At 36.5% G+C, this 67,621-nt stretch overlaps 2 protein-coding genes and 1 pseudogene across 2 annotated transcripts; 2 read left to right on the top strand and 1 right to left on the bottom strand.

The window, feature by feature from the left end:
• Positions 1-21,261: 21,261 nt before the first annotated feature.
• Positions 21,262-22,194, top strand: LOC119509276 (olfactory receptor 4C11). The gene has a single exon (XM_037803207.1). The coding sequence runs from the start codon at positions 21,262-21,264 to the stop codon at positions 22,192-22,194; it is 933 nt and encodes a 310-aa protein (XP_037659135.1).
• Positions 22,195-29,944: 7,750 nt separating this feature from the next.
• On the top strand, positions 29,945-30,861 carry LOC119509545 (annotated as a pseudogene).
• Positions 30,862-51,310: 20,449 nt separating this feature from the next.
• Positions 51,311-52,213, bottom strand: LOC119509544 (olfactory receptor 4C16-like). The gene has a single exon (XM_037803557.1). The coding sequence runs from the start codon at positions 52,211-52,213 to the stop codon at positions 51,311-51,313; it is 903 nt and encodes a 300-aa protein (XP_037659485.1).
• Between the last annotated feature and the right edge of the window lie 15,408 nt (positions 52,214-67,621).

The raw sequence follows: 67,621 nt of genomic DNA, 5'->3' as shown, positions 1-67,621 counted from the left end.
AGCCTAAGGATCACGAGGAAAAGCATTCAGTTTGGGATGTCCTGCTAATTACTATGTTAGTAGTACTAGGCAATCCATTTTCTGATTCTCTTTCTTCATTTGGCAAATAGAATTGATGATACTGGATCCATTTAACATATGCCAAGAGAAAAGGAAAAAAAGAAGTTCATATAAAAACTATAGTATGTTAAGGGCTTATTATTCTAACTTAATTCAAGTCCAGAGAAGAGTTCTTCTTAAAATATTTTGGAGAAGAACAAACTATTTTTATAAGGAATTATTATACACATTTTTTTTATCAGCTATTTAGTTTTATCTTTCATGGATTTTTTGTTCTACCACAGGTGACAGGTGGAAGAACTCATGTTTGACAGCTATTAACTATTAGATAAAAACATGGGAGTTGGTAGAAATTTATTCTTGGTTCAAAATATAATTTAACAAAGTATTTTATAAATTAAGAATTCCCAAACTATTTTCTGTGTATGGAGAAGAATCTGAAGAGTTAAAGGTGTCTTATAGATAAATTTTCATTAACACTGCAGAGCAAAATTGTAGAAAAACTAGAGAATTAAAACTGTAGAAAGCAAACTATGGATTTAGAATGTTTCCCTAACAAGGTGGAGCCCCAGCATCTCTTAACATTCACATCTAGTCTTCTGTGCCATGATGACTGACCATCAGTTGGGAAAACCCAGATTCATGTAGAAAAAGATCCTTCAAATCAGTACCCAGAGTCTCTACTGGGAATCCTTTGTAAAAGGTACCTCATGATGAAATGTTACCCAGACCCATCCTCAAATCATTTTCTTCAGGTCTAATAATCTTCAAATTTCCTTGTGCTCTTAAATCCATTCTCTCTCTCTCTCTCTCTCTCTCTCTCTCTCTCTCTCTCTCTCTCTCTCTCACACACACACACACACACACACACACACACACACGTGTATATGCATGCATACATAGATACATACACGCACATAAAGGTTTTTGGAGAAAATAATTTTAGTATATATTTTCAGATACCTTATAGTTAAGAGTGTCTTCCAAAAGTTCCTCTTTCTTTAAAACTTAAATACCTGGAGAAAGATCCTGTGAGGAATTCTTTGAAATGATATATCAACTATATTTTGAAACATAGGCAAAAACATTGAAGTAAGACTCTTGAGAAGAGGGATTTATGATGAATGTCATGAGACTAAAAGATAATGGAAATACTCATCAAGGACATTTTTATCTTTTTTCAGTTTATTTAACTACTTATTACCTCTACAATAATAATAAGACAACTTCTGAAAGTGAAATTCATGGGCTTAATTATCAGATGGATTTAGAATAAAATGCTTAGATATAATTTAAATTAAATTATTTAGAAGCCATATATGCTCTTAGATTTGACTGATACTAGCACTTAACATTATAGTTTCAGTTTATATGAAGCAAATTCACTAAAACCTGATAAGGTATATAGCATTATCCCTGTTTCACAAATAAGGAAACTATAGCCAAAGGTTACATTAATACTAAGGAGAAGGTCAGTATCAAAACCATAACAGTATTATTTCAAAGCTCATGTATTTTTCAATATGCTTAACTTTCATCTCACAAATGCAAATAAAGTCTTTAAAACCTTAATTTGCCCTCAAATTACTATCAATATTTTCTGAGTGTCCTCTTTTGAAATAAACACAAGCTAAAATAATCCAGAATAACTTAAACTTAAAAATTTGAATTTACTAAGATCAAATTTTAAATAAAATAAAGTTTTTAGGAACTCCAATAATTTTATTATGTGTGTGTGTACACGCACAAACCCACACATACAAAGGTTTTATATATATATATATATATATATATATATATATATAATCATATACTAACCATAGGGTACTTTTCTTATAGAAGAATTTATGTTTCTAGGAATTTCAAGGTGGCCCCCCAGCTTAAGTCCTTTTGTTTTTCTGTAACTTTGTCATGAAAGCAATAAACATATGTGAAAAGCCTCTGACTGTTTCATGAATTTTCCCTACAATAGACCATTTTAGTAAAGCATTGCTGGGAAAACCTTAAGTAAAAGGGCACACAAATGACCAGAGGGAAAATTTCCCATGGGTGCTTTGCAGCAGTCAATGCATGTAGTTGTAACTACAGGAATAAAGCCAATATTACTATATTGGTCATAGAGATGGGTTTAAGGCTCTTACTTCTTCATTTTTGTCTTCAGTGTTATCATATGAATGAGTTGAGATTAATGTTTCAGCACTGATGAAATAATATGAACATTTGTTTTTCCACATCTCTTCTTCCCTAGAATAATCTCCTCAAAAAAAAAAACACTGATGTTTACCACGGTAAATACTATTTAACTGTATACTTAATTCAATTGGATTGATATGCTAAATGAGTATCAGAACAGAATGAAGATTTTCCTCATCAACAGAATTTTTCCCATTAGGATGTATATTTGTGTGGTTTCTAATATTTAACTGCACCCATTGAAACTTTGAAGTGATGTATACTGTTTATTTTTTTAACTAGTTATCATTCTGTGTTACTAGGTATCATCTATTATTAGGGTAGTAAAATAATTTAGTAAAATACCTCAGTATATTATCAAATTTGTTTAATTTGGTTTTGTTTTGTTATGCTATGTGTTTTGTTTGCTAGTTTTGGGGCTGGGGTGGGTAATGTCAGTAGGACAGAGTAAAACAGAGTTCAGCCAATTGTAGCCCTTAGTTCAGAGCAGACAATTCTCATGGGTCCATGCAAGGCCCCTCTTCTATTTTACTTTATTTTGTAATATTTGTTTCTTCTTTTTATCACTCATTTCCACTCCTTCTCACCCCTCTCCACCTGCTGGTCACCTACTATACTCTATTTAACAGTTGTCAGACTTAAACTCTTATTACCCCAAGTACTCCACATCATAGCTGTCCATATTCATTTTTGAAAAAATGTCTTTGTTAGGCAAAACTCCCAACCCGCAACACACACACAACCTACCCTTGGTAAATATTCCAGGAAGCCCTCCTGTACCCACAATGGATGTAACTGTTTACATAAAACCCTCTCTTAGCTAACATGGCAGTTTGAGGAAGAACAAAAACAAAAATTTTCCTTAATGTAATAACCTCCCTGATATCAACTCATCTTACCCTGATGCCAACTCCTTATCTTGCCCTGAGCAAACCAATCCCCTGACATCAACTCCTTACTTCTCTATCTTATCCCAGCCCCCTCTCCAAAGCTATAAAATTGTGCTCCCACCTTTATTCAGAGATGTTGCCATCTTAGACTCAGCCCACCTGCACATGGCCACATAATAAAACTCCTTTGAGTGAGTTTTGTCCCTTTTCCCAGTCTAAAAGCCTAACATTTTGGTGCTGAAACCCAGGACCAGGAGAGGAGACAAAATCTCCAACAGAACTGCCAGAACCTACTTGCCTGACTTTAGCACCAACACAGGTGAATCACCTCCAGGTAAGGAGAAAGCCCTCTCTGTTTCCCCTCTGGCATTCTCTTTCTCCGTTGTCCGGGACAACACTCACCAGAATCCTAGCACTAGATGAGAGCTGCCTCTGCTGGGTCTGGAACCTAGAAGTGAGTGAGATGGTGGGATGCCTTCATCCATTCCACCATCTGTTTCTGCCTGAGGGCTTGGGAACGCTCAAGGAGGAAAGTCTTCTTGATTGTTCCTAGGTTTTAAGCTGGAATTTCTCCTTACCCTATCCACCATCATTAGGGAACTCTCAACCCACAAATTATTCTAAACCTTGACAATTACTGTCAGTGTCTCATCAAGTGAAGTGAAGTCCCACATGTCCAGACCTCCTTCAACCAGTACAGGCACCACTCTCTCTGACTTATCAAATCCTTCTCCTCGATTTCCTTCTCCCAAAACAGCCTGTCTCCAAACCCAGCTCTCCCTCTCCTCCTCTTCCTGACTCTTCCTTCAATCCCTCAAAAAACCTCCTCCCCAAATCTCCTCCCCTCCTCCCTATGCAGCCCCTCCTAATTAAGCTGAAGCTGCTACTGAATCACAGCCAGAAAATGACACTCCTCCATCTCAATTTTCCACCTCAAAACTTCAACCCTCCCTTCCCTCTCCACAAAGAACCCAATTCTCCCAACCCCAGCTTGTCCTCCCGTTGCAAGAAGTGTCTGGACCAAAAAAGCCCATCCACATCCTTGTTTCCATCTCTCTTTCTAACCTTTCCCAAGTTAAATAGTGTCTAAGTTCATATTCTACTGACCCTACCTGATTTCTTAAAAAAAAAAAAAAATTCCATTACCTTACTATGCCTTATGACCTCACCTGGTGAGATCTCTATGTCAGTCTCTCTACCTGCCTCAACCCCAAGGAAAAGGAATGAGTATAGCTGGAAGCTCAGACTCATAAAGATACCTTAAATAAACAGAAACCTAAACTATGAATGTTTGAATATGCTCTCTGCTCTAAAACTCTAACTGAAATGAGTACCTAATAACAAAGCCTACATTTATATGAAGCAAATTTGAGTAAAGTTAAATGAAGAATTAGATAATTCACAGTGTAAGTTTTAAATATCTTTTATCAATTATTAATAAGGAAAGCAGGCAATAATTTCATAAGAATATAAACATAGAACACTAACACAATTAAACAGAATATACAGGCATATATAGACACATACAAATTTATACATCTAAAAATTAAATAATGTAAAGTACCTGCATGCCCAGATGGAATATTTTAAAAAATAATTATTAGGTCATTGAAAACCTACAATGAATTTTAAAGAAGTGAGATTATAAAGAACTCTGAGCACAATGAATTTAAGGAATTATGTTGTACACAATACTTGGAAATTTAAATCTTACCATGCTAAATATCTAACTTATTTAGAAATAAACATTTTCTGAAAAGTATTAAAAATCCTTATAACTGGATGGTAATAAACCAGCTTACACTACAATGTATAAAGAGCTTGAAAATTGTCACTACAATCTTCACAACAAGAAAAACAGCTGGAAAACTGAAAATCAACACTTCTCCGATCCATCAGAAAATTGATATTACAGAAAACCACTGCCTCCCAAACTGCAGAGATAGGCAGGTAGAGAAAATCACAACTTGCCTAGACCGCAAATCACCATTAGAGCCAGAATATGTAGAAATACCTGAAGGATACTTGACAAATTTCTGTAGACTTGGCAGGAGTTAGCTTACAGATAAAAATTTCTAGGGTCCTAAGAAATCCCCATACTGTCATGAGTCTTACCTCCAGGACCTCATAAAATTACCACTGGGAATCTTAGAGAAAAATTATAACCATGCCCCTGGCAGGGGAGGGGACATGTAACCTATTAAAAGTAAGTCTAGAGAAGTCTGTTCTCATGAACAAATGCCTGCCCACAAGGGTAACTACTTTCCCGGAGCCTAGACTACATGGTTTTTCCAGAACATAATTGACTTGTATGGAACGGAAATACCTGATTTTAGCAGCACTAAGTGCTAAGGGGTGAAAAAAAAAATATGAGAAATAATTGTGAAGGTCACAGCCCAAGAACACAGGCTCACTAAAAGACTGAGACCTAACCACTGAATTGTCAATTTCTTCTCTTTCACCCATATTTACCACCTCATCAATACGTTTCCTGTATAATAACAGGTAAATAGAGTTGAAAAGAATTGGAAGGCCCATACCTCTTTTAAGAAAGAGTTTATATGAAAACCCAAAGAAAAAGGGGAAAATAAATAAGGATACCTATTTATCCCTACACTAAATGCCTATTTAACACAATTATTTTACATAATATCTGAGGTCTGGCTAACATAAAAATGTTACAAGACATGCTAAAAGGCAAAAAAAATACAGCATGAAAATACATAGCAAGCATCAGAATCAGATTCAGATTTGCGAGGCTTTGAAAATATCAGAACAATAATATGAATGGGTGGGGCCATGCCTCCATGGGAATATCTCATCAGAGTCATCACCCACAGCTGGGTGGGGCACATTCCAAGCAAATCTAACCAGCACCAAAACGTCTGCCCCACAAGACTACATCAAAGATAATGGCATTTGGGGGACACAATACATTCAAACTGGCACACCCCCTGACAAGTGATCTGGAGCCCCTCTCCACCCAGACCTCACAGACTGCTTTGCAGCTGGCTCCTTGAAAGGATAAAAAACTCAACAATCTGCTGGGAGAAAGAGCGGTGGGCTCAATGCAGCCTCAACTGCAGAATTAATTAACAAATTAATTAACTTTTGTAGCTGGGAGTGCTACTGAAGCACTGGGCTCAGGGAAGGGGGTCACATAAAAGTGGGAACACATTACCTGGCTCCAAAAATGATTTTTTTTTGATATTATGTCCTTTCTCCTTTTTTACTGGCTCCTTATCTTTTTACACTTCAATAGCCCCTGGCAAGGGCAGAGTGAAAGCTGTTGGAGAGCAGTTATCAATATAATAGTCAAAAACACATTTTTAAATACTCAATTCTGACACTGACAAAACTTCCAGCTGGGAAAGGCTTTAAAAAGGGACTGCTTTCTTTTTTCTTATTTTTCCTTTTCTTTTGTTTTGTTTTTTATTTAAAAGTAACATATGTTGCTCTAAAATTTAAAGTAACATACGTGGTTATTTTCTATTAGACAGCCCATGTTGCAGGTCCAGGCTAGTCTCTGTGGGAGATGGAGTACCCAGAATGTCTTTGAATTCCAGATTCACTTCTGAAGGAAATCTCCACACAAGTCTTTAATTGGCTGACCAAGGAATTAACCTGGAGTTGTCCCAAGGAGGAGAGGGGAGAATGGAATAGTGCCCCTGGGAGACAGCTGGAGTTCCTAGGATTGGGAGAGTGCAGGGAGGTCCAGCTCAATTGGCAGTCCTCCTTCTGGGAACTCAGACAACAGGGGATGGAATTCAGATTCCAGCTTCAGTCAGCCATGCCCCTGAGAGGATGAGAGTCACCAGGAGAACTAAAGGCTCCATACCTCCTTACACTGGTGGGGGAGCTGTGGGCTGGCCAGCGCCACCTGCTGGACAGAAGAGGAAAAGTACAGAATCTAAGGCTCCATGGGAGGGTCTCATTCTCAGGGAAACTCCATATCCCCCTCCTGAGACCTGGGCCTCTCTAAACTGGGAAAACCTGACTGGGGTCAACCATATCTGAGAAAACACTTTCAACAAAAAGGTACATAGGGGCAAAGAAAGAAACAAAAAAAACAAGAGGTGAAAAACTCTGATCAACTAAATAAAACTTAAGTTAGAGGTCTAGAATAAGTTGCACTGCACAAAAAGATGAGAGAACAAAGCCAACCAACAAGAAAACCCCTGGGTAAAAGAGTGAAAACAAGCTCCAGAATAAACTAATCAAGAAAGTCAGATACCAAAACAAAATAATAAGCCATACTAGTAAACAAGAAAATACGGGCCAGCCAAAGAAACAAACTAACAGTTCAACTGAGGTACAGGAATTGAGGCAACTAATGCTAAATCATTTCAATGAACTGAGGGAAGAACTAATTAAAGATGTTCAGACAAATCTGAATCAATTCTATGAGCTGAGGGAAGATATGGCAAAAGAGATGAAAGACATAAAGAAGACACTGGATGACCATAAAGTAGAATTCATAAACTTGAAAAAAGCAAATGGCAGAACTTATGGGAATGAAGGGCACAATGGAGGAGATGAAAAACAAAATGGAGGGATACGACCGTAGATTTGAGCAGGCAGAAGAAAGGATCAGTGAACTGGAAGAAAACACATTTGAATTCACACAAACAGAAGAACAGATGGTGAAATAGATGGAAAAATACAAGCAGGGTCTTAGGGAGCTTAGTGACAACATGAAGCACATGAATATATGTGTTATGGGTATCCCAGAAGAAGAAGAGAGGGGAAAAGGGACAGAAAGAGTAATAGAAGACATATTCACTAAAAATTTGCCAACCCTTATGAAAGACAAAAAATTACAGATTCAAGAAGTACAGCATACCACAAACAGAACAGATCCCAATAGACCTACTCCAAGACACTTACTGATCATATTCTCCAATGTCAAATACAAAGAGAGAATTCTTAAAGCAGCAAGAGAAAAGCTCAGTAAGTCTATGTACAGATTTCTCCGCAGAAACCATGGTGGCAAGAAGGCGTTGGTATGATATATTTAAAATACTGAAAGACAAAAACTGTCAATCAAGAATTCTATATCTGGCAAAGCTGTCCTTCAAAAATGAGGGGGAGATTAAAATATTTTCAGACAAACAGAAGCTGAGAGAGTTTTTGAATAAGAGACCAGCTCTACAAGAAATACTAAAAGAAGTGCTTCAGTCTGATAGGAAAAGACAGGAGAGAGAGGTTTGGAGAAGAGTGGAGAAATGAAGACTATCAGGAAGGGTAAAAGGAGAGAGAGGAAATAAGATATGACATATAAAATCTAAAAGACAAAATGGTAACAGCTGTAAGAGAGAACAAAGACACAGAGCATATAATAACATGTTGAGTGAAGTTATCCAGAAACAAAAGGACAAATACTGTATGGTCTCACTAATATGAACTAACATTAATGAACAAACTTTGAGAGTTAAAAGTGAATGACATAGGCTATCAGGAGATAGAAAGAGGGTAGAGATCAGGCATTTGATGCTGAAGGACTGCAGAATGTTCAGTGGGATTGATTGTATAGATCCAGACATAGCACAATACTGTTTGAATGTAGCACAAAATTGTAAGTACATTGAACAAAGATGTCTGTGAGTAAACCCGAAAGAGGTGGGATAGGGGAATGTATGACACCAGAGGTAAAGATAGATGATAAATACTGGGACTGTATAAGGTAGCAATATCTGGAGTGGCCAATGACTGTTACTAAATGTACAAATATAGAAATGTTTTTACATATGGAAGAACAAATGAACGTCAATCATGCAGAGTGCTGAAAAAGGATGATATTGGGGAAAAAAAACATAATCTCAAAGCAAACTGGAGTCTTTGGTAAACAGTAATATTGTAATATGCTTCCATTAAATGTAGCAAAGGCAGTATACCAAAGGTAAATGTGTATGAGAGGAAGATATAAGGGAGGGATATGGGATTCTTGGTAGTGGTGTTGTTTTCTGTCCTTGCTATTATATTGTATTGTATGATATTTTATTTTTCTTTTTATTATCTTTTTTATTATTTGCTAAAAAACTTTTTTTTTAAATAGTAATCAATATGTTCAAGTGCTGACTGTGGTGATAAATGTACAACTATATGATGATAGCATAAACAACTGATTGTACACTGTGGATAATTGTATGGTATGTGAATATATCTCTATGAAATTGCAGGAAAAATTTAAATAGGGATAAAAGTACTGGAGAAAACATGGAGAGATGTACCTATTTACTATTGATAAGGAGGCAGAATGGTGTAGTCTTTCTGGAGGTCAGTGTGGTGGTTCCACAAGTAGCTATGTATGTGGGGGCCAGAAGGTCCTGCAACCTCATCATGGGGTATGTACTTGGAATATCTGAGAATAGAGACATGAATGGACATTTGCACACTGGTGTTTGTGGAGGCAGTATTAATGATTTGCAATGGGTGGAGGTGGCCTAAGCGTACATCGACTGAGAAACAGAATGGTGAACTGTGGTGTATGCATACAATGGAATATTGAGCAACTATAAGGAGTGAAGCTGTGAGACACACAACAAGGTGAATGGTTCCTGTAGACAGTATTTTGAGTGAAGTACACCAGAAACAAAGGGAAACACCATAATGCCTCATCCATATTGAGGCATTACAGTGTGTAAACTCAGAGTTGAATCTTAGAGCACAGCCTATTAGGGGAATGGTTATTGTAATGGTACCTAGATTGTAAGCTCTTACAGCAGTCAAATCTATTCCTGAATTTTAATGGCTTTCTCCAAACTCTGAGATGCTGACCCCTTTGGGTTTAACCTGATTGGTCTCTGGAATGTTGGGTAACTCTGTGACACCTGAAACTCAGAGCTAGACTTCAGCAAATATGAATGTTAGTATTAGTGAATACAGCAACTGTCAATAATGTGTAATTGAGAGGCTCACCTAAGAGAGACAATGGTAACATAGAAAATTCTCCAATGAAACCAGAGAAGGCAAAAAAAGGAGAAAGACCAAAAACAGAAGGACAAGGAACATGAATAGAACACAAGTGTGAAATTGAAGCTATTAATGCAACTATGTCAATAATAAGTTTAAATGTGAATGATCTAAATATACTAATTAAAAGATAGTTTTAAAGTTGGGGAAAAACAGAAAGAATAAAAACAAACTAAGACATATCATGGTAACACTAATCTAAAGAAAACTACAGTATTTATATTAGTATCAGACAGAGCAGATTTCTGAGCAATGAAATTATAGGGATAAAGGAATTCATTACATAAACATAAAGGAATCAATTCTCCAAAAATACATAAGCAGTAGGGAGTCAATTTTTAAGTTGGTGCTGTTCTGTTTAGGGTGATGGAAAGGTCTTGGTAATTTATAGTGGTGATGGTAACACAGCATTGTGAACTCAATGAACACCACTGAATTATATATCTGAATGTGATTAAAAAGGAAAATTTTAGATGGTATATGTACTGCTAGAATAAAAATGAAAAACAATGTAAGACTTCCACACTGAAGTGAACACTAATGTAAAGTATGGACTATAATTTATCATGCAATTATTGTAGTATTCCCTCATCAACTGTAACAAAGGTACTACTCCAATGCAAAATGTTAAAAATGGGGGAGGATATAGGGGAACTATCTATATTTTGCATTATCTTTCTGTAAATTTACAACTTCTCAAATAGAAAATAAGTGGTGGGAGAAGCAAACATGCCCTTCTTATGCCTCCTCCATCCCTTGCTTGTGCTCTAGCTGTGTGTCCCTGGTCTTGTTCCAGAAACAGCAACATAAGCACTAAGCACATGTGGCAGTACGTGCAGATCAGCACCATATGGTTGGTTGCAGCCTGAGGGAATGAATCAGGACACTCCTTTCTGGATTCCCTTCCAATAACATGTCCTGCAGGAGGAAGCAGCCTATGGGCAACCAAAGGTTTTGGAAGCAGTCAAATCAAAGGAATCTGAATTCTAAACATAAAATAGAACAACCAGAAGAGGGAGAATTATATTCTACTGGGAGTAGAGGGGGAATTTGGATCCCTTTAAATGGGGAAATTCCTAAGTACATAGTGCATGCTTACAACAAAATGTAGGATCAGAAAAGACAGAGAAGACCGCACACTTTCACTGCAGGCTGAACTTTTGGTAGGAGGGCTAAACTCTGAACACAAGAACTAGCCAATTTGACAGAACTGTGAAGGTATTTTTGCTTTGTTTTCTTTGCTTTTGTTAGCAACTGGCATTGATGGAAATCTCTGTCATATCACTAGCTGGATATGAACTTCAGGAACAGACATCTCAGAAACTAAATTTCAGAGTTAACACATTAAAATATTAAAATGTACAGTGTGCAATAAAATGAAACAAAACAAATAAGGAACAGGAAATGATGGTTCCTTACAAAGGAACAAGATGAAACTTCTGAAGTGATCAACAAAGTAGTCAAGAATTCAGACGTGCCATACAAAGAATTAAAAAAAAAAAAAAATCTTCAATATGCTCAAAAAAAGTAATGTAAACACAGAGAAAGAATTAAAGAATATCAACAAAATGACAAATGAAGAATATGAGAATTTAAAAAAAAAATAAAGGGAGAAATTGTAAGAAGGAATTAAACAGGCACTGGAGTTAAAGACCAAAATAACTGAAATTAAAAATTCCTTAGCAAGTTTTAGAAGCTGATTGGAGCAGGCAGAAGAAGGAACCAATGAACTTGAAAATGACTGTGGTGGTTTGAAACTGTATGTACTCCAGAAAATCTAATCCATTCCTGTGGATGTGGACTCTTTGTAGGTAAGATCTTGTGAAAAAGCTACTTCAGTTATGGTGTCACCCACCTCAATCAGAATGGGTCTTAATCCACTTTAGTTTTCTGAGATGATGGAGCATATTCCCCAGGAATTAGGGAGAGTCTGGTCCACCCCACTTTTCTGAGAGGGCTGAGACCATGCCCCAGAAATTGCAGAGAATCTGGCTATTACCCCAGTTTTCTCAGAGGCTGGGACCTATTCTCTGTCGGTTGGGGAGAGTCTGGCCATCACCCCAGTATTCCCAGAGGTTGGAATCTTCATCCCAGTGTTTTAGGAGAGCATGGCCACTGCACAAGCACTTGGAAAGGATCGAGTTACCACTCCATCAGGGCCAGAGGACAAAATATCTTTCCACAAAGGACCCTCAGAACTTGATATCTAATGGAGTATTCCCTGCAGGGTTTTGGCATTGTTTGGGATCTGTTCTGGTTTGCTAATGCTGCCAGAATGCAAAACACCAGAAATGGATAGTCTTTCATAAAAGGGGTTTATTTGGTTGCACAGTTACAGTCTTAAGGCCATAAAGTGTCCAAGGTAACACATCAGCAATTGGGTACTTTCACTGGAGGATGGCCAATGGTGTCCAGAAAACCTCTGTTCGATGGGAAGGTATGTAGCTGGCATCTGCTCCAAGTTCCATTTCAAAATGGCATTCTCCAAAATGTCTGCATCAGCTTCAAAATGTCTATCTGAGCTACCACAGTGAGCTTCTTATGTCTGAGCTTATATAAGACTCTAGTAAACTAATCAAGGCCCACACTGAATGGATGGGGCCATGCCTCCATGGAAATTATCTAATCAGTATTATCACCTATAGTTGGGTTGGTCACATCTCCATGGACACAATCTAATCCAAAGGTTCCAACTTAATCAACACCAATATGTCTGCACCTACAGGAATACATTAAAGAATATGACTTTTTCTGGGGGATATAATATATACAAACCAGCACAGGATGTGTGATCCCTGTTTTCCTTCTAATTTCTCTCTATGGAAATGGGAATAATTATACTATGCCTGCCCCTCCTTTGTGTTTTGGAAGCAGATAACTTGTTTTCTAGGTTTCACAGGTCCACAGACAGGACAATTGTGCTCCAGGACTGACCACAACCATAACTAATTTTGATAAGACTTTGTGCTTAACAGTGTTTCTGAAATGACATTAGGGCTTTGGGATATTGTAATAGATTGAATGCATTTGTATATGGAAAGAACATGTATTTTGTCAGTCCAGAGGGTAGAATGTGGTAGTTTGAAGCTGTAAGTACTCCAGCAAAACATGTTCTTAAATCTAATCCATCCCTGTGGGTGTGGACCCATTGTAAATAAGATCTTATGATGAGGCTACTTCAGTTAAGGTGTTACCCACCTCATTTAGGATGAGTCTTAATCCTCTTACTGGGGTTCTATATAAATGCAAAGATTGCAGAAAGAGAGAAAGCCATAGAAGCAAGAAACTGAAATCAACAAAACCAAGAAGAGAAGGGAAAGACAAACAGATGCCACCATGTCCCTTGCCATGTGGCAGAGAAGTCCAGACTCATCACTAACCAGTCCTCAGGAAGAAAGCTTTGCATCCATGATGACTTGATTGGGATATTATCTTGGACTCTAACTGTAAGCTAATAAATTTCTATTGTTTAAAGCCAATCCATTTCATGATATCTGCTTTGAGCAGCCTAGCAAATCAAAACAATGACAAATGAAATTATTCAGGCTGAGGATTAGAAAGAAAAAAGAATGAAAAATGTTAGAAAACCTAAAAGACTGTTGAGGCATTATCAAGCTTAGCAATATCCACCTTATAGGAGTCTAAGAAGGAAAAGAAATAGACAAAGGGGCAGAAGGAGTATTCAAAGAAATAAAGGCAGAAGGCTTTCCAAATTTACCAAAAGACATGGACATAAAAATTAAAGAGTCCCAACAAACACCAAACAGGATAAGCTTGAAGAGAAACATGCCCAGATACATTATAGTCAAACTGTTGAATGCCAAAGAAAAAGAGAATTCTGCAAACTGAAAGAGAAAAAACATATGTCAAGTACAAGGGGGTCCCTGTAAGAATAACTGCTAATTTCTCATTAGAAATCATGGTAGCAAGAAGGCAGTGGGATGAAATATTTTAAGGAATGAAAAATGCCAGCCAAGAATTTTATATCCAGTGAGACTATCTTTCAAAATTGAGGAAGAGATTCAATATTCCTAGATAAACAAAAGTGAGGGAGCTCGTCAGCACTAGATCTGTCCCACAAGAAGAATCAGTACACAAATTGAACACTGGCCATTTCTCTTTCCAAGCAGAATGAACAACCAGGTGCACTGCTTAAAATTCTTCACAGTGGGAGGATTTCTCTTCACCATTTTCCTCCAGGGACATCCCTATAAAGGGTCTTCCCACTTTAAGGTGTACCTGTATATCATGCAGAAGTGTCTATAAACTAGGCCCAAATTTCCTCTTCCTCAGTTAATTAATCATAGGGAATTCCCCAAGAGTCCATAGTGGGCTGGGAAAGAGAAGGTAATATGGCAGGAGTGAGGGCCATGGGCATTTGGGTCATTTCTTCATGTAACTTATTTGTGTCTTCATGGCCTGCTCAAGCCCTATCTATTATATATCACTTCCATTTTATGATAAAGTGCTTTTGTGCATGCCCAACTTTATGGCTTGGTGGATCAGACAACACTCAGTTCATGTTAAGTAACTCAAGTCTCATAGTAGCTTGGTGGCCCATGGTTAAGCCTTCTGTCTCTACTAAAGACCAGTAGCAGGCCAAAAGCTGTTTCTTAAAAGGAGAGGTATTATCTGCAGAGGATGTCAGGGCTTTGCTCCAAAATCCTAATGATGTATGCTGTTATTCTTCTATAGGAGTCAGTCAAATGGTACAGACAGCATTTCTATTCAGCATGGAAACTTCCAGCACCATTGGATCTTCAAAGAACACTATTAAGAGAATTAAAAACAAACTATAGACTGGGAGAAAACATTTGCAAAATTCATACCTGTGAAAGGACTTGTATACCAAATATAGAAAGAACTGTTAAAACAGTTTAAAAACTGTTAAAACTCAACAAGAAAGCACTCTAAGCAGAAATCTCACCAAAGATAATATACAGATGACAAATAAGCCCATGAAAAATTTCCAACATCAGTAACATTAGGGATTTGCAAATTAAAACAACAATAAGATACCACTGCATAGCTATTAGAATGGAGAGATTCCAAAACACAGACCCCAAATGCTGGCAAAGATGTGGAGAATTAAGAACTCTAAGTCATTGATGTGGGAATGCAAAATCATACAGCCACTTTGGAAAACAGTTTGGCAATTTCTTACAAAACTGTACATGTACTAGCCATATTACGTATGACACTCCTATGTATTTACTCAAAGGAGTTGAAAATCTATGTCCAACAATAACCTGGCAGGAATGTTTATAGTAGTTTTACTAACAATTGCTAAAAACTGGAAGCAACTAAGATGCCCTTCTATAGGTGAATGTATAGAATATTATACAGCCATACTATGGATTATCATTCAGGAATAAGTAGAAATGAGCTTTCGTGCCTAGAAAAACATGTGGAAAGTTAAATGCCTAAGGCTAAGTGAAAGAAACCAGTCTGAAAAGGCTATCTACCATCTGACATTTGGGAAAAGGCAAAATTATAGAGGCAATAAAAAGATCAGTGGTTGCCACATGTTCTTAATGAGAGAGGGAGGGATTAAGACATCAATCACAAAGGATTTTTAAGGTGATGAAACTATTCTGTATGATACCATAATGGTGGATCCATGACATTGAGCATTTGTCAAAACCCATAGAAATATAAAACACAAGAATGTAATTCTGCTGAAAACTATAGACTTTAGTTATCAATAAAGTATCAATAATATAGGTTCATCAATTCTTATAAATTATCACAATGATGCAAGATGTTAATAATAGGGGGAAATTAAGTGTGTGTGTGTGTGTGTGTGTGTGTGTGTGTGTGTGTATGGAAACTATCTGTACTTGTGCAATTTTTCCAAAATGTAAAAATGATCGAAAAATGAAGATCTTTGTTAAAAAAAAATAAATTGAAATCTATAGTATATTATCAGCAACTAAATATTAAGTTTTTAAAATGTAGACAGAAAAGATAAGTTTCTAGGAAAAACAATAATGTATCAATAGTTATTCATCAACTTTAACAAATGTACTGCACTAATGCAAGACTTAATTATAGGAGAAACTGGGGGAGGGGATATTGGGAACATGCAAATTTTTCTTTAAATCTAAAACTACTCTGAAAGTAGCCTATTAAATAAATAAATAAATAAATAAATAAATAACAGTATAAATCAGGGGCTTTAGATTTACACAGGTAAGAGTTCAAATTTATTATTGTTCTTCTCTAGTTACTTGATTAAGACAAATTGCTTAGTATCTCTTAGCCTCACTTAGATAAGAAATGAAATAATCATGATTGAAACAGTTATGGGGCAGATTTAAGTGTTAGCATGTTAAATTTATATTATAGCGATGGTCACACAGTATGCACACCAAAGATATAAGGTATCTTTCTCCTTGGCTTATTTATGTTACTAAAATTAAAGATGAAAATTAGCAAGAACTCTAATATCTTAGAGAATGATGCTTACCCTCACATTGAGACCACAATTTTCTGTATTACTGATATTCATCGAGTATTTGATAAACTGATTGGATTAGGCATATACTTCTATGTGTTCACCATTTAAAAATCAGTATTTTATTTTAGATAATTTTAGATCTACAGAAAAGTTTCAAATATATTTATAGAATGTTCCCATACACACCACGCTCAGTTTTCCTTATTATTACCTATTATTGTCCTCATATTAATAGGGTACATTTGTCACAACTAATTAACCAAAGCTGATGTATTATTATTAACCAAATTCTATACGTTATTCAGATTTCCTTAGCACTGACCTAACATATTTTTCTTTTCCAGAATCCCATCCAGGATACCACATTACACTTAGCCATCATGTTTCCTTGGGCACCTATAGACAGTGACAGTTTCTTAGCCTTTCCTTGTTTTTGATGACTTTGGTATTACTAAGGATGAATTGATAAATCTTTTGGACATTATCAATTAACTGGGTTTTCTGATCATTTTGTCATGATTAGATTGGGGTTATGGATTTTGTGGAGGAAGACCACAAACAGTCCATTCATCACATAATATCAATGATATAAATTATCAACATGACTTAGCACTGTTGATGTTAACCTTGATCACTTGGTTGAGGTAGTGTTTGCCAGGTTTCTCCACTAAAAAGTAACCCCTCATTCCTATTTTCCATACTCTACTCTTTGGTTGGAAGTCACCATATGCATCCTTCACCATAAAGGGGAGAGTTATGTTCTACCTTCTTGAAAGTGTAGTATCTACATAAATCATTTGGAATTGTTCTAATTGTTTTATACAGGAAATTTGTCTATTCTCCCCCACTTGTTTATTTTTTATTAACTCACTTGTTTATATCAGTATTAATTTTGTAATTTGGGTTAAAGCCCAGTACTGTGCTACTAATTTTTTTGCTCAAGTTTTTCCAGCTTAGGCCATTGAGATCACTTCCATTCATCTCCTGTGTCCCTTTGCTATATTCTCATCATTAAGCATGTGTGTGTATGTCTTGTGTTCATTGTTTGTGTGTGTGTGTGTGTGTGTGTGTGTGCATGCTGTATTTTTGGCTTTTTTTTCCAGTTCTTCCTTACTTTCTGGCACTAAAATATGCTCCAGTTCATCTTTTATATTCCTTGTCATAGCCCTAGAATCAAGCAAATACCCCAGGATCCCATTTTTGTTACTGGACAATGGTTTTGGAAATCACCATCTGTGCACTGGGTGACCATGTATTTTTATTCTAGTCAAGAAATGTTTTTAGGGCCCAACTGACAACTTTAACTGCAAAAAATCAGGCCACCTGTTATCACATCATCTATGAAGAAAAATTGAAGATTAAGCCCTTTCTCACATCTGGCTTATGTTTCTTAATTGGAAGAGATAGGACACTTTAGGGAATGATGCTCCCCAGACTCAGATATATCACATCATTCAGGTTGAATACTCCTCCAGAGAAGGCAAAAAAGAGGCATTTCTCAGTTATAGTCTTGTGTGATGATGGATTTTGGAAAGTGTGGGATGAAACTGGGAACAACTTAGCTTGCCTTAGAGCAGCCATGTAAGAACATATGCCTCTTTGTGAGATCAGGATATACTGTTTCCAGAATCATCAGACAGCATTTTAGAAGATTTTTTCTTCTTATTTGAGTAAGTGGCATCCAAATTACCATGGAAATAAAAAAGGGCAACTGCACATTTTAAAATCTTCACAAAAACTGGTAAGATTTTTATTGGGAAATAACTTACTTGAATTTATTAATACTCAGAGAAAGTCAATCTAGTCAATTCCATGGTAAGTATATAAAACAAACAAGGTCCTATGGAAGGATAGAAAGTGCAGGAGCTTCTCTAGAAGTAGTTTAAAATCTAAAGTGAGAAGTTGGAAGCAAAATATGTGCATGCCAATTCTTGATGAGAACAGGCACTACATGCTAAGGACTATTGGTAGTTGGTAGTGAAAGCTACAAGCAAGTAGAAATAATATCTGTTTAGGTGTTCCAGGAAATACTTCATGGAGGTGATGATTTTGTCATGGATATAGTAGTGCAGACTTCCCATCTCCTCAATGGAAAGTAAGTATCAAACACTGTGGGGCATTATAGAATCGTACCTTTGAGAGATACTCTTTAATCCTTTCATTCATTCAACAAATACTAATTAGCACATGCTTTGATCATAAATGCTTAAGTTCAGCAGCAAACACATAGACAGATATCCAGATCCTTATATTCCTTCATTCGAATGTGTGTCATTGTACTGTATATCAATTATGTGAATTATACATATGTGTGCGTGTCTGTCTCTTTCTATCTAAATATTTATCTAATAGAAACTGCAAACAATCTTTCATTTCCTTTTGATGAAGAGCTTTGACAGATAATATTAGCAAAACTTCCAAGAATATAAGTGATACTATAGTTAATGAAAGTGTGGTGGTATATGATGTAAAGAGTACTGATCTCCAGAACTACCTCTATAACCAATTCAACATCTTACTCAAGTTCTTAAATATCAATATTGCCATAAGTATATTGCTGTTCTTCCTGCTTATGTCAGAAGAGAGCTTTCAGGTCTCAGTGATATTCAAAAAACAATATGTAATCAGATCATTTCCTAAGTTAAGATTTTAAAACCTTTATTCTTTAATAAAGTTCAAGATTAAAATGAATTTTCACATCTCACCAAAGGGCACATCTTAAAAGTAGGTCTACCTACCATCTCTGATGCCTATCAAGTAGGTTCCCTCCCCGGTAGGGCAGATATTTTGCCTTTTTTTTTTTTTTGGTACTCCTCTAAACACAATCCATTTATATAAAGTGCATGTGTAATATAAAATATCCTGTTTTTAATGAAAATTTTATTCTAAGCATATAGTTCTGTCCACCGATTTTTCACTTTACCATATATTTTAGAGACAATTGACTATGTATCTGCTTCGTTTTCATCAATGGTTGTATAAAAGCGTCATCTCTGATCTCTTCATTCCCCTTCTGATGGACATTTGTTAGTCATTTGATTTCATGGAAATGGCCTCAATTATTGCTTTTTACTTGTGATTAAGTGTATATGTAGGAAATGGAAGCACTGGCCTAATTTCTATGTGCAGTTTTAATATTATAGATTTTGAAAATCACTCCCTGAGAGACTGCATCCATTTGAACTCCTACCAAAACATGAGATTGAGAGTTTCCCACACCTTTGCCACCACTATATGTTAAAAACATTCATCAAAAGATCATTTTTTTAATGTAATAGATGAAAAGTATAATGAATTGGGATTTTTACTTCAATGTATTTATGAATGAAATTGAGTATGTTTTTATATGTTAAATACTTTTGATACAAAATTGGTTCATTTGCCTATTATTTATTTGTGTTGTTATTTTTTTAATACCAACCTGTGAAGTTTATTCATATTTGAAGAGATTATGCTTCAGTGTTGTAAATATATTCTACTAGTCTGACACTTATTTTGCTTTTGCCTGTGCTATTATTTGGGGGAATAAATGTGGTAATGTACATAAAACATTTTTTCCAGTGTCAGGCATATAGCTAGAGATAAATATTAGTTCACTTTTTGTTTCTGTCTTCTCTTCCTTGATGTCAGAGTATAGAATGCTCAAGTATATAGATAACAAGAATTCTATTGAAAAATTTCAGCTGTCATATGGAGCTTCTTGAGCTCATTTTCTAAATCCTGGTACTTAAGCTGTAAACATGAAATTTGAAAGAATGTTCTGATTTAGGGAGAATGCCCCTCCTCCTTTTCCTTAACTACAGATAATCTCAGTGTCTCATTGTATCTTCAGAATTTATGATAAAAGAGTCAGAAAAATAACGAATAAGTGGAAGAATTTAACTGTGGACAACAAGGTATGATAAAAAGCTACAAAGCTGAATAAGAGGCTGGATTTAGAATTGGAAACAGCTGGAAAGATTTGAGAGGTAAAATAAAAGAAAATGTACTTAGTCAAGGCAACAATGAGTATGCCAGACCAGCCAACAGCTTGATGGCTAGTTGTTCATTGCACTATTTTTCTCTCATTATCACACAACTTCTTGGTAGGCTGAAATGTAGGTTTATTGTCTCTTTCTGTGTGTGTGTGTGTGTGTGTGTGTGTGTGTGTGTGTGTGTGTGCATTTATTAAGGAAGAGTCTCTCAAGTGTTTAGATAATCATTCATTGAATGTTCAGAATTTTACCAGAAGAATCTTTAATGAATGGATTACCAGGATCAAGAAATGTGAACACTCACTGAAGTAAGTTATGGATAGATATTCTCTAGTTTTGTAACATACTATCTCTAACATTGATAGAGACTTTCAGAAAACTAAAGAAATACATTCAGCCCAGGAAATTATGCACTTGTGCCAAACCCACAAAATTAAAGTTTATTATGTCTGAAGAACCATGTAGTTTTTCATTATTTTCCTATTGCATCATCTTATGCCATCAGGTAAATATTTTGAATAAGTATTATAAATTGCATTTCATTCAGAAAAAAATAATACACAGATAGATAAGTGACTACCCATTGTTAAAGGAGAAGTTCAATAATAACCTTTTATTCAAGCTGCAAATGTGTTCATTGTATAAAATTCTTTCTTTTCTTCTTGCAGAATGACGATTTCTAATGGGTCCTTTCCCCAAATTGACTGAAACAATGCAGCAAAATAACAGTGTAACTGAATTCATACTGTTAGGATTGACGCAGGATCCTTTGAGGCAGAAAATGGTGTTTTTATTCTTCCTAATTTTATATGTGGGAACTGTGGTGGGGAATTTGCTCATTATTGTGACCATCAAGTTCAGTCAGACACTTGGGAGCCCCATGTACTTCTTCCTATTTTATTTGTCCTTTGCTGATGTCTGCTTTTCAACTTCCACAGCCCCTAGACTAATTGTGGATGCTCTCTCTGCAAAGAGTATCATAACCTACAATGAGTGCATGACACAAGTCTTTGCTCTGCATTTATTTGGCTGCATGGAGGTCTTTGTCCTAATCTTCATGGCTGTTGATCGATATGTTGCCATCTGCAAGCCCTTACATTACACAACCATCATGAGCCGGCAGGTCTGCATCATCTTGGTTATTCTTGCCTGGATAGGGTCTTTCATACATTCTATGGCTCAGATTGTCCTGGCCTTGAGATTGCCTTTCTGTGGACCCCATGTGATTGATCATTATTGCTGTGATTTACAGCCTTTGTTGAAACTTGCCTGCATGGACACTTATGTGATCAACCTACTCTTTGTGTCCAATAGTGGGGCCATTTGCTCAAGCAGTTTCTTGTTTCTGATAATCTCATATGCTGTCATCTTGCATTCTTTGCGAAACCACAGTGCAGAAGGGAGGAAAAAAGCCTTATCAACTTGTAGCTCCCACATCATTGTAGTTGTCTTATCCTTTGGTCCATGTGCATTCATGTATACACGTCCCCCAACCACTTTCTCCATGGACAAGATAGTAGCAGTATTTTATACCATTGGAATACCCTTTTTCAACCCACTCATCTACACACTAAGGAATGCAGAAGTGAAAAATGCCATGAAAAAGTTATGGATTATTAAAATTACCTCAGAATTCAAAGGATGACTTGAGGGTTCAATTACTTAATCATGTTTTGAGTAAATTGGTATGTAAATCAGATATGATAGTATCTTATTGTGGGAAGAGCATGCAATGGTATATAAAGTTGTGGGTTGTTATTTATTTCTAGTTCACAGACAAGTTGAATGTCAAGGCAACATTTTTTTTTATTTCTGTAATCAGAGAAAGATGAGTGTCAGATTTATTCAGATAAATATATGCTAATTTCTTTCCTCTTTACAGATTCTCTGCCTCTCAAGTTGTCTGATATCTAAAATGTAAGCCTGACTCCCCTATGCACTCTAATATTGAATGCACCAGATTTGTTTTGCTTTTTCCTGTGCTCTAGCCTCACCCTGGTAACTTTATGGATAGTAGTCTGATGTGTTCCTTTCCTGAGAGCTCTTTTCTGGCATTGCTGACTGTGAACTCTATTTCTTAACTCTGAATCTTCACTCTGAATTATTAACAAGAAAGATATTTACTCAATAGCAGCATTTCAAACTTGTGAGCATCCATTAATAAATTAAATGTATCTTTAATTTATCTATAACACATTTCCAATTAGGTATCCAGCTTCGTCCTGAATGCCTCTAGAACAAGGCACCACAGTGTACCAAGACCACCCATTCCATTACATCACCAGTGTGTCTTTAAAAACTTCTGTATTTTTGAATTAGAAAATTTTTAATGTACTTATCTGATAAGCTATTTTTTCCTCATTGTTTGCATTTGTTAAGGTAACCAGAGAATTATTTATGGGAAGCTTTCAATATAGTATTACAATGGGCCTTGAAATATTCACTGTGATTGATGTATGTGAGCTGCAGCAATACAATTCTGAAACTCTAAGAGTTTGGAAAGTAAAATAATGTGTATCATCAAAACTAAATATAAAATAAAAATGCATCAGAGAAACAACATATTTTACCAGAAAGAAAGGCAGAAAGAAAGAACCTGGTTTGAAGCCAATTAATGGCATGATATTATTTTTTAAAGACGTATTGTGTCAGTGCAATGAATGAAATGAGAAAAGGCATATAGGGAATGCCCAGGACATTTGTCTCCATTTGTAGCAGGATGCTGCTTCCTCCCTCTAGTTGAGATGTCCTCACACAGGGATTGTGTAGATTCTCAAGTTAGAATTGCTAATGATAATCTGGTGCCATGAGAGGGCAGAGCAGAGTAGCAGCAGCACCTCGGCTTTAGCTGCCAAAAGTTGCATCATGAAATTTTACATTCATTGGTTTCAATGTGCCAAATAATAACACATCTCAAGTGATCATTACAAGTCTTGATTTCATTTCTAATACTGCTTCCAATACTTTAACTGAGCAAAACTTAACAATCCTATGTCCTCCCATGAAAAATCATTTAAGACTAAATGTAATTAAATGCCATTAGTTTTCTGTGTTCTCACTTTTTTTTTTTTTTTTTTTTTTTTTTGCTTCCTGTAAGATTAAGTGCCATATTTTCACTGGAGTCATACATGAGGAGGGCCATATATTTAATAAAAATGAAAATATCATGAATTCATCATGAACTAATCTACCTTTGCATAGCAATAACAGAAGCTTATACCTATTACACAGCTTTTCATGGCTATTTGCATTTCAGATGAATAAATGAAGGTAGAAAGTAAAGGAGAAATAAACTAAAATGTAAATGAAAAAATAAAGGTAGGATAACAGAATAAGAAGAATCTATATAGGGGAAGAAAACTGCAGAAATTTTTGCATGGTTCAGAAGTACTTACAGTCAAATTAAACCCAGGAAAATGAAGCAATTTTAAAAAAATTCTGGGACACCATATCCATCCTGTGGACAATTTTGAAGTGAGAACACCCTCCAAAAATTTTATTTACCTAAAAGAGAAACTATAATTTTTAACTATCCTTTCATTTTAGGAACAAATAGTGTTTCTAATATGTGTTCATTGCTTTTTGTTGTTATGCTGTCAATGAAGATACAGCATCACCTCTGTATTATTCCTTGCAAAAATGTATAACTTGAATCTGATCATAAGGAAACATGGCACAAAATCAAATTCAGTTAATCTACAAAGTTACTGGCCTACGTGCTCAGAATTATCAAGGCCATTAAAGCCAAAGCCTGACTAAGGAAGATTAGAGGAGGCTAAAGAAGCTAAAGAGAAATAGCTAACTGCAATGTGTGATCTTCAGTTAGATCCTGAATAAATTAAAATAAAATAGCTGAAAAGGGCATCACTGTGACTGTCCTTGAAATTTGAATTTGAACTGGGTTGGATAATTTTATATTAAAATAAAATTCCCTTGAGTTTTTAAAATATAATTTTACAGTGGTTATGCATGGAAGAATTTGGGGGTAAAAAGGCACAAGGCCATGAATTTACCCTCAAATTATTCAGAAAAAAGTATATCTATATTTATAAATGGAAGAAAGGAATGAAGGAAGCAAAGAAGAAAAGAAACATGGAAAGAAAGAATAAATGAAAGAAAGAAGGAAGGAAGGAAGGAAAGAAGGAAGGAAGGGAGGAATAAGGAAAAAAGGAAGAAGAGATGGAAGAGAAAAACTAAAAAGGAAAAAAGTGTAGAAAATTGGTGAATCTGAGTAAAGGATGGTATGGGAGTTACTCATACTATCCTTGCGATGGTTTATGTAGGAATGAAAAGAGTTAAAAAATGGGGGTAATTGTTTTAGTTTCCTGTCTGCTAAGACATATACCACAGCAATGGGTTGGCTTAAACAGCAGGGATTTATTGGCTCACAGTTTTGTGGCTGGGAGAATTCCACAATCAAGGCATCATGAAGGTGATGTTTTCTCCCTAAAGACTGTGGTATTCTGGGCCTGGCTGCTGGGATCCCTGGACCTTGGCTTTTCTGTCACATGGTAATACACATGGCAGTCTCTGCTGGCTTCTTTGTATTCCTGTTTCCTTTGACTTCCAGCCTCTTGCTGCTCCCTTTCACTTTCTCTCTTTGCAAACATTCCTATATGACCTTCAGTGATGACTTAATGCATCATGATTGAATTGGGCCACACCTTAACTGAAGTAAACTCATCCATAATTCCTGTTTACAAGGGTTCATGCTCATAGGAATGGATTAAGCTTTCTGGATTACAGAGCTCTAAGCCACCACAGTGACCATATCAGGTATAAAAACTGACATTAAAAGTTATGTTCACAGAACAAAAGCTCAGTTTCTCATTTAACGTGATTGAAAATATTTAGTTTGAAGTTTTATACAGCATAAAGTAAACCTTTTTTATTAAGTCATCCCCTGATACCCTTAAATCCCTCACAGTTTACCATAATGTGCTATACAAATATTGTTAAAGAACACACAGAATATTTTCTATGCCAAAAATATTTTTTAAAACTGAGAAATTGTCTAAATCTGCACAGATTCTTTTGAATGCTGTTGCAGATGATGAGGACTTTTAATTAAAAGCCTTTTGCTATGTTCCACAGGATATATTTTAATACTTTTAAAAATCTGTATATCTAAACATTATATTTCCTCTTTTTCTTTTTTCTTTGTTTTATACATATCACCTTCATGGAAATGTTCATATCAATAAATACAGAAGTTACCAGTTTTGTAAGTAGTCTCCAAGAACCCTGTCTACCCCACCCCATCCACCAAAAAAAGATTTGAGTTTTACTATAAATAAACCTGATCAAGAGTTATTTTATGTTCTGAAATTTGCAAATATATAACCTATATGTTCATAGTCCCTGGCAGGATACTTTGCTTTTTAGCAAAACACTCGTATCATTAGAAAATACATATTCTCCACCTATGCACATGGCACATGACTGTCTTTTTCCTCCAAGGTTATTCTCATCTGAATCCCTCCCTTGCTCATATTCCTACCATTGTATAAGATACAAATATTAATAGTCAATTATTTACATATAGGATCTAGCGTTTTCCAAAAACCTATTTTCAAAAATCTCTTAGATCTTAAAGTACATTTTGAAATGTGGAGATGAAGAAGGCAGACTGACTTTGCCACACAATGAACTAACTAACAGTGTAGTAAATAGAATAATGGCCCAGAAAGATGTCCATGTCCTAATCCTCGTAACCTGTGGGTATGCTATGTTACATGACAAGGAGAAATTAAGGTTACTTATTGACTGACTTTAAAATAGGGAGATTATTCTGGATTACCCAGGTGGACCCAATATAATCACAACAGTTCTTTAAAGTGGAAGAGCAAGGCAAAAGAGGAAGGCAGAATCAAGGACAGATTTAAAGATGCTAGGCTGATGGCTTTGGAGATCTAGGAAGGGGCTATGAACCAAGGAATGCATGTGGCCTCTAGAAGTAGGGAAAAGCAAGGAAATGGATCTCCCCAGAGACTTCAGAAGGAACACAGCACTTCCAGGACCATGATTTCTGCCCAGTGAGACATTTTTTGGACTTATGACCACCAGATCTGTAAGACGATACCTTTGTGTTGTTTTAAACCACCAAGTTTGTGGTAATTTGTTATAGCAGCAATAAGAAACTAATACACTCAGTGAATCATGTTGAGTGTTTCTACTACCCTTATTACAAACTGCTCCTTCACGTCTTGCCCTTTTTTCCCTCTTTTTTCTACTATTCCCAACAATGAGTGTGAACCACATCTCATTTATGTGATGTTTCTATCAACATGTGATAAAAGAAGAAGGGGAGATGAGGGTAGGAAGAGAAAAGGAAGAAAAGCCAGAATACGAGAAAAAGGAAGAATAGTAATAGGAAAGAAATGTAGAAGATCAAGATCAACCTTAATGGTTGACTCTCAAAAAGCTAAAGGAGGAATGAAAGCTTACATTATAATTATTCCCAAGTATAGGCTGGAGAGAAACATCTTCCTGTTTTTCCAGAAATCAGCAGAGACTCAAGAAGAAAAGCATTGAACCCCAGTAGCACTATTGAATCCATTATTTTCAAATCAAATAGAATTTTTTAAGGAGTGAAACAATTCAAATTCAACATCTAAAAATCCCCAAAACAGAAATTGTGATTTTTTACATTAGCCCGATATATAAGATAGACAGTATAAAACAGTCACATAAATCACATATGCTTATTGAAATGTTTTACTTTGCTGTTAAAGACCTTAATGTGAGAATTGATTGGATTTTAAATGTCACAGAAAGGAAACATTTTTATTTTTTGAAATAAGTGAAAAGACAAATGGAGAATAAAGCTCATTTTAAGTTTGTGACATGGTTCTGGCTATGGAGGGAGACATTGAGTAAAGACTTTCCCCAAGGGTATTATCATTTTGCATCCTTCTCTTTATATAGACCTACAAGAAGTAAAAAAAATTAGATTTATCATCCAAGAGCCTGTGAAATGGTAGATCTCAGTATGTAGTAGACAGAACAAGGATCAAGGAAGGCTGATTCCTACCAGCCAGGGCGTTCATGGAGGAAAAGATTCCCTGGCACTAATTATTCACAAAGCAGTTCTTTATACAGCATTCCTACTTTATTTTGGTTGACTATTCTCAAATTATCTCAGGAAGAAATATGAAATCAAAATATAACTGAAACCCTGGAAAATACTGGTGAGCTATTTTTCTCATAAAAACTAATTTGTTCATATAGACATTTTAGGGGAAAAAAGGGAATTCAATTAAACTTCTATATTTTGAGCTGTGTAATATATTTGCATGATACTATTCTCAGAAGTAAGGAGAGAGTAAAATTATTAGGAGGATGCTAATAATAAAGTGTATCCATTCTTGGCTATGAGATAGAGTAGCATGCAAATGAATAAGACAATGCCAATGATAAGCTTTATAATTCCAAAGGAAAATGAGGCTGCATCAGATCTGAGAAGGTCAGAAAGGGGAGGAAGGAATCATTTGCGTTGGATTTTGATTCAAGGAGGCAGCAGGACTCCTCTAGGACCTTATGATATGGAAAATGGTGTCACAATACAATCCAGTTTACAAATACTAAGTTTCTGATCAATGAAATTCAAACAACAAAATTCACAGTTGTCAGATTGCATTGTTGAGCCTCCTTAGAATGAAGCTCTCTCATTGGGGAGTATTATTTTTTAATTCAGAAAGAAAAGCCAAAGAGGACTCAACATGTAAAAGCAGAGGGATGTGCTCGAGCTCTAAATCTGAATTATTATGTTATCACTATGGATATTATTATCATTTTACATTGCATAATAGAAGAAATAGCTGTACCTCCACCCACTCTAATTTATAAACCTGAGGACACACAGCAACATGGTTTCCTCAAAGCAGGATTTTCCAGGCATAGGATTGCTGCAAAGGGGTAGCAGAGGCACAGAGCTCAGTAACAGCTGTGGTCACTAAATTTGACAGGGATGTTGAAGAGATGTGCCCACAAGTGGATAAAATTCCTAATGATTATCCAAGATACTGTGTAACCATATCCCATTGTATAATTAGAGGAATTGCTTACATGTATAACTTGATTTGAGGAAGCAGCATGAAATCACCTTTAATCAACTATTCCACAAACTATTTCCACCCAGACACTGCAGTGAACCCACCAAAAGTACTTGAAATATCACCACTGAATTTTCCTAGACCTATTTACATTATCTGTCAGTGACAACCCCTTCCAGAAATTTAATTCATCCAAAGTGGGAGAACTAATATAAGCTAACATGAAATTAGAAGGACTAGAAGTTTGTGTGAAGGAGTGCTGAGATTAAAGGGTAGGATTTTTCCTTCTTTTTTTAAGTCAACAGACAAATGATTGAAAGACCAAGGCAAAGTAAAGCTGGGAAGTCCTCAAGCACCCACAGTTTGAAGATGGAAAAATTACCTGAGACTTTATTTCCTACCATTCAAATCAAGCAGAGCTTGCTTTGTCTCCAGCAACTTCCTTTTATTGCTTCATCTAATCTTATCTCTACATCTTTATGAGAATTATATGACTATTACAGGCTGGCAAGTCATTTAATATCATTGTATAAATCAGTCTTACAATGATAGAGATGATGGTGAAATAAAAATTCTCATTTCACATACAGGGAAACAGAAGCCCCATGAATTGAAATTATTCAACCAAGATTATAGCTCAGTTAATCAGGTTTGTATAATTTTAGTTGGGATAATTTTGGTTCTCTTTCTACTGTACTATACCACCTTCGGACAGTAAAAATCTTGAGATCAAATTGGAGAGCATAATCTGATGTATACAAGGACCTGAGCTACAAAAGTAAGAAAACCTGTAGAAGTCACTCAGTCTCAACTACTTGAGTCCTCCCTGATGAATGCAGTGACCAGGCATGGCTGTGATCAGGAGGGAAAACAAAGGTATAAGTTCTCTTTTCTGTGTCAAACAAGAGGTGAACTTTTCCAGATAGAGAAACATTACCATATCCCCAAACACAAGTTTGTTTCAAAATTAGGTTGAGTGTCTTTATAGAATACAAACTAAATAAATGTTGAGGAAAAAACAGATGAGTAAACTTTAATAAAAAATTTGAGGGAGGTGGGACTCTTAGGTGGGTGACTTAGAGGATTTGTTTAATCTCTCTGAGCTATTTTTGCTGATCTGAAGAAAATGAATTGCCTTTGTATGGAGAAAAGATATTCAAAATATATGGCTTTGAGTCTTAGAGTATTTGAGCCAAGCAGCAGTAAGTACATATTTTTCTGTTATCAACTGCTTTGAATGTCTATATGCTCTGCATGAGAAATAATGCTGTTGGTTCTTTCATGCTTTTCTTTCAGATAATTTAATTTTCTCTTGGGAATTTGCTCTGCTATATTAATTCCATGGAAAAAATAAACAATGCGACTGAATTCATATTCTGGGGTCTTTCTCAGAACCCAGAGGTTGCAAAAGTTTGTTTTGTGGTCTTTTCTTTCTTCTATACATCCATTCTTCTGGGAAACCTCCTCATCATGCTGACAGTTTGCACTGGCAAACTTTTCAAGTCTCCTACATATTTTTTTTTCAGCTATTTGTCTTTTGTGGACATTTGTTACCCCTCGGTGACAGCTCCTAAGATTATTATTGACCTATTAGCCAAGACTAAAGTTGCAGCTCTTTGGGGTACATTTCCTTGGTTGTACTGAGATCTTCCTTCTTGTCCTAATGGCCTATGGTCATTATGTGGCCATCTGTAAACCCCTACAATATATGACCATCATGGACCAGAACAGATGCAATAACATGTTGTTGGGGATCTGGATAGGTGGGTTCTTACATTCCATTATCCCAGTGGCTCTGGTGGAAGCTACCCTTTTGTGGACCCAATGTGATTGGTCACTACTTTTGTGATATCCACCCTCTGCTGAAACTTGCCTGCACAGACACATATATTATTGGTGGTGTTGTGACAGCCAACAGTGGGACCATCGCTCTGGGGAGCTTTATTACCTTGCTAATCTCCTATACTGTCATCCTGGTGTCCCTGAGGAAGCAGTCAGCAGCGGGCAGGTGCAAAGCTCTGTCTACCTGTGGCTCCCACATTGTTGTGGTCATCATCTTTTTCGGTCCCTGCACTTTCACATACTTGCGCCCTGATACTACCTTTTCAGGTGATAAGATGATGGCTGTCTTTTACACCATTATCACCCCCATGTTAAATCCCCTGATTTATACATTGAGAAATGCAGAAGCAAAGAATTCAATGAGGAAACTGTGGGACAGGAAATTTTTTTTTGAGAGGCTAATAGCAAAAATTTGAAGTAATGAAGCATTAAGCTTGATGACATTAAATTTTCTCTGCTTTGGTTAACTTATCTGCACAAGGAAGACAATAATACAAACCTTGCAGAGATTTTGGTGAGGATAAAATTAAATAGCACATTTTACAGGAATAAGGTAGTGCTTCTGCTTACTGGAATCTAATATATATATATGTACTCTGTATCCAGCTGTACTTATTGTTATAAAATTTACAAGCTTATAGTTTGGAGGCTGAGAAAAATGTCCAAAGCAAAGCATTATCAGTCAATGTTTTCTCACTGGAAACCAGCCTCTGGCAATCCTGGACTCCCTGCACCTGCAAGGCACCTGGCAGTGTCTGTTAGTCTCTCCCTTCTCTTCCCAGTTTCATTGCTTTCAGCTTCCTGCTTCTGTGACTTTCTCTCTCTTTGTCTGAATTTCATTCTCTTATGAAGGACCCCAGTAAGAGGATTAAGACCCATTGGATGTGGTTGGTCACATCTTGCATTAATAGCAATAGATCCTACTTACAATGGCTCCACACCCACAGGAATGGATTAACTTTAATAACAGACTTTTCTGCAGTACATATAGCTCCAAACCATCACAGTGACTAACAGGAACAATTGAAGAAACTGAATTAAAAACAGTTAGCTGTGAGGAATAGGTGACTGTGACTCAGATCAAAAGGACAAATACAATTTAAAGTAATCCATGGTTGAGAAGCAACATTTCCTCCAATATTCTAAAACAAACAACTTTAATGAATACAATGAACCAGTTTTCACTGCTTTCCTGACTTACCTATTCAGAATTTCCAACGGTGAATTCCAGAGATACTCATTTTGGAGACAGAAAAATATGTATTTCTCATTTGAACTGATATTTCCCTCAGTGATATGTTTCTTCTTCACCATGAGACACAACCTGGGCTTTTTCTTTTTCCTGTAACAGGTGACCATATCACTGAAGACCCCTCCACCATTGTTCCATTCCCTCTTCTACCAGTCAGATTATCCGGTTACTGTATACATGTTATGGTTTTGGTATGTGTGTGTGTGTGTGTGTGTGCATGCACATGTCTGTGTAGGTGTGTGTAAATATTACTCAAGTTAAGGGTTTCACATAGTTAAGGCCTAGGAAATGCTTGCTGATGTTGTTAAGCAATAGGAAAGCTCAAAAGCAGCAAGAAATCTAGTTTAAAATGTGTAATTAGGAATCAAGGTTCTTTGCCCTGTGATTACATAAATCCATGGTTATTGTCACCAACTGGGGTCTAAGGGCCTCCAGTTCTTCCATTTTCAAATGAAGACTAGATTAGTGCTTGGCCAGTAATGGACATGACCTTGGGAGATTTTTTTTTTATTTTATTTTGAAATAAATTCAAAGTTATAGGAACAGTTGCAAAAACAATACTAACCCCATACAAGGAATTCCATCATACCCTGACCCCCCTTCCCCGAGAGCTCAATCCACCAACTTGAACATGCTGTCACATCACTATTTCTTTCCCTCCCTCCCTATCTATCATCCATTATCTATTGCTCTGTCTTCTGAACATATGACAGTTAGCTGCACACATCCTTGAACATACACTATAATTCACGTACACACTTCCCATGAACAAGAACATTCTTTTATGCAATCCCATTAAGCACAGCTAAGAAGTACAAGAGATTCAACAATGATACAAAGCTTACATTCTATATTTCCTTTACCTTATGTCTCAACTGTGTCCCTTTGAGCCACCTGTCATCTATCCTCCAATTCCATCCAAGTTCATCCTTGGCATTCAAGCATCATCTATTTAGACTGTCTTTTTTTTTTTTTTTTCAGTTGTGGAAACATATATACAGCCTAAATCTTCCCATTCCACCACCCCCCCCAGCCTTCCATTAGTGGGATTAATCACATTTAGAATGTTGTAATGCTCTTTCCCACCATCCATTACTAGAAATTTCTCTTCACCTCGGACAGCAACTCCACCCTCATTTCTTAACTCCCCATTGCTCCTTCCCCCATTTCTCTTAACCCAAACTCTACTTTTCATCTCTATGGTTACATTCTCCGATAATTACTTTGTGTTTACTTTGGGGCTTAAAATTAACCTCTTAAATCCATATCAATCCTGTTTTTCTTTGATACCACCTTCACTTCAATAGGACACATAAACTATGTTCCTATACTCCTCCATTCCCCTGCCTTTATATAGTTGTCTAAAATTACATATTTTGCATTGAGTTCAAAACCACTGATTTGTCATTAGAGTTTGTGTAATTTATAAGATGTACGAAAAAATAATGGAGTTACAGTTCAAACATTATTGACTTCTATTTGTATTCCATTGTGGTTGGAGAATGTGCTTTGAGTATATTCATTTTTTTTTTTTTTTTTAATTCTTGAGGCTTGTTTTACGTCCCAGCTTATGGTCCCTTCTGGAGAAAGATCTATGATCACTAGAGAAAAATGAGTGTCCTGGTGCTTTGGGATTTAACATTTCTGTTAAAATTCTCTATATCTCTTTTCCCTTTCTGTTGTTTCTCTGTTGGTAGGGCTCCCTTTAGAATCTGAAGTAGGGCAGGTTTTTTATTGGCAAAGTCTCTCAGCATTTGTTTGTCTGTGAAAAATTTAAGCTCTCCCTTGAATTTGAAGGAGAGTTTTGCTGGATAAAGTATTCTTGGTTGGAAATTTTTCTCTCTCAGAATTTTAAATACATCATGCCACTGCCTTCTTGCCTCCATGGTGGCCTCTGAGTAGTCACAACTTAGTCTTATGTTGTTTCCTTTGTATGGGGTGAATTGCTTTTCTCTTGCTGCTTTCAGAACTTGCTCCTTCTCTTCAGTATTTGAGAGTCTGATCAGAATATGTCTTGGAGTGGGTTTATTTGGATTTATTCTATTTGGAGTTCGCTGGGCATTTATGCTTTGTGTATTTATATTGTGTAGAAGGTTGGGGAAGTTTTCCCCAACAATTTCTTTGAATACTCTTTCTAGACCTTTACCCTTCTCTTCCCCTTCTGGGACACGGATGAGTCTTAAGTTTGGACGTTTTATTTTATCTATCGTTTCCCTGAGATCCACTTCAATTTTTTTCAATTTTCTTCTCCATTCTTCTTTTGTTCTTTCATTTTCTGTTCTGTGGACTTCTAGGACACTGAGATGTTGTTCAGCTTCCTCTAGTCTTGTGAATATCCAGAGTCTTTTTAATTTGGCCAACAGTTTCTTTTATTTCCATAAGATCTTCTATTTTTTTTTTTTATTTACTCTTGCAATATCTTCTTTATGGTCTTCTAGGGTCTTCTTTATGTAGCTCATATCCTGGGCCATGGTTTTGTTGATGTTCTTTAAATCCTTTGCCATGTTTTCATTCCTCAATTGTATTTCTTTGATTAATTCTGCTAGGAACTTTGATTCTTCTGTTAACTTGATTTGTGTGTTTGGAGTTGGATTCTCCATATCGTCTGGTTTTATCATATGCATTGAGATTTTCTGTTGTTTTTGGCCTCTTGGCATTTGCTCTGCTCGACAGGGTTCTTTCAATTTGTAAAAAACAACCTATCTAATTTTTCAGAAACAGTGTTTGGTGATGTACACTTTCTCTAACTAACCAGCAGATGGCGTCTGTGAGTCACCTATACCTCTCAAGTCAGTTCTCCAACTTGTCCCCATGGTGTGTGGGTAAATTATTCTTGTGGGGTCCAGCCGGAGAACTCAGCCTGGGTGTGTTGCTGGAGCCGTCCGCCCTGAATGTGGGGCACTTGTGCGGGTGGCCAGGGAGGAAGGACAGCCTCAATATTCAAATGCCCCTGTTCCCGGAGATTCAAGGCCACCGCAAGAGTCCAAGCCTTCATTTCATTTCAGCCCCAGCCCCTCTCTCTCACTGTCCCACAAACCACCAGACTTGGCGTAGTGTCCCTGGGATTTCTGAGCGGGTCCCCCTGCCCAGCCACAATCCTCCAGGACCTCTGCCGAGGGAATGCCATGCTACGTCATCAGTGTGCGCCGTCCCTCAAGGGAAGCCCCGGGCTGCTGGGTCGTGGTGGTTCACTTTCACCTGATGCAAAAATGGCCAAATGGGGCATCTCCACACCCCTTCTCCTCTCACAGTTCCTCCTTCCCAGCTCCAGGACAACTGGCAGGGCTCCGGGCTGTGGGCATGGCCCCAGGCAGGAGTTTATCCAGCCCTCCAGGGGGCCAGCTGCTAGCCATGGGGTTTCTTTCAGCTTCCGGCTCTCCCCTCCATTCCCCCAGCCCTGAGGGTATCTGCAACAGGCTATCTTCCAGGCCAGACACCGAGAGGCCGGCCCAGCCCCCTCTTGCTGTGTTTTACTGCGTGGTTCCCACAATCGCACCTGCAGCTGCTCCTGGGTTTTTCCCCTTTTTTTTTTTTTTTTATTAAAAGAGCCCGTCAGTCTCCAGACGCCAAACTCTGGCTTCCCCAGATCACCGCGTGGCTGCAGGACTTCCAGCTAGCTTACTCACTTGTTTCAGAATGCAGACTCCCAGTTTCACCAAGTATACAGCCCCTGGGAACTAGCAGATCTCATCCAGCTGGCACATCACTGTAACCAGTATTCTGGGTCACTCTCTGGTCCTTATTTAGTGTTTTCCACGGAGGTGTTCCTTAGCCCTGTCTCACCTAGCCACCATCTTGGTTTCTCTGGGAGATTTTTAAAAAGATAACAGAACCTACTCCAAGGGATTCTGATTCAAGAGACCAGGGTTGAGAAGCATATAAAAAATTGGTATTTTTTATAAGTTTCTCTAGTGATTTTTATGAAGCCAGGGGTCAGCACTCAGGAAACTTGAATTTGGAAACACTGGAACTAGATATTTGATGTTCTTAGAGCTTACGAAGACTATGAGACCATTACTTTGGTTTCATACTCCCATTTCTGCTTACCAACACAAAGAGAGCTAAAATTGACTGATTTAGAAAACTGAAATAAATATACATTATTCATGGGATAATTTTTCCAAAATACTCTTTCCCATTTACCTTAGCACTAAGTGTTTGAATGTGATGGAATAATATTAGTGATGTGGCAGGTCTGAGGTCCCTAAGAAGGTAAAAGCTGACATATTCTTGACTCTGTAAAGCTGGGAAGGGGAGCATGTGAAATAGTCCCCAAGTATCCACCAATCACTTTATAAACTTATTTCTATTTACAAAAGTTCCTGAGCTAATCCCCATCAGAGGAGCTAGGAGAGTCTCCTCTTGGTGCTTTGGAGGCAGATGACCAAAAAAGATAAGAACTCAGACTATCTCCAGTTTCATTGGTGCAAGTCTTGTCAACATCAGCAATTTATTCCATAGGTGTCTGATTATAACATTGACTGCCAGATTTTCAGCTTCCTAAGCTCACTGCCACAAGATGGGGGTGTGGATTTGTGAAGCAGGTACCTTCCTTGATGAAATGGCACTCCTTCTCATTTTCCAGATGAAGAAATTTATTTCATATTGCAAAACAATGAAAATATGTCTCCCTGATCATCTAACTAGTGGCTAAAAGTCTGGCCTCTGGTACATAATATATTTTAAACACATTTCCATGCAATGCTCTATTGCATGTGCAAAGATAGCTTTCATATTCCTCCATCTGTCATCCCTTTTATTCTTTTAAGCATATCCATGAGATTAAAATATTTCTCACACATCAGTCTCCAGAAATTAACAATTTTTTGCAGTTCATGAGTGAGCATGTTTCTTTTTGCCACTATTCTGATATGTCTAGTTTTTGCTTGGTGATGGTCTTTGAATACAATATGGTATACAAAGAATAAGATAAAACTTTTTTGATGCACAATATAATGAGAGTTACCTGGAGTATACCTGAATCCAAGCTGACAACTCTGATTAAACCCAGCCATGCCCAAACCAGATCAGGAGAACCCCAACGAATCCACAGATACATGGGCAAAAATTAAATACTTTTTAAATAAATTGTGAGTTTTGGAATGTCTTGTTACACAGCTTATTGAGCTGAATTGTCCAAGAATGGCATGGTCAAATTATGGAAGTGAGGTTTTTGAAACATCTTCTCGAATTTATAAAACCTCCCATTTACTTATTGTGAGGTAATTTTCAAGGAGCAGTGAAAAATGTAAAGCTGGAGAGAATAGATATGAGGGACAGCACATAATTTTATTTTATGCATAAAGGCCAAATTCTAAATATCTAAGTGTGCAGCCAGCCTTCCTTACACTTTTTCTTCCATGGCTAACATATAGAAAAAGATTGACATAATATTAGCCATGCCTGGGTTGATTCCTTTCAGCCCTCCTTTGTTCATAAGATCTAGGAAGAGGGTTAGCAAAGATAAACACAAGCCATGTTCAAAAGAACTCCTGAAAGACTTGTCTCCTTATCAGAGAAACCAAACAGGGAATTTTTCACAATCAGCTACTTTAATTCATTATTGGACTACGTGGCCTACATATTCATCAACAACATGCTTCTTAAAATAAACACCAAAATTAAACACTTGCCCATCTAGCTTTAGACTTCTCCATTGATCTTTACCTTCATGAACTAAATAATCCTGCCAAGAGTTAATTACCAGGAGACCAATATCAAAACTAGACTCTCTTTCAGGGGCTGAGAGATTTCAAATAGAGTCAAGAGGTCATTCTGGAGGTTATTCTTATGTGTTATATAGATATCCCTTTTAGTTTTTAGTGTATTGGAATAGCTAGAAGGAAATATCTGAAATTGTTGAACTGCAACCTGGTTGCCTTGATTCTTGAAAATGATTGTATAACTATGTGGGTTACATGGTGTGACTGTGTGATTGTGAAATCCTTGTGGCTCATACTCCCTTTATCTGATGTGTGTAACAGATGAGTAGAAAAATGGGGACAAAAATTAAATGAACAAAGGAGGTATGGAGGGATAGTCTGTTTTTGGTGTTCTTTTACATGTGTATTTTTAGTCTTATTTTTTTTGGGGGGGGTAAATGAAAATGTTCAAAAATTGATTGTGGTGATGAATCCATAACTATATGATGATACTGTGAATAATTGTACACTGTGGATGACTGTAGGGTATGTGAATATATCTCAATAAAACTGAATTTTAAAAATAAATGTGTTTGAACAACAACAAAAAACTAGACTCTGCCTTGATCAGCTCTTTTCTTTCTTGTCTCATTTTCAATATACTTCCTCCTTTATGTGCCTCTCCTTAAAGCTCTAAACTTAGTTTTTCAAATAGTATATGTGTGGAATTTTAGGAATGGCAAACCTGTTGTTGAAATCTTCATCACTTATAACTAATTTCTTCAAATGGACTCCTGACCTTAAAACTTGTCTTCCTGTTACAAATAGTATAATAATATATTAAATGTATAGAATTAATCTGTTTAATGGGTGCTGTGGTGTAGAGGAGGGAACACAAAAAAATTCAGTTTTGGTTCTCTCACATTTTCAAATTGGTGAACTTTTACCCATTTTCTGGGCCTCAGTTATGTTCCTCCCATGTGTTGTGGGAGCAGATGTCACTAGAAGATCTCAGAGGTCCCTTCCAGTCCACATGGCTTGAGGATTCCTGTAGAGATGAAAGAAACCCTTCATGGACCAAAGGTGATCTCAGACTATACCCCAGTTTCAGTCAGTCCAACTAGTTTCTTAGTCCAATATAATTTAATTCTCTATGATATGAGGGTCTGCCTCTGCCTGACTGGAGGGACAACAGTTTTAAATAGTTCGAATGGTAAAAGAAAACCTCAAAGGAAGCAATTTGTGTGCTGGGCAACAAGGATTAACAAATAGCACCCAGAAATGCCCATCTCTTCAGCGGTGTACCTTCTTAAGTTCAAGGTCTTTCATGAGGAGGTGGGAGGTATTTTGCATGCTGCACATTACAAAAAGCATCAATTGTGTACTCATGAATACATGTAAAATGAGGTTATAAATAGAAGTACATTTATATGATTCAAATCATTTTTTCAACCATCCAACTTGAAACTTCTAATTATTGGAGTACACCACTGATAGGATGCAAAGGATTACTTACAGTATGAATACATTCATACTTCCACAATATACTATGAATAGTATAGCTGTATTGCATTATATTATTTGGAAGCATAATTTGTTCAATGTAAAGTATTACAATGCACAAAACTTGCAACTTTTGTTTGACATTGCTTTATTATTATTTTTTGTAATAATAGGAACCTCCAAAACTAGAAGTGCCTAGGAGCTCTTATACCTGTGAGAGGTATCTCAGTCAGGATATCTGTTTCCTAAAGTGGAAAATGACCACAAAACCATGCAGTCTTTAAAATTTTCCCAAATAAAAGGACAATCATATCCATGATGCATGGGATCAGAAGGGACAAAATAAGTTCCAGAATGTCAGAGCAAGAAGGGACAAGATCATATGATCTATTGCCTTTGTACACAAGCTCACAGAAGTAATTAACAGAAAAGATGAAATATTTTTTTCATATAAATTTTGAGACATAATTTCAATATTATACCTCAAGAATGAGTTTTAAATCTCTGGTTTCCCTAAATAGCAATGTGGTTATCTATTTTTTGAGGGTAGGAAAAGGGTGTTATATACTCTAAGTATTTCCCATTGATTGTCACTGTGCGAAATCCTGAAAATGCAGTAATGTCATTAGACATCAATGGGTTCATTATTTAATCACTGGATTCCTGGCTGACCATCTCAGAAACAGCCTGTTTTGGTTTGCTAATGCTGCCATTATGCAAAATACCAGAAATGGATTGGCTTTTATAAAAGGGGTTTATTTGGTTATAAATTTACAGTCCAAATTAAGGCCTAGACTTGAGTATACCTTCACTGAAGGATGGCCAATAGTGTCCGGAAACCTCTGTTAGCCGGGAAGGCATGGGGCTGGCATCTGCTGATCCTGGGATGTATTCAAGCTCCTCTCTCAGCTACTGTGTGTTGTTCCATATGTTGCTCTTGGGGTGATTTGTCTTCTCTTAGCTTCTCTGGAGCAACCTCTTGGCTAGCTAAATCTGCATTCAGCAGCTATCTCCAAAATGTCTCTCTCAGTTGCTCTCCAAAATGTCACTCACAGCTGTTCTGCATCTAGGTCTGTGTGGCTCTTTTTAAAGTACTCCAGTGATCCAATAAAGACCCACCCTGAATGGGTGGGGCAACCCCTCCATGGAAACAATCCAATGAAAATCTCACACACAGTTGATTGAGTCATATCTCCATGGAAACACTGAACTGATAGGTTCCCTCTTAATCAACACTAAAACATCTGCCCCCACTGGATTGCATTAAAGAATGTGGGGTTTGGGGGGACCTAATACATCAAAACTGGCACAGAGCCTTCAGAATATTTTCATGCCATTAAAAATAAAGGAGAGAGAAAAAGAAGTGCAAAAAGCAGATCTTGGGGGAAAAGTGTTTATGTATGGGCTTCCTACAGTTATAGCTTCCTGTAGTTTACCTTATTTCCAAGTTCATTTTCCATTCTAAGCCAGGAGTGCTCATTATTTTTGACATTTAGCCCACTTTTTGGCACTTCCTTTTATGGTAGCACCATTGGAGAGACATCCAGAGATAAGTCTTCACTTGATCTGTTTGACCAGTTTATATCTCTCTGAGTAGAACCACTTTCTTTCCTCAGCAGGCTCATTGCGCACACATGGGGCCAAGTCAAGCAATTTTCTAGTTAAAATGGAAATTTTCTTTTGGTACAAATTATTACACTACATCTCTTACTTACTTTTTCTAGCTAGTAGTTACCTGATCTAAAATGTGTCACAACACTGTTAAACTCAAGGCTCACTTTTATAAAAAAATTAATCCTGCACATTAATTAAATTTTTTCAGCATGCTCCTGAAGACTTTGGATGTTTTTGACCAATGCCCTCTACTTGGTATGGATTCCTCTGGAATTGTTTTAGAGAAATAAATATTTGACAATATTAGAGGAACAATTAGTAGAATATATTTTTACGTTAGGGTAGTGATAATTTTTAAAGCACATGAAGGAAATTTATTTTTAAAAAATGTAATATATTTCATAGTTCTGTATGACTAAATTCCATGTGAACAAGGTATGATAAAAAGTGGCAGAATGAGAGTATATATATATATATATATATATATATATATATATATATATATATAGAACTCCTACAGTTCGAAAATATTAGGATAAATAACCCAATGTAAGTAAAACATTGCAATAGGCAATCCACAGTAAGGAAATTAAAATTGGCCAATAAGCATATGTTAAAATCTTCAATTCCATTATGATCAAGGGAATTAAATTTAAACAAAATATATATTATCACTTTTCAGTTTCATGAAAATACAATTAAAAAGCCTGTCTATATAAATTTTTGATGATAGCTTAGGGAATCAGCACATCATCTAGTGAAACTATCCCAGAAATCAATCAAAAGGATAATCATGGTAGGCTTGTTCAAATTTGAAAAATAGAAATGATACAAATACCTAATAATAATAAAATATACATAACAGGTGATAGATTCTTGGTATGGAAAACAAGGCAGAAATGCAAAATGTAAGATCTGACACATTTAAGGATAAACCACTGTGAAATATTGTTGAACACAAACCATAAGGCACATGAAAATAATCAAAGTATGATAACTACTATGTCAAAGTAAATCCCACCCAAAGAATGTCATGTACTTGTATTCTCATAAATGAATAGGAAAAGTTGTGGAAGGAAATATTTGCCTCTGGGGAACAAAGGGAGTGGTGGTCATGGAGATTTTGTTATACAATATTATGATTACTTTAATAAGGATGTTTCAATATTACTTCCATCATTAAAGTTAATTAAAATCATATTTTGATATAACTTAAAAAGAATGCATTACCTAATGAATTAAATGAAACAAAGTAAAATATAAATCATAATCAAGTATTGTAATTCAGTGAACTTTTATATAATTTGCTCTTTGGTGATTACCACAATGTTATTTCAAATACATTATTAAATGTATACATAGATGGTATTCCCTGGGCATTATATGCAATGAATTTCCATAACTAGGCAGATATATTTCTGCCCACCCCCCACATGGAGACATAAAGAAGCAAGAAACATCCTTATCTGTCTATAGATATTTATGCATATCTACATATAAATTTATACCTATACTTGCATCTCTTTTTCACCTATATCTGAATTTGGTTTCAGTATCACCATTAAAATGTATCACACTCTTTATACTTTAATAATTCTGATAAGATTTGAATAAATTCCAAGATGACTTCTAAAATCTATTATACCTGTTATTTTTGAGTACTAAAATTTGTAATTTGCTCTTTGTCATGGCTCCTTGTTTTGTGGACACTGGGTCTTATTACAGTTTTAATAGAAGAAAGCAATAAATTTGTCACAGATTGAAGAGGAACTTGTATAATCAGGGTGTGTAGCACTAAGGGTTAATTGACCTTGATATGCATGTTCTGAACAGAAATACCGTCATATTTAAAGTTTCTTATGGCCTTAAATCACCATTTCTTTTCACAGTTCACTATGTAGATTTTCACTTAGCCCTTGCATATGCAGCTGTATATTTCATCACTGTTCTTCACAGTGATAGCAGAAATTCCCTAGCACAGTTTCTCAAAACAACAACAGAAACAACCCCAATCTTCTGCAGGATAACACAGAAGAGGCATTTCATAGCTGTGTGGAAAATGACCCAGGGCAATAAAATAATCTGCCTGTAATTCAATGTATGTTTCACTTCCGTACTCTGGATCCTGATGCTCCAAGTTTCTAGCATCTCAGGCCCTTTGCAGTTGAATCAGCTTGTTTTTCTCCCCATCCCTCCTCAAACGAGTGTAACTTTCTCCACTCTGCTAAGTCAGTTACCTAACACTCTTCTCTATATTCTGAAAAATTCATGGAAATCTTTCACCAGCTAGCATTTCCTGTCTGTCTGGCCCTTTTTGTTGGCATAGATTAATACAAAACTTTCTTTTTTGCACTTATTTTTGTGAAAATTTAAGAGAGAGATGGAAAAATTACAAATGATTCATGATCATTAACTGAAAATCCAGTTTTAAAAAGTGTGTACCTTTTAAGTTTTCTTTTTTATAATAAATGATTTAAAATAAGAAAACATAAGAAGTATATATTATGGGTTGAATTGCATTACCTCAAAAAACATGAATGTGACTCATGAAAGCAGTCTTTGAAGATGTTGTTAGTTAAAATGAGGCCGAATAAGATTAAGGTGAACCCTAATTCAAGATTACTGTTGTCCCTAAAAATAGAGAGAATTAACTATAAACATTATAAATACAGGAGGGAAAACCAGGTGGTGACTGAGGCAGCGATCAAAGCCCAAGGATTGCCAGCAAACCATCAGAAGCTAGGAAGAAGCAAGGAAAGATTGTCCCCTACAGATTTCAGACTTCTTGCCTCCAGAACTGTGAAACAATAAATTTCTGTTGCTTTAAGCCATCCAGTTTGTGTTACTTTGTTACAGAACTGTTAGAAAATTAGCACAGTAAAAGCATACCTTGTAAATATTGCACTTTGTTTCAGACTACTGCAATAAAGTGAATAATGCAATAAAACAAGTCAGGCAATATTTTTGGTTTCCCAGTATATATAAAAAGTTATATTTACACTATACTGTGGTCTATTAAACATACAATAGCGTTATGTCTAAAAAAAATGTGCATACCTTAATTAAAAAATACTTTGTTGCTAAGAATTCTAACCACCATCTGAGCCCTCACCAAATAATCTTTGTGCTGGTGGAGGGTCCTGCCTTATGTTGGTGGCTGCTGACTGATCAGGGTGGGTGTTTGCTGAAGGTTGTGGAGGCTGTGGCTATTTCTTAAAATGAGATGACAATGAAGTTTGCCAAATTGATTGGCTCTTCCTTTCAGGAAAGATTTCTTGGTAGCAAGAGTTGATACATTATACCCACAGTAGAGTTTTTAAAACTGGAGCCAATCTTTTAAATGCTGTCTCTGCTTTATCAACTAAATTGATATAATATTCTAAATTTCTTGCTGTCATTTTAACAATGTTCAGTGTCCTCACCGAGAGTAAAATCTATCTCAAGAAACCATTTTCTTTGCTTATCCATAAGAAGCAGCTCCTCAATCCATTAAAATTTGTCATGAGATTGCAGCCATTCAGTGATATCTTCAGGCTCCACTTCTAATTCTAGTTCTCTTGCTATTTCAACTTCATCTGCAGTTATTTCTTTCACTGAAATCTTGAGCCTCTTAAAGTCATCCATGAGGGTTGGAATAAACTTGTTCCAAACTCCCATTAATTTTGGGAGTTTGGCTTCCTCCCATGAATCCTGAATGTTCTTAATGGCATCTGGTATGGAGAATCCCTTCCAGAAGGTTTCAAATTTACTTTGCCCTGATCCATCTGTGGAGTCGCTATGACAATTATAGCATTATGAAATATATTTCTTAAATAATAAGACTTGAAATTCAAAATTACTCCTTGGTCCATGGGCTGCAGAATTAATGTTGTATTAGCAGGTATGGAAACAATATTAATCTCATTGTACATCTCCATCAGAGCTCTTACGTAACTAGGTGCATTCAAAATGAGCACTCCTTGAAAGGAATATACATATATATATATGTATATATACATATATATATATACTTTTTTTTTCTGAGCAGTAGGTCTCAAAATGGGCTTAAAATATTCGGTAAACCATGTTGTAAACGGATGTGCTGTAATCCAGGCTTTGTTGTTTCATTTGTAGAGCACAGGCAGAGTAGATTTAGCATAGTTCTGAAGGGCCTTAGGATTTTCATAATGATAAATGAGCACTGGCTTCAATCTAAAGTCACCAGCTGCATTAGCCCCTAATAAGAGAGTCAGACTGTCCTTTGAAGTGTTGAAGCCAGGCCCTGACCTCTCCTCTCTAGCTGTGAGAGTCCTAGATGACATCTTCTTCCAATATAAGGTTATTTTGCCTACATTAAAAATCTGTTGTTTAGTACAACCACCTTCATCAATTTTCTTGCAGCTTGATCTTCTGGTTAATTTGCTGCAGCTTCTACATCAGCACTTGCTGCTTCACCTTGCACTTTTATAGAATTGCCTTCATAGAATTGAAGAGAGTTAGGGCCTGGTTTTTGATTAGGCTTTAGTTTAAGGGAATGTTGTGGTTGGTTTGAACTTCTATCTAGACCACTAAAACTCTCTTCATATCAGCAGTAAGGGTGTTTTGCTTTCTTATCATTCATGTGTTCCCTGTAGTAGCACTTTTAATTTACTTCAAGAACTCTCCCTTGGCATTCTAACTTGGCTAACTATTTGGTGCAAGAGGCTTAGCTTTCAGTCTGTCTTGCCTTTCAACATGCCTTTCTCACTAAGGTTAATTATTTCTACCTTTTGATTTAAAGGGAGAGATGTGCAAATCTTACTTTCACTTGACTCACTTAGAAACCATTGTAGGGTTATTAATTTGCCTTATTTCAATATTGTTGTCTCTCTGGAATAGGGAAGGCTGAGGAGAAAGGGGGGGTGGTGGGGTGGAGGAATGACAGGATGGTGAAATAGTCAGAACACACACAACCATTGCCAAATAAGTTCACTGTCTTATAAGATCACAGTTTGTGGCACACTCAAAATGATTATAATAGTAACATCAAAGATGACTGAGCACAGATCTCCATAAAAGATATATTAAGAAAAAAGCTTAAAGTATTGTGAGAAGTACTAAAATGTAAGTAGAGACACAAAGTGAGCACATGCTGTTGAAAAAATAAATTATATATAATTTTCCTCTTCTACATTGTGCTTATATTCAGAGAAAGGAATAATACCATTACAGAATTTTCTCCTTTGATGTACCATGGCTAACATTCTATAGCAGCACTAACAAATGAATCTATGTGGATATAGTCAGCTTGGAACTGGTGTCTGGGTGACAGACACAATGGAGAACCTGCCAGAAAACAGCCCTCTCCCAGGAAAGGCCGAAACAACTGGCCATATGAGAAGATGAGATGATGGGTAACATGCAATGTTCGTGATTGAGCATGTAGTCAAATGTTTGGGAGGTAGATTAGGACAAAGAAATTTATGGAAATACACAAATTGTTATCAATACAATCCAGCCATTTATTTCTTAAGATTCATTAAAACCCTTTTAAGATAACTTGCCTCCCCCAATATAATATGTGGTCTTAAAGAAGTTTTTATTTTTTATTCTGGCTTCTTTTTGTAAACAGGAGGTCCTCATTTCTTTACTAAGTTGGGAGATACAAGTCAAATCAGTTACAGAATTGCCTCTAGGATGGTGGCTACACACACACACACACACACACACACACACACACACACATATGAAGCTAAGCTATACTCTTACTGTAACAGTAATTCCCAGAGCCATATTTGATATAGATGATCTTTCTCCTACACCTATACCACCTATTCTCTCACGTTTGGACAGCAATTCAGTTTGTTTGGATTTTTGCCTGGTGGGAAGACTGTAAACACAATCTCCAAGATTCTGAGCCCATAGTTGCTTTGTTCTTGTTGGGCTGTGGTTGCTGCAATTGCCCCTTTACTGTTATCACTGGGTGTGTGCAAACACTAAGGCATGCTTCAGTTAATACTCTGTGTCCTCTATGGTAGAGCATTCCTAGCTATTCATGATAATCAGAATCAAGTATCCCAGCCAGAAGAGTAACTCTTCTTTCCTGCTCTTTCCCTGGTATGAAGAACATAAAACGTTGTTTCCATTGTTCCATTTCAACATTTAGAGTTAGGGTTAGGGTTAGGGTTAGTGTTAGGGTTAGGATTAGGGTGTCCCCTATCAGTTATGTTATCTTCTCCAGGAATCATGAACTTTACCCTGGTGAAATCAGAGTTTGACAGTGGGACCCTAGGAGTGTCAGCAATAGGGCCCCTTCTGCTTCACCCATTAGATCCCCTAATGATATATATCAAGAAAATGGGGACAGTGGATCAATGTATACATTGAATCCTGAGGACAGTATCTCAACTCCTTGCAGAGTTGAATACAACTAATTCCTTAACTGAGCCCTTAAGAGGCCTTTACTCTCTTCTATCAGGCAGACGGCTTATGGGTGACAAGGTACATGTAAGATAAGTGAATTCTGAGGCCATGAGAAAAATGTCACCCATGTGGTAGCCTCGAGAGACTTCATGGGGTTTGTTTCTCACAATATGGCATGTAGTGATCTTACTGGGGCAATTGTGTACTTGCCAATTTCTAGTCATTGGTCCAGTTAGCATGATACCATTAATACATTCTGAAAAATGTTCAAAAGTTAAATTCCCGGAAGACAAAATTAAGAAAAAGGAGGAAATAGCATTGCCTGGAGAAAGAAATGATTGCATACTTTTGTACTTTCAATATAAATGTGAACTGATTTGAATCTTCCCTATTCATGACATCAAGAAGAATGAATGCATTCACCAAGTGGCAGTATTTCTGGAATCATATCAAATACCAAAGTCTCATGGAAAAGAACTGTGATTGTAGCTCCAATCTCCACTATCATCCACCATAATGCATTTGATTTTTTGCAGAGACTAGACAGGTTAATAAGATAGAAATCTGATAAAGAATATTGTCTCTGCATTCTTCACTCCTTCAGTAGTGTCACTAGTTTCTGCAATACTTCCCAAGATGAAGTATTGAACCTGATTTACTATTTTTCTTGGGAATAGGTAAAGAAATGTTTTGGGAGCTTCCATTTGACCATTTCTGCCAAAAGGACACTTAGTCCATGGATAAAGAACCAAAAAAGTTTGGGCAGCTAATAAATATATTCAGAGACTGAGAAATTAACCTGAGTTGAGTCCATGGACCCATTATCCCCATTGTGGGATGAACTTGGCCTGAATTCTAACACCTGGCTTCTGTAAAGTCCCATTCTAACCAGAGGGAGTAAAAATAGCATTTTGGATGCCCTGCTATCATTGTCAGCTCTGAACTCACACCTAACAACCCTTGAAAATTCTGGACATTCTCTTTCCCTACTACACAATTACAGAGGAATCATAAGTTCCTCTGTGTAAGGATAAAATGAATATTTATATATATTTTAGTGTGTTGGTCTTTTGTCAGGCTACCCAACATCCCATTGAATCACTGGGTCCTGGGTCTGAAAAATCATTTACTTCTGCATCTGGGTGAGGGACTACAGTTTTCCATTGCAGTAACTGACATTGACATTTTTCCCATCAGGTCTTTTTATTATTATTAAAGTCATACATTATTCTAGTTGGTTATCCATTCTTCTTGTCCTTAGAAACAAGATCTATTTCCATTTTAAACTCTGCAGGAAAAGTCACCTCATGTACTTTGTCCTCACTGTCATTGTGATAATTATATCCACCTTGCCACTAATGGCTATTAACTGCTGCTATGTACCCTTCTGGAATCCCATAATTCCCATAGACACCAGGAAGCAAAGTTCTAAGGAGGCATCTTCATTTGTTATTCTCACAAAGCATCTCAAAAATATTTGTTCCCCTCTCACTAGCATATCCCTTATTGTGTTAAGTGAAAGAAGTGTCTCCTGGGTCCTCCAAGGATACATAGTCTGCTCATGGGTTCTTTGACTTTAGGTTCTATATTCTCAAAACTCTGAGCCTTCTATTCCCTCTTCAATATTAAGTCAAGGATCTTCCTCCACCTTTGTTTCACTTACTGAGGGCCACTGCGGTAGGCAGAATAGTTGTCCAAACTCTGGAACCTGTGAATATGTTAGACTACATGGCACAGAGAATTAAGGATACAAATGGAAGCAAGATTGTTAATCATCTGATCATAAAATAGAGAGATTATCCTAGATTATCCAGGTGGGCTCAATGTAATCACCAGCATCCTTAAACATGGAAGAGCAGAGCAGGAAAGAAAGTCAAAGGGAGGTATTACAGTGGAAGAAAAGCGAAAAGAGATGCAACTTTTCTGACTTTGAAGGTGGGGAAAGGGGCCATGATCAAAAGGATTGTGGGTAGTCCCTAGAAGATGAAAAAGCCAAGGAAACAGATTCTTGCTTAGAGCTTCCAGTAAAGAACATAAACCTGCTGACAATTTGATTTTATCCCAGTGAGACCAGTGCCACACTTCCAAATTACAGAAATGTAAGATATAATTTTGCTTTAATTTCTTGCAGGAACATTGGAAAACAAATACAGCTATCATCTTGTATATCCTTTAAGGAGCCAATTCCAGATGTCCTTGTGAGAAATCAAACCTCAAGTCCTAGATGAGTGCCCTCAGGTCAAAAATTTTTCAGTATCTACACTTATATTCAAGATCCTCTCCCATAGTGGAGTGCTCTGCTAGATCCCCCTGCATTAATTAGCCAGGTTCTGCAATTTCCACATGTAATTCATTTCCTCCTAAACAAGGATTACACTTTCATGCTGGGGATTTCCTAATACTTGCCTCTGGTTAGCTGGTTGGAAGCAATGAGTGGTGGAGGAGGAAGCTCTGGAGGAGAACAAATATCATTGCGTGGCAACTTCTTCAGATGAGGTAATAGCATGGTATCTCAGCAAGGGAAAACTTTTCTTGCAAGAAAGGGAGAGGGAGCTACTTATGACAACCCAGAAGATCCAGGATAATTTATAGATTCATGGTTCCCTCCCCACACAAATGTCCCTGTTATAGTTCTCAGAATACTCTCTTTTCCTGTCAAGACACTGGCCTGAATGAAGGAAAACTTTTGAGGTTGCATATTCAGTCTTTGTTTCAGTTCTGCCATCTTTATTATAAAATCCTGTCTCTGGTTTAGAACACAATCTCTGCCTGTAGGAAGCATAGTAACAACAGAAGTAGAGGCTCCATATTGAGTGTATGTCCAGGAGATGGATTAGATGGAGGGAATCTGGGAGGTACCTAAACTGGGTCCATCTATTTCATCTTTTCCTTGTCTTGAAATGGGAGAAACCAGCTGAAACTCTGCCCACTGGAATACACTGCTGTGCAAACCTTGCAATAGCAGAATCTAACTGTAGCTGCTTCAATCAATGATGAATTGCTTAAGATGGAATTCCCCTTGACATTCACAGAATTTGAAAAACAAAGTGATGAATATATGTTGGTGCTGGTCATTGTGGAATTCACTGCTTTCCATGCCCACATGAAGAAATAGATGGTCATTTTCTCAATTTTAAAGTTCCTTGTACAATAACATTGATACAAATTTAGTAACCTTAATGCTATTTGTTAATTTATAAATAGAAATGGAAGTCTCAAATAAACAAAATACCCATATTTAATTTCTCTGTGGATAAAAATACAAATAGGAAATTAAATCAAATTTGGAAAGATTCTTAATGCTCATGTGATTAGAGACTAGAGTTGGAAAGATAGTGCAAAAGGTGGTATCCATCTGTATAGCAGAAATGTAATTTTCAGAGAAACATCTCAGTCTTCTCTGGATAAGAAGAGAAAAGATACTTTCTTTTCAGTAATATACTAAAATCTCACAAAAAATTCATATGTGATGTACGTATTTCTGTTTCAAAGTCTAAAAGTTCTTCTCTTGGTTATCACATTCTTTATCTATTTACATTTTTGAATCCCTTACCATCAACTGTTTGCACACCCTACTTCTAGTTTATATAAATACATGTACTGTTAATCATTAGGATTTTTATTAAAGGTTAAATCTGCTTGTGAAAGAGTACCTTAATTTGCACCATTTGTGCTGTGATCATAATAACCCTATATTATAAATAAAATATAATTGTTATGAATAACAATTCATATCTCTCCCCCCAAAAAACAAATTGCAGGGATAAAATTAGAAGCATAAAGTAGATTTTCAAAGGGAAAAATCTAAATACAATCCAAACAGTCAAATACTTTCTAAGATAAAGAACTCCTTCAGAAGAGTGAATCTTTCTCTCCTTGCTCTGCCTCTGTTCTAAAAGGAGCTAGGTAAACATGGTAAGGATTTGAAGCATAAATCCAAGAATTAGAAGGGAGATAACCTAGACAATATAATATTGTCCCTTTCTTTCAACATGGATTTTCTATGATTGTTAGAATCTTGTATTTTCTTCTGAGTTCTTGATCAGATATGCCGGGACTGAACTATCAAATAAAGGAAACATTATAGGAAGGAAAATCTTCCAGTCTGGGGATATAAGTATATAGAGGGGAACTACAAGCAGAAAATGCCAGGCATCAACATCAAGAAGGGCAATGAACACCAAATCAAAAATAAGAGTGACACTAGGCAGATGAAGGAGGCAGACGGACAACAGTGAACAACATCTAAGGCAACAGACCTTATATACGTGTTTTGACCTGGTGCTGTCTCTTCCTCTAGATGAAGTTAACTCAACACTAGCTAGTGTATATATTTGCATTGCTTATTTTCCCAAAGGAACTAACTCCTATGCTTCAAAATAGGATTATATTAAAACCACAATAACAAGAAAATATTTTCTCTTAAATTTTCTTGGTCAATCCAAACTATGAAGAAATATTTGAAACATCCATTCATCTTTTGTCATATGATATCAATGTCTTGCTGCATAAATTCCTCACAGCATTTTTTACTTCTGCATTCCTCAATGTATAAATCAGAGGGTTGAGCAAAGGTGTTTCAATTGTATAAAACACAGCTATCATCTTATCCATGGGGAAGGTGGTTGCAGGACGTGTATATATAAATATGCAAGGAACAAAGAACAAAATGACCACCATGATGTGGGAGATGCAGGTGGAGAGGGCTTTTCTCCTCGTTTCAGCACTGTGGTTTCTCAGACAATGCAAAATGATGACATAGGAGAACATCAGCATGACAAAACTCACTGTACAAATGGCCCCACTATTGGATACCAATAATAAATTGATCATGTAGGTGCCTGCACAAGCAAGTTTCAACAAAGGCTGCAAGTCACAAAAATAGTAATCAATCACATTGGGACCACAGAAAAGTAAAGTTAAGGCCAGAAAAATCTGAGTCGAAGAATGCACACAGGATCCCATCCAGGCCCCAGCCACCAACAAACTGCAGACTCGCCGGTTCATGATGGCTGTGCAGTGCAGGGGCTTACAGACGGCCATGAGGATAAGGATGAAGATCTCCAGGCAGCCAAAGAAATGGAGTGAAAAGACTTGGATTATGCACTTATTGAAAGAGATAGTGGTCTTCTTTGAAAGGGCATCTAGAATCATTCTAGGGGCTATACAAGTACAGAAGCAGGTATCAGAAAAGGATAAGTAGAAAAGGAAGAAGTACATTGGACTCCCAAGTGCCCAGCTTGTCTTGATGGTGACAATAATCAGTAAGTTACCCAGCAAGATCCCCAAGTAGAAAAGTAAGAAAACAACAAATACTACTTTCCTCCTAAAAGGATCCTGGGTCAACCACATTATTATGCAGCTGCATAATGTCATGAAAGAGAAGAAGATATGAGTGTGAAATGGTTTATCTGCAAAAAATAAAGGAAATAATATATGGTTCTATGTGATGTTATGGAATAATATAAGCAAATTAATTCCTGGGGCTGTGTCATGTCATAGAATATTTTAAGCAAAATAAATACTCCTCATCAGGGACATTCTTACTGTGGATTCTTCTTAAGTCAATAATTCTTTTCCTCAATTTTTAATAATTCTTCATAGGGCAAAATAAGTTTCAAATGTGATACTTTCCTGAAACACTCTTCAAATACAACCCATTTTTAGATTTGGCATGATGTTGCTGTTATTATTTTGACCTATTTGATGAATGTAAAGTCTAGAGACATTCATTAAAACTTGGGAACCATGTTTTTTTGTTTTTGTCACTAAATGTTTAGGATACCTTGTTAGGTTGATGTAAAATCAAACACCACCCCACCCCCCATAAAGAACATCTTATTTAAGCATACATGTATACATTGCATATTAATTATGCATATTTATACAAATTTTCACTAGTTATAAATGCATGCTGTATCCCACTCCTTCACTTTGTAATGTCTCCCATATATTTCAGCTCAAAAAGAGTAACAGGATATATTTATAGCCTCTATATAATATTTCTACTTTCAAACACCTTAATTATATTTAGTACTTGACATTAATGATTAACAGATATGATTGTGCATTGCTAATTTATAATAAATTATCTCAAATATCAAATATCCCTATTTATATTTTCGTCTTTCAATTCTGAAAATAACCCATTAGAACAGTCAAGAGTTCCTGAAGTTACATTTCTAAATGAAAAGAAGGGGGGATTCTTACTCTTATTTTTATATTCAAGTTTTAGCTTAAGTTTTTCAGATCTGGGGTGGTTGGTGGGAAGGGTTGTCACTGGGAAATTGGTTTAGGACCATGTCATGGCTGTAAACCCCAGCAGGGTTTGTTTTATCCTGGTATCTAAAACCTCATGTTCCTGGAGCAGAGCAGGAAATCAGAAGAGGGAGGGAGAGGTGGTTTCAGAGAAGAATAGTGGGTAGTTGGTCACTGAGTTCTTCATTCGTTTGTTTTCTGTTATGGAAAAGTCAGTGATTTTGGAACTTTGATATGCCACTTCTTTCAATTCAAAAAAAAATTTCTTTTTTTCAAATTTAGAAGGAAAGTTTATTGCGAGCATTAAATACAAGAACAAAATCTTTTTTTCTAGATCTTTCTTTCCTATATATCATTGGAAGGGACACTATATGCAAATAAAAATACAAAGTGAAATTTTACATATTTAAATATAATCTGGAAAATTTACTTTTTCAATTATGTTCTTCTCCAATTCCTTCCATTCCTTTAATCCATTAACTTGAAAGTTGTAAGTTGGCCATTGATCAGACCATGATGGAAGAGATTGACACGTTTCCCTGATATATTTTTCCCTCTTCCTTGACAAACTCTTCTCCTCAACAGATGAAGTATCTATTATACTCCTCCAAATCAAAACCTGCTCCAGTGAAAGTATCTGACGAAGTTGTTCACTTTGGGGTGCTAAGGATAAAAGATATTTCTCTTTGGACAGGATCATCTTTGTCAAGGATCTTAAACTGTAAATAAATTGAGTCTAGGTATCTTAATCATTGCAATAAGTTCATTATTTCCTTCTTATTTAAAATACTGATCCATCATTTTCTTTGTACTTGAAAATATGGTATGCATTTGAGGCAAGATGATATGAAAGTCTCTTTCACCTCCAGTAGCCCATGATTCTCGTCATTCCTTTGTATAGTTTTTACTTGTCTATTATCAAGTCCCCTTACTCTGCCATTTCTAGAACAAACTTATTTGCTTTATTCATTTAGACATATGTTATAAAGATGAATTATGAATCATAAATATATACAACTTTATTAACTTGTTAGTAAATTGTGGGTCTTCATCAAATATTTAATCAATAGTCTCAGGATGTCATTAAATATCTCAACCAATATCTGCAGTTATAAAGTTCATTAATATCCATTCATGTTCCAAAGAAACCTGACTACTTTAATTATATATACATTAATTTATTTGAAAACCAATTTCTGTGCCCTCAGGTACATTTGCATTTTTGAACAAAGGTATTTTTAATCTATTTTTTTAATCTAAAAAACCTCTTGATCTAGAAAAGGGAGAGCATAGTTCCAAAATTGATCATTTTTTATTGAAATATGTAAAAGGTATGCTCAAGATGCAGTGGAAGCATGGAGTAAAGATTAATAAACAGATCAGGTGGGATTATTATAATGGAAATAACATAGTAGCCAAGGTTTAAAAGTAAATAGCAATGGATTCTCCAAACTCATATTTTCCTCTACTTTGCTCATGGAATGCCTTTCCTTTCTCACCTGCTTCAATCTTCTCTAATCAAGTCTACTGAAACCTCCTCTAGGTAGCTTTCAATGATTGCCTCATGATAAAGGAATTTATCTTCTCTATTCTCTGTAGGCTTTCTTTACAGCTGTTTAAATAATATTAGCTATTACTACTTATGAAACAATGATTTGTATTCTTGAATTAGCTTCCTTCCTGGAATAAGAAATTTGGAAAATTATGTATTCTCAGACTTTTATTCTCCAAAGTTCCAAACTCAATACTTTGTATAAGCAGGTGGTTAACACATGCTTTTATACTGAACATTCTCTGTTACCTCTTAAAACATAGTAACATTTACCTGCATTTTATAGTACTCTGATTATGAAACATAATCACAACATTAACTTAATGTAGCCTTTTAGATATTTTGTATGGTATGTGGAGCGGACAAATATAGTCCAAATTTATAAAGCTGGGAGAAAAATAACAGAGATAGATTTTAAGTAACTTAGTAAATCATCTCCATACCTGGAACCACAGATAATGTACTTTGCACTGCATCATATAGCCATGGAAGACACTGGGACTCAGACACCAATGAAAATGATCACCTTGAGTGCTGAATTTTTTTTTTCTTCACATTAATCCTTAGTCCTCTGGGGCTTCACATGGAGACTTTACGTTGTTTAAATTCTCTCAATATTGATGTATGTATTTATGTGTATGAACACATTCCATATTTTCTTTTTTCCAGAGGAGTGTGTAGTACTTTTCATTAGGTTCTCAGAGGAATCTGTGGCAAAAAATGAGTTACAATGTTCTGGAGACAAATCAGCACCAATAAAATAGCACATCTTCTAATAACTACTGTACTTACCTCAACACTTCTGAGAAGATTGACCAACTTTAGAATGGCTAAATTTGTCAAAACAACAAACATATACAAGGAATATTTTGGTGTAGGGGAAAGAAAGAAGAGCTGAAAACAAAGTGGACAGGAGAAGATGGAGAATAGATGATGGTGTAATACAGACTGGGAGGTGGCTCTGTCCTCAAACATCTGTTTTATTGTGGAGGCAACAGTGAGAAGCATTGCTGCTCTTTAAGAACTCTCTTAAACTGACCTCCTCAATTTAAGTTATATTAAACTTTGATTGCTTTTATTTTGGGGATAATTCTTACACTCACTTTATTTGTATGTTGGTGTCCATTCTCTTTGGGAAGGTTAGCAGGTTTTCTGAGATTCTTTAACTTTCAAAAGCCCAGTTTAAAGAGTGATGTAACCCACCCTCACTGAGGTCTTTACACTACGTAATGCAATCCCAAGACTCCTGCTGTCTGGTCAACAGATGCCTGGAAAATGGGCTGGCTAGAGAACCAAAGGGATGTCATACAATTAAATATCCATTACCTATACTTCCTATATTTTGTTTCCCAAATGCCATGATTTTAATATTTAAATGTTCCTTTCCCCTAATCTTATCAGACATAGAAGCAGGAGCATTGTTGAGGAACACTAGTCGACAAGATGACAAGTGGAAGGAAGTTGGGCAAGGACAAAAAAGGAAAAAAAAATTCAGGAACTACCCACCAACATATAGGACAGGTTATCACTGACTTTCCTTGTATAGTTCATCATTATGTGTGCTCTGAACTTTCTCTGAAAAATAATAATTCAGTTTTTCTAATTAATCTTAAACATGTCAACTGAAATTACATTCTTTACATATCATTTTTGGAAACAAGACAGGAGAAATAATTCTATACTATGACACAACATTTTATTCAGTTGCCACTCAGTTATGCAAAAGCCAGCATTATCTAGAAACAATATCAAGAGCACCTAGAAATGCAATTGATAGGTGGCCAAGAGTACTGTTATTCAGCTTTACAAAATAATACCATAAATTTTCACAAGATATCCAGGAAATGTGATATAACCATATTCCAAAAAAGGAGAGGACAGGAATGTTTATGAAAGCCCTAATAATCTCAATACTAAGAGGGAAGGATCAAGTAGAATGTTCTGTTTTGTTTTAATCAGAAGCATAAATAAATTGGCAAGCCACAAAATAGCTCGTATTTATATTTTTTAACGTCAATTTTTGAAGTGTCAATTTCTAGCCACTTGATCTGTGTCACATTTAGAATATAACTTCTAAAACATTAATGTAGACTGGTTTCCTGTGAAGGAGAGAAAGGGCTCCTTTGATGGCAGAAAGACTTCCTCTTACTAAATACTATAAAACATGACCTAGAAAGTTAGGATAGAGGTAAATGATTATGCTTTTATTAATAGGAGCCATATTTATAAAAAAAAATATTTATTCTACCCTTACATACCTACATTCATACTGTTCTTCATTCCAGAACTTTTTTAGGCAAACAGTTAAGAAGGACTTGCTGAGTTTAGGAGAGGCATGATAATGAAGAATCTTAGAGTTTTGCAAGATATCAGACAGTTTTTTGTTTCCTAGAACAGAGGCTGGACTCCAAACCTTGGCTAAGTAGAAGAAAATCTCCTGTTTGTGAAATTAAAATGAGAAGCATCACTTTACTCTCTTAACTATTTGTTACACAGATAAAGAAACTCCAGGATCTTGAGTCCTAAATGGACCTGATAATCTTCTAATGTCAGACTCTGAATCCAGGTGCTTCAGCCTATAAGAAATCCTTAAAGTATAGCACTCAGAAAGATACATAATCAAAGATAAATTTATCTACATTCTATTTCATACCTTAAAAACCCAATATGCTTTATTAATGAATGTATAGAGGTTTATACATACATGTCAAGTGTTTCTCTAGGGTGAAATTTCTTGTAGTTATGAGCTATATTGAGGTGATGAGAAAGATGTATTTTTAGAACAGCCCTATTTACAGATTTCCGAGAACTCTAGCCCCTGCATCTGGTTCATAGCAGGGAAGGAATAAGTGAATTCCCTGAGTTGTACAGCAAACTGTGGGCAATGTCTCCTTCCCACATGGTCTCTTTATCTCCAAAGCTGATTCAACACCTAAATTATTCAGAAAGCTTGGTGCCAAAAACCACTTCCACAGTAACAGGCACTGTTATTTAACAATTCCCCAGTGATAACTTCCAGTAGCCAATAGTTTCTTGGCAAGAAGCTTTGGAGCTGAATCTTACTATTGAGCTACTGAAAATGGCTCCTGCTAGCACACTTCAATTTCCCCAACACAATAAACTATTCTCTAAAGACATTGCATCAGCCACTTTGAGTGGTGCTTTTGTCTCCAGTGTACTTCCCATGCAAGAACTGCGATTCAGGCCTCCTTCCTTTCTCTCACCCATGAGCTCATGTCAACTCTCAGCCCTTACACCTAGCATATTCCTGAGACCACTCTTCTCCCCAACCTGACCTTCAGAGCACAGCTCCATCCTCACACTCAAGACTTGTGCTTTCCTTTGAAGTTTGCATTGTTTACAGAACTGTTGTGGTCTGTAGACTATTGTTTCTCAAATTTGAAGATTTTTAAATAGCAAATTTTCTGAAGTTCGGCTTCTGCCTTGGCATTTAGCCAAAATCATGCGTCACCTTAGACTTAAGCATTCATAAGGCCAAAGAGCAGAACGCATACTCCACAGCCATTTCTAACATCTTTGCCTCTCAGAGCTATGATTGCGTATGTTACCATGATGTCCAGTCTGCATAACAGCACTATTACAAATTAGTCCTGGCATTCAGATTCATCATGAATATGTGAATATTAACTTTCAAATATTAGTGAACATTCCAGATGTAACTGGGAGAGAATATCTTCATTTATTTTTTACTTTGATTTTCCTTAGAATGTCAAACATTATCCAGATTGACATCCTTATGATATCAATAATCATAACACACTCCTCTTCCCCAAAATATGAATGCAGGCATGGCAGCCTTCAGGAACAAGCATGAAGATGACAGCAAAGCAAAATTAAACTGCACAATTTTTCTCTTTCTTCCTTCTTTTTTTTTTTTTTTTTTTGCCTAATACCTCATTGCTGAAGAATTGGATCATTTTTCATCTTCTTCCTGCCTCAAACTAATTAATAATTATGTGATAGTGCTAGCATTATTCTGTAATATTTAATTGTGCACATGCACTTGCTAAGTATACACACACACTTGAGAAATAACTTAAGATATATGTAACTCATCTTTTAATGATATGTTTACTTTTTGTTTGGTATGGGTGATTGTAGATGATGATGATCATTAGATGTGGTCTGGGTGAATCCCTCCTGTGGGATGTGAAGAACGTTTTCAGGATAGGGCAGGGAAGAGGAAGGCAAGAAACCAAAATCGAGAAGTAGGATACTTGGTCCAGTTAAATATTCTTAGTTATTGGAAGGAAGGAAAATAAGCTCTTTGCGGGGCCACCTGTGGATGGTGGATGCTTTAGGTACTGGTTTTGATACCCACCAAGATTTCCAAAATGATTGCCCTGGATTATTTCCCAGCAGAACGTGCTTCAGTAGAAATTGATACAGGGTTTCTGAACACTCCAATGAGACTGAAGAACTAATTAATAATTGCCAAGATTTCTATTCTTTTTCTGTGGCATCAGAGAGAGGGTGCCACCACACCTGAGTACTAGGGGGGCTGCTGTAGTATCAATAGTGTATGGTTAAGTGAACAAATTATGAGTGGTGTCTGGAATCAGCTCTCTGGGGCACATTGTATAGGGACTCAGCCTCTAGGGGTGTGGAGATCAGAGCTTCCCCCAATAGAAAGATCAGAGGAATCCATAATGAATCACGCTTCCAGACTGGACTTGACTTTGGTAGGATTTGAAGTGGTGTGGTGATTAGTTCATTCTCGGTCATCTTGCTTTTGACTTCGGGAAACTCTAGCCTCAGGGTCTGTGGGTTCTTGGGATAGAAGCAAATTCAATTCAACATATATCTGGCTACTTCTGCACTTGCCCTAGCTGTCAAATGTAACAAAAAAACAATAGATTACCTTCATGTAAGCTTGATCAATAACCTTAGTTAACTTAAATTTTATTAACATTTTTTCCTTCATACTCTGTATTATCCATTATGTCTGAAATTTTTAAAATTTGAAAATGTATGTTGTTATACATTTTTGGGGAATTGGTCTGATATTCTGAAAGGCAAAGTAGATATTCTGCTTTTAATCTGTCACCACCTAATGTGAAGAAAGTCCAGAGTGATTTTTCTTGAAGCAACCTTGACCTAAACACATTAACAACTTAAAAATAAAATTCTTAAGGGCTAATTTTTATTAATAATTATAAATTATAAAAACAAAACTTTTATATAAAGATTAGAATTTTGGCATACACACTTCTCCACTGCAACATTTCTCTGCTTCCTGAACCCAGTAAACTTTTTGGAACCCCAGCAAAGATCACCAGCTTCTGCACATGCCTCCTTCCAAATCACCATCTCATTCCATTCTCCTAAAGATACAATAGACCTGAGGAATGAAAAGGTATCTGTTTAAATTCTCAAACACATCAGATCACAGGAATTCAAGCTCCTCTGAGAACACAACACTGGACATTCTCGAGTGTCATGTCCATCCACAGAGACTCAGATTCAGAAGAATTTCCCAAAATATAAAGCACAGATCATTCTCCTCTCCATAATTTTAAGAAAATTACCACTTTTACTGTACTCTTTACCTTCTCATTTATCTTCAGTCTTTAATTTTCCCATCTTCTTAATCTTGTCATGAAATGTCTCACTGCCAACTGTCCTTGTGTCATTATAAAAAGTTCTTCTCCACTTAAAGGTTGTAAAATGATTTTGATAAAGTTTCCTCTACTATATTTATAGATATTTTTCCATCTGAATTTATTTATATATTTGGTATTTCCAAGATGGAAAGAATATTTTTCCATTTAACTACACACTTTTCCTGAAACTTTCTTGAAGAATTCATTTTTCCCCAGTGTTTCAGTTTACTAAAGCTTCTGGAATGCAATATACCAGAAATGGATTGGCTTTTACAATGGGGAGGGGATTTACTAGCTTATAAATTTATGGTTCTAAGGCCATGAACATGTCCAAAGTAAGGCATCAACAGGACGATACTTTCTCTGAAGAAAGGTTGCTGGCACTGGGACATCTCTGTCACATGGGAAGGCACATGGCCAATGTCTGCTGTTCCTTCTCTCCCTGGTTTTGTTGCTTTCAGCCTCAGGTTTCAGTGGCTTCCTCTCAGATTCTGTGGCTGTGTCCTTCTCTCTCAACTTCTCTGGGGCTTCTGCCTGAGAGTTTCTCTCAACCTCATCTCTTAGCTTCTATGGGCTTTTTCTGTCTTTTATCTTCTCAAATAGGACTCCAGTAAAGGCATTAAGACCCACCCTGAGGCAGGCTTCAATGGAAATAACCTAATCAAAAAGTTCCATGTGGAATAGGTTTGCACCCACAGGAATGGATTACAAGAACTTGGCCATTTTAGGGGGCACATAACATCTTTAACTACCACACACAGTAATTTGAGATACCAATTAATCCTATTCTAAAATCTCCGATCTACTTTGGTCTATTTTTTGGGGGGAAGTGTTCAGTTCCACTAACGTGTCTGTTTTCTCTAATATTACATTGATTATTGTAGCTTTCTTCTATGTTTTAATATCTAGTCAGTCTTTCCTCCCACTATTTTGCTCAAATTTACCTGACCATATTTGGCATGTTTATTTTTTTGGTGTGACCAAAATTGCCTTGTTAAAAAGTTTATTGTTAGTGGTTTAATTGGAGAAACTCATGGAGACTTACAAACTTTGGGATGTTGACATCTTTAGGATTTTGAGGATTCCTAAGCACAACATGCTATAGCATTCTGTTTGTTCAAATCTTTGTGCAAGTTAAGCACATTTTGCAGTGTTTTTTGATACAACTTTCTTATGTTTGTAAATTTAATTCTAGGTTTTTAAAATTTTTGCTTATTTTGAAATAAAACTTTTCTATTCCCACCATTTTCCAGCTCTTTATTTTCAGATATGAAAAAAAAAACCTATTGGTTTGTGTAATTCTGTTCTTGCTAACTTAAAACATTGTCTTGTTTAATATAAAAACTATTCAGTTTATTCTCTTGGATTTTCCATATACATATCACATATTGTTCAAATAATGGTAAAATTATCATATCTTTCCTAATTTCAGTACATTCACTTTCTTTCATTTATTTGATTATATTGGCTTACTCTGCAGGAAATAAATAATAGCAATGACTGGGGACAAACTTTGCTTGTTCTGGATGTTAACAGAAAACACACATACACACATATATATATATATAATAAATATACATATATACACAAACACACACACAAAACACAGACATAAATATAAAGTTTGGCTAACAAAGAAAAGAGGGTCAGGGTCACTGAGGAAGCCGTAACTTCAACACTGAGCTTTTACAGCTTATAGAAGGCCCTTCCTTTCTTGCCTCCTGACCCCTTCTGCCATCTTCAAAACTCAACTGAAGAGAGATCATCAATTTTTACTTACTAGTATTTTATCAAAAGTTGATGTTGAATATCTTATTAAATCTCTCTAGTCCTTAGATCATTTATTATTATGAATTGCATTTATGGGAATGCTTACCATTGACCCATTCTTGCATTACTGAAATTAAAAATAAAACCTACATTGCTCATGATATATTTATATACTTTAGCTTTTCTCTTCTTTTTTTTTCCTCCTCCTTTTTTTCCTCTTTGCTTTTTAAACAATTCAGTCCTAAAACCATCAGATGAGACTCAGCAAAGTAAGTGTCCACATAGTGCTCGGAATGGGAACTGGGTGGCCCAGAGTGAGGTGTCAAAGTCCAATGAGATGAGGAAGTTGCCTTGAAGTTTGGAAGGTCAGGGGTGGGAACTGCCTCACGTGGGGAGTCATGTCAGAGACTGAACAAGTTGAGGAGGGCATTCAGATGTGGGGGTGGCTCATAACTTTTGGTAGTAAGCTAAGCAGATGTAGGACAGTCAAGCCTGAGTTTAATCGGATTTAAGACATGGACACATCTCTTCTAATAGACCTTTACTGTGGGAAGTTGAACAAATTTAGTCAGCAATTCAGCTGGGTTTATTTTATCATCATATTTGTTGAAATTTTTGCAGTTGTTAGTCTGGTAACAGTGTCACAGATGTCAGATTCCTTTTGTGTTAATCTGTGCTTACTTTGGCTTGGATTGCTGTAGAGATTTTCTCAATGTGTCTGTTTCACCCTCAATGTCAGTTTTTCACTATGAACCTGAATCTCAGAGAATGTCTTTCTCCATGTTTCCCCCTTCATTCAGTTGTAGACACTGTTACGTATTACGTGATGCTTGATAACCATATGGTGGGGACCAGAAATGGGAGTGAGGAAGGAGCTTGTCTTCTTTAGCCTCTATTTCAGCTACACTTGTGACCTTTGAAGTTGAGGAAAGAGCTTTCTCCAGGATCCTGACTGTCTTCCCCGTGACAACCACACTTTGCCTTGTATCATTAGCAAGTCTTGTGTGCAAAAAATTTTTGTGCCCTTTCCAGTTGTGGAGGATCTCTAATGATCTGAGCCCAGGATGGTTTCCTGCCCCAACCCCACAAATAGAGAGGATTTTTTGCTTCTTTGCTTGTTTTGTAATTTTTCTCCAGCTATAATGGGTTACACCTGTACACTGGGTGTGTAGGGGTTGCTTCCCTTCTCCCAGCTGTTTGAGGAGTTTGTTCCACACTGGAGACACGGAAGAAGCATGGAGGGGATGGGAGGGGTGTTCCATGCCTTTCCTGCAGTGGTGGCTACTCAAGTCTTTCTCCTGTACCCTTCCTTTCTCAAATCTCTTTTGTGAGTGCCTGGTGGAGGAGAGCATGCAAAACGGGTGAAAACTCCCCTTGCCTCTGCAGTCTATAGGGATTCCAAACTCTCGTGCTAGTTGTCACTTGACCTTAAGCAATTTCTTTAAATTTTTACATAAAACATCTTGTTTTGTTCTATGGCAGTCCCATATTCCTGCCATGCCCTGGTCCAGGTAAACCAGCAACACTATCCTTAGCTTTCCTTGGAAGCACTCATCTTGTCTTAGATTTTAGGCTACCTGGTTTCCCTGCTCTCTGATAGGTACAGGTATTTATAGTTTTGCAGATTATTCAGTGTTGTATTAGTTTCATATTATTGTGGTAACAAATTACCATGATTCAGTGGCTCAAAACCATGCAAATTTATTCTCATATAGTTCTGTAGGTCAGAAGTCCGAAGTGGTCCTTAGTGGGCTGAAAATCAAGGTGTCGGTGGACTGCCTTCCATCTGGAGATTCTAAGGGACAATCTGTTTCCCTGTCTTTTCTAGCTTTCAGAGCACACCTGCATTCCTTGGCTTCTAGCCTCTTTCTCGATCTTCAAAGCCAGCAGCGTGGCATCTTAAATTCTCTCTGACTGCTTCCACCATTGTGTTTTTTCATCTATTTTAAATGCCATGTGATAACATTGGGTCCACACAGATAATCCAGGATAATCTCTCCACCTCATGTTCTTAATTTAATCACATCTGACATTATTCTGCTTTTCACAGTGTTTTCATGTGATTAGGATGTGACTGATACCCTTTCCAGCTTTCTACTTCCTAAGCAGGATCCAAGAAACCTATTCCTATAACTTGTTTGAAATCCATTTTCAAACTAAGAATTTATAAAGTCATTTTTGTTGTTTGAATTATCAAACATTTTTTTTATAGAAAACTGAGTGATGAATGAAAAACAGAAAATAGTAATTTCCTACTACGCCATTCAAATAAAAACCAGGTGGCAAAATAGATTAGGATTAACTTCAGTTTGATCCTTGGCCTCATATTTTCTCACAACAAGTGGATCCCAGACAAAATGTTTCATATAGACAGAGGAAATTCCTTACACACTCAGACTGTAGATCTTCTCAGATTGGTCATTGGCAGTTCATCTGTATATTAGAATAAAAGTTATTCACCTTTGGAGAACACTTGTGATTAAAAGCTATCAAGTCTCTGAAAGGCCTAATAGCTCATGTTGTGATTGATTTCAAAAAACTAAAAGTGTGTATGTGTATTTTAGGTGTATGCATGTGTTTTGAATCTAAAGGTTCCCAGAATAATTTTTTTTAAAAGATAGATTAGTATTAAGTGCTTACAAATCTCAAAGCTGGATCCTCAATCGGTTATAGGTATCCCCAAATGAGAAATCAAAACAAATTCCAAAAAATGAAGAAAAAAATGAAAGTCTTATTAATTTCTCTTGCGTCAGATCAATAAATAATAAGGTTTCTGGAAATTTTGCTTCTAGCCAAGATAGAATTCAAGGGACTGCATTTGTGTTCTCATCTGAAGCAACTAAAAAACTGGGAAAATATATGAAACATGATTTTAAGAGATTGGACGTCATAGACTGCGTAACAGTGATTCCTGAGAGAGGAAAAACAAATAAGGTGAGCCCTATTACCACAGTTTATTGCATAGTGTCTTAGCTTGCTGGTGTTGCTATAACAGAGTACAACAAATTAGATGGCTGAGAACAACAACAATTTATTGCCTCACAGTTTTGGAGGCCAGAAGTCCAAAGTTAAGGCATTGGCAGGGCCATGAATCCTCTGAAGTCTGTGGGGTTCTGGTTCAGGCTAGCCGGCAATCCATGGCATAACTCAATCTCCTACTCTGTTATGTGGCTGTCTTCTCTCTATCCATCTCTTACTAACTGTGTCCAAATTTCCTCTCCTTATAAGAACACCAGTCAAATTGGATTAGGAACTCTTCTAACCCAGTTTGGTCTCATCTTAAGTAATAACATTTTCAAAATCTCCTTTCTGAATAGGATCATATTCATGTGACAGGAGGTTAGGACTTAAACTTTTTTTTTTTTTTCGTTATGGGAGAGGGGTGGGGGAGGGGTCAATTCAATCCATAACACTTGAAAAGAGTTTCCAAGCTTCAGAGCAGGGAGGAGACATCAAGGTGGAACTTGGTGAACTCTCGAGTGAAGAAATGGAGCTGGAAATTAAGGGAAGCCAAGGCAGCTTGAATTCAATAGATTTTTCCTCATTTTGGATTATATGTGTATATATATATATATATATATATATGTATATATATATATTCTCCTCAACTTGCTCAGTCTCTGACATGACTCCCCACATAAGGCAGTTCCCACCCCTGACTTTCCATACTTCAAGGAAAACTTCCTCATCTCATTGGACTTTGACACCTCACTCTGGGCCACCCAGTTCCCATTCTGAGCACTATGTGGACACTTACTTTGCTGAGTCTCATCTGATGGTTTTAGGGCTGAATTGTTTAAAAAGTGAAGAGGAACAAAAGGAAGAGTAAAAAAGAAAAGAAAAGCTAAAGTACATAAGTATATCATGAGCAATGTAGGTTTTATTTTTAATTTCAGTAATGCAAGAATGGGTCAATGGTAAGCATTCCCATAAATGCAATTCATAATAATAAATGATCTAAGGACTAGAGAGATTTAATAGGATATTCAACATCAACTTTTGATAAAATACTAGTAAGTAAAAATTGATGATCTCTCTTTAGTTGAGTTTTGAAGATGGCAGAAGGGGTCAGGAGGCAAGAAAGGAAGGGCCCTCTATAAGCTGGAAAAGCTCAGTGTTGAAGCTTGGGCTTCCTCAGTGATCCTGACCCTCTTTTCTGTGTTAGCCAAACTTTTATATATACGTATGTGTTTTGTGTGTGTGTGTGCTTCCTGTTAACATCCAGAAAAGAAAAGTTTGTCCCCAGTCGTTATTATTATTTGTTTCCTGCAGAATAAGCCAATATAATAATTATAAGAGTATAAAAATATCCAGCATCCAAAAGGTAAAATTAACAATATCTAGCATCCAATAAAAAAATTTAAAAAGCATGCAAAATTGTCTCCCTTCACCTTCATTCCAACCACCTTCACTTTGGAAGTTTGTTTAAATGATAAAAGCCACATTTCCCACACTCCCTATATCTTAGTCTCTGGATATAAATTAAGTTACTCAAATTGTATGCACTGTTGAGAGATTTGGAAGGTGAAAGTACTGCAGAGGACATCTTGTAGCTCTTGGCAATAGATTAGCAAATAAGTCTCAGCAAAGATTAATAATTTACTTACACACGGGATCCCACAGCTGGTAAGTAGTAGATAAAGTATTCGAATTCACCACTTCAGACTCCAATTCATTATTCTCTCTACTAATACTTAGCTGCCTTTGGTATGCTAATACCCAAAAGTAGTGTATAATCCATCTGCAATTATACCTTTAGACATTAAAGAATAATTTGGCTAGCTAATTGGAAAATTATGACAAAGTTGTCACAACACATCTTTACCTGTACCTTTCAGGATTAATGTTCCTCCATGAGAATGCAAAATATATATTTTACAGAATAAGATTTGAAGATTCTTTAATATGAAGTCTTATGTTACATTCTCACAATTTGTTCTTTAGTCCCCTCAAAAGCTCTGTGCAGTGCTCAATCTCCTTTGAATCTGCTGAAGGTCTCCAATTTCATTTCTATCTCTCCAACATCTGTATTTCCTCTCTGTATCCTCCCTCCCCACCCACCCTTGTAAGTGTGTATCTGTGTTCCAACCCAGATCAGCCCCAAGACCAAAGAACATACCAGGCATGGAGTCAGACATGAGTTTAACAGGACTTACAGACAGGAGAGGGTTCTTCCCAGTGGTGGCTGGCTGGGAAAGACAGAAGCTAGCACTCCACAAAGAGTGGGGGGTGGGCAGAGGTGATAGGAAACGGTTTATAAGGATAAAGACAAAGGCATTCCATAGGATATGAAAACAGAGTTTGGGCAGAGTCTTGTGACACAGGGGTGTGGAGGTTTGTTATCAACATTTATCAGAGAAGGGGAGATTTAATGCTTTGTTTATGATACCATTTGTACATTCTTTCCCCCACACCCCCAGGGAGGTCTGATAAGCTTTAACATCAGTCCCAGTCAAGTAGGTGGCTCCCTGCAATAATTCATTTTCACTATGGAGGGGAGGGGGACTGGGCCCTGGGTCCCCATAATCTGTGTCTGCTATTTCCATTTCTTTTCTTCTCTTTCTCCTTACCCTGGGTTCC

The sequence above is a fragment of the Choloepus didactylus genome, chromosome 14, assembly GCF_015220235.1.
Source record: "Choloepus didactylus isolate mChoDid1 chromosome 14, mChoDid1.pri, whole genome shotgun sequence".
Lineage (NCBI taxonomy): Eukaryota > Metazoa > Chordata > Mammalia > Pilosa > Megalonychidae > Choloepus > Choloepus didactylus.
This window is presented reverse-complemented; position numbering and strand designations above follow the sequence as displayed.

Coding starts and splice junctions, on each gene's coding strand:
- LOC119509544 (XM_037803557.1), bottom strand. CDS start 52,213: ATGACATTATGCAGCTGCATAATAATGTGGTTGACCCAGGATCCTTTT.
- LOC119509276 (XM_037803207.1), top strand. CDS start 21,262: ATGCAGCAAAATAACAGTGTAACTGAATTCATACTGTTAGGATTGACG.